Here is a 72,089-nt window from a genome sequence, read left to right as displayed (position 1 = left end):
CGGACAATGGGCATCTCCTTTTGACTCACTTTCACAGCTTTGAGAGGCTCTCAGATCAGCCACATTCCAATCGGACTGGAGTCAGATCAGAGCCGTGCTGGACCGCATCAAGGTCTCGCACAGAAAGACAGGGAGCAGATGGCCGGCATGGAGCTCTCCTCCCCTTTCAGCGCGCCGAGGCGGCCAAATGTGGGAAAAGCGTCCGCCCGGCATTGCCTATTGATCCCTGAATAGAACCACCGCATGCCACCAGCCTGTAGGTATGAACCTCTGTTAACAGATGGTGAGATCATTATGAGCAATTAATTCCTTTAATGTATCAGTGGGAACATGTTGGAAAGGATGATGCAAGCACTGAGTTGAATAGTGAACTTCTCACTCCTGGGGGAGCGAGGAGGAGCTACCTTGGGGTGGGGGTGAGGGGGGCGGCTGGAAATATCTTCCCAGGCTTCAGCAGTGGAGCTGGGAACCGACTGCGCAGAAGTGAGGTGGGGTTTTCAGGAACAGGACTGTGAATCCTCCCTTCCGAGTCCTGATGAATGCCAGATTGGTCTCTAGATCGTTTTTATACACAAGAGCTATCCAACGAATACAACGACACACAAAATATGTGTCCGTCCGAGATGCACGGGGAATTATTTCACAGAAATTCACGAAGTATTAGGTCACCGTGGGTCCCTTTTGCGAAGCACAACTATAGACATGACGGTTCTAAATTTAAAATAAAGGTTCCTTTCAACAAAGTTAAAGAAGTGGTAAAATTGTGCTCATCCCAGTGTTTGAGTTGGAGAACTGAATGTTTGGATGCGTTATAAGTGGGTAGATTTAAAAGAGAGTATTTTTTAAAATATGAATGCACACTGAGGGTAAATTTGAACAAATGACATATGTAGCAAATTATGCCCCTAGTATAGGATGGAATTTTTTTTTTCTTTTTAAGTTTCAGTAACAATGTGAAGATGACTGTCAGTGGCCACCTGGAAAAACTTGTCACCTTCTTATTCAGGTATTTCTCTGATTCATGATCAATGAGATCGTGGCATTTTTACATGTTGTCCTACTTTGAAAAATAATATTTAATAGTAGGAGTGTTTTTCTTTTATAGGAAAAAGAATCTTAGGACAGAGTACCGATCATAGCATAGTCCTTAGATTTTAAGAAGACACAAAATACAGGAACAGGAAGTACTGGCAACGATTCACTTAATTCATATTTAAATGACACTTTTTGCTTGTAATTAAGACACTCAAGTAGTGTCTCTGTTCATGAAATTTACATAACTGTACAATAGCTTGCCTAAATGAACAGCAAATGGCAGTTAACCTTGAAGTGTATTATCTTAATTGAATAAATCTGGCTTTAATTCAATAAATTAAAAACAGAAATAATATCTCAAAAGACTTTTAAAAACAGACTTGCAATCCCCCATAAATACAGCATGGTACTGTTTACAGTTGGGTTGGAATGCCCGGACATTTTCCAGTATGATTTTAGAATGCTAAAAGCATTCCAGTACACATTCACTATTTTTCTATCATTGTTTCCAGAGCAAATCAGTGTCACTCCCTGGAAATCATTGATAAGAATATCTGAACACTGCATCAAGACACCTAAGCATGCTTATTTGTGATGGCTTTTCATCTGAGTTCCCAATTCTTCTACCTCCGTGGGAAAGTTGGTCTTCCCTTTTTTCTCCAATTCTATATCTCCAATTTTATATTACAGAGGGTCCTAGGACATGCAGAAAAGACTAGAAGAAAATAGATTTCTGCCAGAGGAAAGAGACATTCCCTCTACTTTTCCGTTTAAATCAGATTTACTACCAGGCCTGCAAATCCCGTCAGCATAAGAAAACCAACAAAAGATGCTGAATCTTCCCCTTCCAAAGTTTGTTGCGTTCATCAACATGATCATGTTTCAGTGATTATATAGTTAAGGAGAAGAAATCATGCAATATGCTTTTATTTGCATGAAATAAGTTAATGAGGCACCACCTGTGCCTTGTCTGTTTACTGGGGGGGAGGAGTGGAAAGCAGAAGAACACAGGTGTTCTAAGAGCATCGTGGTAGATTTTATACATTAATTTTAAAACACTAAAACCTAAAATCATTAACCAGGATCCAGTAGCATATATTGCTCAGGAATACCCCATCCACACAGAAACATACATAAAAATCACTGTGAAGAAATTCCTGGTTTTCTTGGCTGGCAAGGGGCGGGGGGAAAGCTGTAATTCATTCTTTCCTCGTTCTCACAGTGTTCGCTATTGTACCATCTGCAATATACAATGTACATGCTCAGCCATAACCCGTAAGGCTGGAAGAGAAGCATTCACACTGTGAATTACCATTTTTCCCAGCATCGAGCGCTAGTCAAAGACAGCACAATAATAAACTAGAAGCTCCTTTGTCTGTTAAACATTGTTCTTCATTACTACATGAAAAGCAAATTGTCTTTGTATAGAGGAAGAGTGGCACACACAGCTATGGGAGTGGGGGGCGGTGGGATTTGCCTCTCTCGCTGACCACCTCACAGACACAGAGGCCACTCATCCATCTTTTCCCCACTGGCCCACCCAACTATGCCTTCCCAATCATTTTATCTGCACGCACACCGGGAAGAGATCGCTGGTTCTGTTGGATGAGATGCTGTCTTAGAGACTCAGGGGTTGCTTTTACACTGAGTATTCTGAAGCTTATATCCACAGATTTCTTTCTTTAAAGTCACTTCAGTGTATCCCCTTATAATGTTTGGGAGAAGTGATGCTTAGCAGAGATGCTCCTTTCTTTCTCTGGAGCTAAGGAGATTCTACAAGTTATTGTGGGTTTATTGGGGCTCTTAAGAACCCAATGAAAAGAAAACAAGCAAACAAACAGAACATTTGGAGCAGAAGATGTGTGTGTGTGTGTGTGTGTGTGTGTATACTCACATATACATACATCCATACACATATACATATATAACAAGTGCGCAGTAACAGTTACCATGGAAGTTATGAAAGCATATAGATTAGACCAGAACTACCCATTCAAAGAAAGGGTCCTTGTAATGGAAATGTTGCTTGTTAGAAATTAATGATTTTCTGAGGGCTATTTTTTTTCTTTTGGATGTAATAAATTCCAAAAATCTTGCAACAGAACATACTTGCTTACCAAAACTGTACTCAATTTAAAAAATCATTAAGTATTCTCCTCATATGGAGGCCAGTGACCAAACCCAAGTCCTTAATTTAAATCTCAGAGAAAATTACCTCTTCATAAACACCTGATATGACCCTTGATGGATCATTTCCCGAGTGTGTTGCTAGAGAGGTCGGCCAGGGGAGGTTGAAGGGTGCTCGGCTAGACAGGACCTGGACAAAAATCATGTCTGCTGACTCAGCTCTACTGGATAGAGTCTGGCTGGATGAAATCAATTGCCTGAATATCAGTCCCAAAGTGGTTTAGTTTGTATATTTACCGTTAAAAAGAAGTTGAGATCTCATCAGATAAAAAAAATCACTGAGGGAGGGATGTCCAAAGATCAATTCTGGTCATAAAACAGCACATTGTTAGGTATGATTTTCTGCACAACTGCTAGTTTTTCTTGCTTTCACATGAAATAATACCTGACTCACTAAATTGTCATGAGGCTTTAGGGAAATCACATAAAAAAATAACTACAATAGTTCTCTCTGATATGGTATTAAATGCCAGTGGTCTTTTCAGATGTAGATGAATATTTGATTTTAATTTAGTGGGGAGAACACTTGATTGCCAAGTAGTATATTCACATTTTTTCTATCGCTAAGAGAGGCACAACTTTTGGGTATTTTTAATGTGTGATACTTAAAATATCACCTTGAGAAATTATAAAATGTTTGTGGAGATAACCGTGGCAATCTTTCTCTACTCTGAAATTCTGTTATTCTAGAACATTCCCAAATATCTAAAATTCATGCACTCAATCCAGAAATCAAGTCTATTCCCCTACAGCCTGCAACTATATTCTATCTAAAGAGAAACCCACCTCTGTATTTTTACCATGCGTCACGTGACTTGGGGCTAGTTTTGACTTAGGCAGGCTCATCCTGTATAAACAAGACACTGACATCACCAGGAGACAGAAAGGAATAAACTCGGTTCATGCCCATGAGAAAGTGGTAAAAATACATGAGTCACATCAGAAACATCTGTCTTCAATCCCAAGTTAAAGACTTCCCAGGCTAAGGGGCAATTTATGAATCACGTGATCTACTTTCCAACTCAAACTGTGTGCTCATTTATCTTATCCTCCTAATAAGTAAAAAAGATAACTGATGGTTTCTCTATTTTAAAATAATCTTGCTTTTCCTTGAAAGTTTGCGTGCTGATTTCCAAATTGTTAAAACAAATATATTTTTTCTTTTCTGATTTTCAGTCTCAATGCTCCCTTCTTAATTTGGAGTAACAACATTTGTTCCTAAACTCATACAAGACAGCACTAACAGTCCTTAGAGTTCTGCTTTTTCTCACTTGCTGGTGTGTTGAACTTCCTGACTATGGGGCCTCAAGTTAAGACCCTCCCTTCTCAATCTCTGTTCTCTCTCCCTCTCCATGGGCTCATTCTCCATCATTTCTAACTGTACAGGTTAACTCAGTAGAGAGCATATGTTCTCAACTGGGGGAGACTTAATTTCCAGGGGACGTTTAGCAACACTTTGAGACATTTCTGGTTGTCACAGCTGGCTGGAAGGGGTGTTCCTAGCATCTAGTAGGTAGAGATTAGGTATGCTATTGAACACCCTACAATGCATAGGGCAGTACCCCTTATCACTCCCAGATCAAAGCATCGTCCAGCTCCAAATGTCCACAGTGCCGAGGCTGAGAAAACCTTGCCCGGGGGATGGGGGAGAAGCACAAAAAATTAGTTTTATATCATTTATATCTGCCCAGTGGTAAAGAACCCACCTGCCAAGCAGGAGACGTGGGTTTGATCTCTGGGTCTGGAAGATCCTTTGGAGAAGGAAATGGCAACCCACTCCAGTATTCTTGCCTGGGAAATCCACGGACAGGGGGGCCTGGTGGGTGACAGTCCGTGGGATCGCCAAAGAGTTAGACACAACTTAGCGACTAAACAACTCCCTTAACCACTCTCCTTCATGGCTAAACTTTTTCAAAGTATCTCCCCTCTATCCATTTCCTGCTATTGTCTCACTCCTTAATCGTCTGCAGTTTATTTGTCGCCCAAACAAGTCACTGCAGCTGCTCTTTTTAGGATCACTCACCTCCTTAATGGTCAAAACTAACAATCCAGTAAACACTTTCCTCTCCTTTACTTTGACATCTCAATGCATTTGAGTTGTTGACAACTTTCTCCTTCTTAGAACGCTCTCATCCCTTGGCACTGTTCACACCATCCTCTTCAGGCCTTTGGTAGCATCCTCTCATTAATCATCATAACTGCTAGCATCTCGGGCCTCACTTCATTCTCTTCTGCACTGAGATATCACCCCGCCCCTCAACAGAGAGGTCTCCCTGCCTGCCCTGCCCAAAGCAGCACCATTGGATCCTTCCATTTCCCTAATTTGCTTTGCATTTTTCAGAGCATTTACTGCCACCTGATATTATATTATATACTTATTGTGAATTTGTTTTGTGTCTCTCTTCATCCCACTCCCTCTTCCCCCAGAATATAAGCGTTAGGATGACGTAGGGATAGTATTTGTTTTCTTCACTTCTATGAGATGAGCAACTGGCACTTGGCTATACAGGCATATTTGTAGAATGAATGGATGAATGAATAAATGAATGAATGGGGGGGAAAAGGAAGTGCTTTTTACCGGCCAGCCCTGTGCTTAGTACTGTGTCCAATACTGCTTGTATCTGTTTTCTTGAAACTTGTTTTTCCCTTTTGCTCCTAAGACATTGCCCTAAGCTGACAGAACCTATTTCTGTGACCATTTCTCACTCTTCTCGGATGCCTCCTCTGGACGTGTGGCTTTTACTGAGACTCACCCCTCGGCGGCTTGCCATCCCCTCGCCGTGCACCATCCCCAACAGTGTGTTCTAGTGTGTCCCCAGAAGTGACCCTGCTAGGATGCTTCATGTCACACCCACATCTGTAGAACCAGCTGTGTCATGGGTTATCCTTATGTCCTTCAGTTCAGTTCAGTTCAGTTCAGTCGCTCAGTTGTGTCTGACTCTTTGCGAACTGAACTGAACTAGTTATGGGTTATCCTGATGTCCTAGATCCACGCTGTTTCTGGGGACTGTTTCAGCAAAGCAGAACATTTGCAAAGGTCTTAAGACAGGAGGGAACCTTGAATGTTTGGAGAAGTAAAGAAAAGCCTGTGTGGCTGGGATGAGAAAATGGAGGGGTACAATAGTGATAAAACATGTTTATGAAGGACTGATGCTGAAGCTGAAACTCCAATACTGTGGCCACCTGATGCAAAGAGCTAACTCATTTGAAAAGACCCTGATGCTGGGAAAGACTGAAGGCAGGAGGAGAAGGGGTCAACAGAGGATGAGATGGTTGGATGGCATCACTGACTCAATGGACATGAGTTTGAGTAAACTCCGGGAGTTGATGATGGACAGGGAGGCCTGGCATGCTGCAGTCCATGGGGTTGCAAAGAGTCAGACGACTGAGCGACTGAACTGAACTGATGATTATGAAGACATTTTCACTGGAGGCTCCTTTATGTGCATAAAATTACCCAAGAGGCATAAAGAAATTAAAGATGAGCTGGTCTCTGTCATTGATCAAATCCTGTGATTTAGTCGTCACAAGTACTCTGTCTAAATAGAGCTTACTTTTTTGTTTCTGTCAAACACCTCATCTTGCAAATTCCCTGCTCCCCTGCTTCTTTTCTGAAGTCCCCTATGGTCTGTTTCACTCTTGTTTACTTGAGAAAACAAGTTATCGCTTATTATTTTTTCAAATAGTGATCTATATTTAAGATGAATAAGAACAAGAAAATTTACTCCAAAATTTATTCCAAAGTACGGAGAATTCACGTGCAACTTAAATTATATATATATAATATATAATAGCACAAGTTTTAGAAGTACCTGTACAACTAAAAGAGATGTCATTTGCTTTCTCTTGTTTTACCCAAGCATATTTTCTTCTTCAAAGTTTTTTTTTTTCCTTCCTCTGATTCATCTTTTTTGCTATCCAGTCTCTTTGCCTTTAAAGAAAACTCCTTAATGGTGGGCAACCATTGAAAGCAATCGCATAGAATCTGAGTTATCAAAGGGGATTTGAAAGGAAAGTAATTTCTGACCGGGAATACCAAACGAGACAAAGATAAAAGAAGCAGAATGTATGTGTGTGTGTGTGTGTGTGTGTGCGCGCGCGCGCGTATGTGTCCATGTGCCTGCCTGTGGCAGTGTTTATACAAAACCCTGGAATCTGAACTTTGCGGGTGCTCTCAAACATCCTCTACTCTTTTCATTTTTGAGTACACATGAACCAAAGAAGAATTACATGAATGAAAGATGAATCTCATTATAAAGATGAAACAATTACATAGATTATTCTTTAAAGCTTGAGGAAATAAGCAGATATTATTTTAAAGAATGAGTCTAAAATGCTCTGGAAACTGTAAAAGTATAGGCACACACATTCTTGCTATTAATAAATAATTGCTTGTATATTTATTTGGCTTTGCACATTTGGATACACTGTGTGAGTTAAACAGGATTATTGAGGGCTATATTAAATAGGGGTGGAAAGTCAATTCTAGAGAGAAACTGGAGGGAAATAAAAGGTCCTTTTCTCTTGTCTCAGGAAGTTTATGTTTGGAGTTTTAATTTTAGATCACTATTTTATTTCTAATTATCTTCTATATTCATATATTTGGACATAGAGCTTTAACATGCTGTTTAGAAAGAGTCTTATATCTGTCAAGCTAAACAATGAATTTAACTGATTAACGAATTAACCAGCTGCCAACCACGGGTGTTTCTATTACCTAGGTGTATTTTAATAGCACGTTTTCAACTAAGAGGGATAAGAGAAGTATTAGAGACCACCTAGGAGTCATTAGTAATAGTAGCATATATAGAGAGGAAGGAAATTTGATATGAATTTTCAGAGAAAATAGTAAAAATCTTATGCTTTTTTCTGGGGGAAGGTGTGGTAGGTGGAGACTAGAACCTCGGTGATTCGACTGGACTGTGTACTACACAGTCTAAGGCTAATGCTTAACAGAAATCGCTTGGTTTGCAAAATTGTCAAGGGACTAAATGACTTAATCAACCTTTCCCATTTTTATCTGCAGTCAATCTAAGCTTATTATTATCAAACCACTCAAGTGATGGCTCCTGATTGAACAGAACATTCCGCTGGGAACAACATTGAGTAGCCTTCCCTCCCGGGAGGCGGGTATTCACAGACATGGCAATGTTCTTTTTTCACCTTCAACCTCTATAGGTAGACACTTAAAAGCCATTTTGAACATTATCTCATTATGCCTTCACTTTTCAACTAGGAGTTGATTACCCTTAATTTACAAGGGGATACTGTATTGAGAAGGAACCTGATTTCTCTACTGTTACATACAAAGCACTCTGTGTGGGGCTAAGAATAGAATTCAAACCTTTGGGTCATAATTTAGCCTCTGCTTTAGCATTTACATAGCATACTATTATGACTAGGATCCTCTTCACCTTTGAAAAATAATGAGGTTTTATTGACAAACAAAAATCCTTTGGTGCACATTTAAAATCCTATTTCTTAAATCAACGGTGGCTGTTTTTGAAAAAGAAATAAACTCAGACCTTCAAATATAGCCATGGATTTATTTATGTTTCTAGTTAGAAAGCTGCTTTGTTTAGTAAGAGCCCAAACGGGTGAGCACATTCCTCAAAGAGACAAACTAAGGTAACCCTGATTGTTTTGTTGACTTTGCTAAAGGCAATGGCCCAAAGCATTAGTAATTAAAATCCATTTAAAATTAATTTAACTTCAGGAGCTCCACAAACCCATAAAATCAGATACAGGCAAAATTAACAGCTACAGATGCATTTTTGAAATCAGTGATTTTCAAAGTGAAAAGTAGACCATGAGAGGAAGGAGAGTGCAGGACAAAGAAAAAGGGAAGAGAGACACAGAGAAAACAGAAAGTGCTCAGGATCAGCTTGAGAAGCTTGTCCTCTGAGCCCAAGCTCACTATCTCAAAGACAGGATGATGTCACTTAGTAAGGTTTCAAGTTACTGAAGCGTCATTCACCAGGATGGAGAATGATGACTCAAACTAGACTAAGACGTTTGAAAATACTTCTCTGGGCAGATATTAAATTTGTATCCATTTCGTCCAACACTCGCCCCCTTCCCCCCCTGCCTCGGGTCCACACATTGGCTCTCTGTGTCTGCATCTCTATTCCTGCCCTGCACATAGGTTCATCTGTACCATTTTTTCTAGATTCCACATACATGCATTAATATACAATATTCGTTTTTCTCTTTCTGATTTACTTCGCTCCATATGACAGACTCTAGGTCCGTTCACATCTTTACAACTTTTTATGGCTGAGTAATATTCCATTGTATATATGTACTATATTTTCTTGACCTATTCAACTGTTAGTGGACATTTAGGTTGCTTCCATGTCCTGGTTATTATAAATAGTGCTGCCGTGGACACTGGGGTGCATGTGTCTTTTTGAAATATGGTTTTCCTAGGTATATGCCCAGGAATAGGATTGCTGGGTATATGGTAGTTCTATTTTTAGATTTTTTTAATGTAACTTCCATACTGTTCTCCCTACACTACCACGTGTGAAGCAGATAGCTAGTGGGAGCCTGCTGCTTAGCAGGAGGAACACAGCTTGGTGCTCTGGGATGACCTCGGTGGGTAGGATTGCAGGGGTTTGTGAGTCCAGGAGGTGATTATAGGTATACATAGAGCTGACTCTTTCCTTTTACAGCAGAAACTAACAGCACTGTAAAACAACTATACCCCAATTTGAAAAAAGAAACACTTGCGTCCATTTCTCAAAACCAATCAGAGCTTCCACTGACTACAATCTTAACCTCATTGAAATGAAGCAACCACTCGCTGCAGGGAAGTGTTATCTAAGATTTGCATTGATGGAAGCTTCAACTACTGCTCACAACTTTCAGACGTGGGCTTTTAGATCATCAGACATTGGTGTTTGGGGAAGAGGTGGTAAATATATCTAAACACTGGTCCAATTCTTATTTAAGAAAGTGTGGGCAGTGCTTTTGCAGATGTGGAAAAGAATATCATCTACAATAAACTGCAAGCGTAGGGGTTTGAGGGTAAGAGCTAGAGGTGGGATAGGCATGTGGGAGAGCAAAGACAAGAAGATGAAAGTCTCCTTTTTCTACCTATTTCTTTCCCGTGCAAAGAATATTTTCCAATTAAGTGAATGGCTCAGTACTGAGAACAAAATTGCCTTAAATGGAGCTCTGGGATCAGACAGGCATAAGTTCATGCCCAAGGCTAACAGGAGTAGCTATGTGAATACAGATAGGTCACTCGGCCTTTCTAAACTTTAGTTTCCTTACCTGTAAAGTGGAATAGTAAACATTTCCCCCCTCATAGGCTTTTTGCAAGGATTACAGGAATAATGCACTTAGAACAATGCCTATTGTTGTTGAGTTGCCAAGTTGTATCTGACTCTTTGTGACCCCATAAATTGTAGCCCGCCAGCTCTTCTGTCCATGGGATTTCCCAGGCAAGAATACTGGAGTGTGTTGCCATTTCCTTCTCCAGGGGACCTTCCTGATGCAGGGATTGAACCCACATCGCCTGCATTGGCAAGCGGATTCTTTATCACTGAGCCATCTGTGAAGCCCAGCACAATACCTAGCATGTAATAATGCTTAGATAAACTACTATATATGTTAAAGGTGTGGATTCACTCAAACAGTTTCCTTTTTAAATCCCAACTCCACAGATAAGTAGCTGCCCTCGAACTAATTTCTCTGAGCTTCAGTTTTCTCACCTCATTTATTAATGGAGCCTACTGTTGTATTTGCTGTTCTCTCTCAGACCCTCAGAAATAAGAGTACGAAAGAGAAAGTATCCTGGATTCCCAGGAATCCTTTGGTTCAATCACATTTATTCAGAGAAAGTCAATTAAAAACAACATACAGCAAATAAGAATGCAAATGGTAAAGGTAGGTCACATGACAACTTTCTTTAGAGAAAGATATAATTACATTTAATTCATTTATCCACTCCATTAATTGTTCTACAAACACTTGCCAAGTGCTTACAGATTGTGTCAGATAGATCCTGCTCTCTGGGGTCTCTCATAGTTTCATGACAGCTGGGATCCTCTGACCCGCTTAATTAAATCCTATTTCTCTTAGATGGTCTTAAAATGGCTGCTATGTGATTCATTCCACATAATCATTCATTTTCCCCCAGAAAAGTAAAATGATATACTTCTTTAAAGTACAGATGTAAAATTGAAAGAATGGACTACCTCCATCAAGATGGTAGCACCTAAAAGGAGACTGTCACGGTCTCAACACAACTGACCAATGTACAGTACGGGTCATTTGGACTTTCTGTTCATTTATAAACTGTATGGGCATGACACACTAAGTAATCTAACATGCCCCTTCTAGCTGTCTCATTTTAAAACATAATTGCATTATTCTCATTTTAAAACATAATTGCATTATTCTATTATTAAGAACTTTCTGTAGCACAAACTATCCAAGGCAAACATGTCACTAGAACAATATCTCTTAGCTCAGACATAGAGGGAACCCTCACAGATGTTTCTTTTTTAACTCTCAAACAAACACTCACGAGGAAATTCCTAATGTCCCAAAATATACATGACCAGCCTTTAAAAAATTCTTGCCGCACACACTGTTGATTTTCCCACCAACCATCTCTCTCCTATGCACTCTCATTTCTTCCAAGTTACAGAAACCCATTTTGCTCATATATTTAATTGCCATGTGCATCGAAGAAGCCCAGACTCCTTCCTGGTCCCAGAGGTTAAATATTCATTGGCCTTAGCCAATGATCATTATTCTAATCCTTTGCCAGTGATTGGTTTAGGAATGGGCAAGAAATTGCAATTCTGGACAGCCAGATATGAGACATATAACATGAAAGGAAATCTACTAAGTGGCTTCTGGAAAATGTTTCTTTGCTGTTACAAAGGCATATATGTGAGAAGCAGCTTCCTTTTTCCCACCCCTTCACTCAGCTGTGCAAGGTAATGCCTGGAGCTTCTGCAGCCACCTGTGACGACAGAAAGATAAATCCAAGTGTAAAAGTAAACACACTTAGCAGAGCAGAGCAGAAAAATGAAGAACACCCAGGTCCTTTTCGACATCCTTGAGTTGCTGAGTTAACCCAACCCTGGAACTGCCTACCTCTAGCCGACTTGGTCTCTGAGACTTAGAAAAAGAGAAACAGAGTTCTTGTTGAAGGCTGTGCTTCTCCGATTATAAAGTGCATACAAATAACCTGTGTGTCTTGTTAAAATGCAGACTCTGATTCAGGTCTGGACTGGAGCTGTGGATTCTGCAATTCTGACAAGCTCCTGGGTGATGGTGAAGGCGGTCTTGAGCCCAAAGTTTGAGTAATAAAGGGTTTCAGTCATTTGATATAAATTTTCTGTTCAGTTCAGTTCAGTTGCTCAATCGTGTCCGACTCTTTGCGACCCCATTTTCTGTTATCAGCAGCCAAAATCATCCAAATAATAGAATCCTCAATCTAGCATTTTCTTATCACCTCTTTCCTGGGTTGATGAAATTCAATTGAAACCTGAAAGCTTAAACATTAATTTCGGTTGATATTAACAAGTAGTTCATGCTTTGACTCAGTTCCACACGTCTCAATACCCCCACCGTCACCAGCACCCTCTCATTCTTTGCTGGCTTAAATAAGGCATTCACGGGCCCAGGCACCCAGGGTGTCACAAAGACGCCTGTAAATGCTTGGGTGCCTTCTCCCTGCTCCACCATGGAGTGCTTGCCAGTGCACCTGGCCCAAAGGTGAAGCAGCTGCATGCACGTCGGTTCCTTCCCTGCCATCTCCGGCTCTAAAGAGAAATGCTTGAGCGCTTTTGCAAATCAAAACCTTTTCATCCTGAATCTGGTGATTCACCCCGAATGGCGTCTTCTTGGAAAGTCTGTAATACACGATTGTGTAAGATGGGTAAAATTGGCCTGTCTCATTGACATCGCTCTTCTTCTCATGGCTCAGGCTGGGCTGGGAGAGGTGAAAGAGTCACAATAAAAAGGGATCTTTACAAAGGGCCTCCCTCCCCCTTCGGTGCAGCCGTGCCTGTGTACCTGTGTGGGCTGAGCTGTCTGTGTGCCCGTTGGTATTACTGCCCCCTTTGTTCATTACACAGCCTCTGGACCAGAATTACCTTTCAGCAGGTATGAAGATGGTGCTTGTTTTTGAACAAGGCGAATTTACAAAGCTTCTATACTTTAAAAAAAAAAAAAAAAGCGTGGGGGAGGCAGACATTCAGAGGCCATGCCAAATTTGCTTTTCCCCAAAGCAGGGAGAGACAAAGGAAACCTCAAGCATACCTCCCAGACACAAAGAACATGTGTTTGCCCTCCAAATTCAAGCGGGTGAACTCAGCTCATTATCCCAGGAGCTGGTCACTAATTCTATCCAGTTAAACAACGGTATCTACAGTCCCATTCACATAGTTAAGCAGTGTCTCCATAGTGAAGGTCAACTGACATTTCTCTTAGTGACAGACAACACTACATTCTGAACTTGTTTGTGTGTTATCTTATTTAATCTTTTGGACAGAGATTTGAATTAGTAGAAGTGCAAAATCCAAAATGTGCATATTGAGCCCAAGAGAATTTTATAAGAGGAAAAGGTGAAATTCCTTTGGGAAACTATGTTGAATAATGATAGAGAAATTTTAGATCATCAATACCTTTTTTTTTCCCCTCCACAGAGCTAAAACAGACCTCTCTGTGCCTCCTGCCTCAGTAGGACAGTCATGGCCTTTGCAGACAGAAGGGCTAGTGGCCAGAGCCTTCCCCTGGTACCTTGCAGCCCTGGATTGGCAACCTGCACTATACTTCTTAGGACACGACTGTCTGGGTGACAGCTTGTAGGTAGCCACCCAAAAGCCAAGTGCAGCTCATGGTTGTCTTCTGTGTGGCTCTCTCAACTTTGTTCATTTGGATTCATTGCTGGTATTTGTAAATGTAGACATTCATGTAAAAATCTGGATTTCAGAATTCTCCAAAGAAGTCAGATTTGTCTATACTGGGTCATAGGACAGTGACTTTCGATTGCTAAGCAGTGGGACTCCTTTATTCAGGGAAGGCGGTACGTCTCCAGCTGGCACCCTGAGGCTCTCCTGCTGCCCCTCCCACCTGGGGGCCGGGGTCACTACCAAATCTGTGTCTGTCTACAACAGGCATCCTCAGCCTTGGAACTCCTGTACAGAGTTTTGAAGTCAGATAATTATTGGTTGTGAGGGCCTGTCTAGAATCCTTAGCCTCTACTTACTAGATGCCCCTGGTAACCTTCACCCTAGTTAAGACAACCAAAAACATCCCCAGACATTGCCAAATGTCCCCGGGGGGGGGGGGGGGGGGGGGAGGGGCGGATATTCCTTGCTTGAGAACCACTGCTTTGCGTACACCCAGTCCGCTTGGCTCATTTAAGACTCGAGCCACGCCCCCATCCACACTAGAACCTGCATCCAAACTGTCCCTTCTACTACTGATGATGAAAAGTCTACAAATCCACACTGGTTTCCTTCAGCTTAAGGTTTTGTGAAACAAAAGAGACATTACTTTGCCAACAAAGGTCCATCTAGTCAAGGCTATGGTTTTTCCAGTGTATGGGTGTGAGAGTTGGACTGTGAAGAAAGCTGAGCGCCGAAGAATTGATGCTTTTGAACTGTGGTGTTGGAGAAGACTCTTGAGAGTCCCTTGGACTGCAAGGAGATCCAACCAGTCCATTCTGAAGATCAGCCCTGGGTGTTCTTTGGAAGGAATGATGCTAAAGCTGAAACTCCAGTGCTTTGGTCACCTCATGCGAAGAGTTGACTCACTGGAAAAGACTCTGATGCTGGGAAGGATTGAGGGCAGGAGGAGAAGGGGACAACAGAGGATGAGATGGCTGGATGGCATCACTGACTTGGTGGACGTGAGTCTGAGTGAACTCCGGGAGTTGGTGATGGACAGGGAGGCCTGGCGTGCTGCAGTTCATGGGGTTGCAAAGAGTTGGACACAACTGAGCGACTGAACTGAAGGTTTTGTGTCCCTTTAAAATAAATGTCAGTCTGGGTCTATCTTGTTATCTATCTTGGATTTTCTGAATCTTTTCTTAAGGGTGCATTTTTATAGGGAAACGGAGAAAGGGAGCATGAAACCACTTGTGTCCTGAAGGAAGGATGATAAAAAAAGGCTATTTTAAGAGTAACAAACTGGGCTACATTATTTTCTCAGTCACCAGCCCAGCAGGCATCCACGTGAAACAAAGCTTTATGAGGCTCACCTGCAGCTCACTGAACAGTTCCTGCTCTGAATGAGTAGGAGAGTCGATTTATACCAGTCCACCGCCTTCCCACTTTGCTTAATGATGCTTCTCATCCTATTGTGATGAAATCTAGACACAATCATATTCCTGTTTTAACTAGTTGTTCTGGCAAAGGGTCTCTCTCCAGAACTCATTCTCATAGTTGGCAACATAGTTAAGAAAAACATGCCCATTTGCCAGCTCCCCTCGTTGTCTGCCCTAATTGGGGGGTAGGGGTATTGCTGTTCCTCTCAAAGTGGTGAGGAAGGCAAAGGGACGCTGCGAGAGGAGTGACCCTCTGCAGGGGTGATCGCTCCCAGTGTCCTCTTAGCAGAGACATCAGACTCTGCAGGGCTTCTGCAGGGCTTCTGCACGACAGAATCTGAAGAGAGTCACCGGGAGAACTTTGGGGTTAGACAAACCTAACTTTACAAACCATTTATAACTGAGCAACCACAGAACAACCTCCTACACCAAAACCCACGGAGTATGGTGAAAGCAGTGCCCAAAGGAGATGTGTCGACTTAAAAGAGTGTGCTAGAGCTCAACAAGGCTGAAAACAAAGAAACCCAAAAAGATAGAGATGATAACTCAGTTTTTTAAAGTAGAAAAATTGATAAAAATTAAAGCATATGTGAATGAAAAATAAGAACCAATAAAACAGACAATTGTTGATGAGTATGATACAGAAAGGGCTTTCCTGGTGGCTCAGTGGTAAGAATCCACCTGCCAATATAGGAGACGTGGGTTGGATCCCTGGGTCGGGAAGATCCCCTGGTGAAGGAAATGGCAACCGACTCCAAAACTCTTGCCTGAGAAATCCCATGGAGAGAGGAGCCTGACAGGCTACAGTCCAGGGGGTTGCAGAGAGTCAGACACGACTTAGCGACTAAACAACAACGATACAGAAAAAGAGATCAAAAGAGAAGTCATAAAAAATAACATTAAGTATGAAAAGGGGCTTATAAATTGGCTTACAGATGAGATTTTTTAAATTCTAAGATATGAGAGGGCTTCCTTGCTCTGCACCAGTGAAACCCTACTTGAAACACATTGCTTATTTCTATACAAAAGGGCAAATTATACTCCCATAACATCTCCCATGCATATCTGTATTATAGTACTTATTACAGTATATAGTTTTTTCATTTGTCTCACCCACTAGCCCCAGAACTCTTTCATGGAAGAGTCTATATCTTATTTATGTTGGTACTTTAGCTCTAGGCATGCCTGGCCTATAGTTGGTGCACAATAAATTTTTGATAAGTGAGCAGAGTCAGAGAAGAGTAGCAGGATGATGAAAGGGCTGGAAATTTTGCAATGAAGAAAGGCTGGAGGAAAGAGGGCTCTCTGATTCTCAGGAGAGAGGATTACAAAACACACCGTAGCTGCCTTCAAAAGTGGGAAGGGCTATCATGGGGAGGAGGGTTACATTTTTCTGTGTAGACCCACAGAATAGACTCAGGTGAATGGGTAGAGTGAGACAAATACGGTTCAAAAGGCAGAAGAGCCAACTGGATAATTTGACTTAGAAGATGTGCTTCTTCCTAGAAAGCTTCTGTTTAACTTATTTAAGAGTAAGAAATATGTCTCATTTCTCTTAAATTGATTGTAAATCCTCCTGCTTTTCTTCTCATATACTAACCCCCCCCCCCAACACACACACACCCAAATCACCCACAGACAGCCCAGGACAGTGGACAGTCAAGAACTCTTTTTGGCCAGCTTCAGGGTATAGCCATGCATATACTACTTCCCACGCCTCTGGTGGATTTCCAAGCCTCAGAAATGAGGCTTGTCAGTTTCGTATGAAGCCTGATTCTCGTAAGACCTAATATTCCACTGAGCTGTCTGCCAGACATTGCTAGTATCAACATTCTGTTCTTCACTCCAAATTGCAATTTAAAATCAATCAGGCTTCCCCCCAAATATCACAGCCACCTGTTTAAATCCTCTTTTCCTTTATGCCCAGCTTGAACATATTTCTCCAAAAATTGGAATTAATGGCTTCATCAACGGTGTTAAATGCAGAGTTTAGACTGACTTTTTCACCTGGTCACAGCTTCTCTCTTGAGAAGATCACTGAATTTATATTTTCTATGAAGACCACTTTCAGACAAGAAATGCAATTACAAAAATTGCATCTGATATTGGTGAAGACTTAGGTCTGTATCTGCAATGAATCAAGAAGCAGGGTGTCTTCTAAGCCAGAGAAGAGTAGCAGGATGATGAAAAGGCTGGAAATTTTGCTGTGATGTTTGTAGGCCCTTGCCTATCTGTTCATAAAGTGAGAGCCTAAAACCAGTAAGAAATCCAGTGCATGTGGGAGGACCCATACCCTCGTAGGTTTCTCTCTAGAATGAGTGCAGGGAAGGTCCGCTGGATCCTGGTGAACTCCTAAGTTCATGGAGGGGGCTTCCCTGATAGCTCAGTTGGTAAAGAATCCACTGGCAATGCAGGAAACCCTGGCCATGGTTCAATTCCTGGGTCAAGCAGATCCCCTGGAGAAGGGATAGGCTACCTACCCCAGTATTGTTGGGCTTCCCTTGTGGCTCAGCTGGTAAAGAATCCGCCTGCAATGTGGGAGACTGGGGTTCGATCTCTGGGTTGGGAAGATCTCCTGGAGAAGGGAAAGGCTATCCACTCCAGTATTCTGGCCTAGAGAATTCCATGGACTGTATAGTCCATGAGGTCCCAAAGAGTTGGACATGACTGAGCAACTTTCACTTAAATTCATGGAAGTTCTTTTCTCCAGGACAGAATCATCGGGGTAAAATCCTAGCAGCTGAACCTCAGAGAGAGATAAACACCCCACCAGGGCCAGTTAGGTGACTTATATGACTCAGTGCAAAGTGAAAACATAGGCCCCTTCTTCCAAAAGCAGGAAAAATGCCATTAACGTTAACAAAATAGAAAGCTTTTCCTTTTTTTCTGTAATCTCTCTCTCAATTGGTCATGGTGTTTTTAAGATGCTATTTAAAGTTGTTTTAAGTAAAAAATAAATACAATTTTACATTATGAGCATGAATTTTACTGTTCATTTTTATATTGTACCATGCCAATTCTAAATGCAATTATCAGAACTTTAACCCTTAGACAGAACCACCAAAATTACATAATTTTTGTTTCATGGTGTAGTTGCATATACATATTTCATTCTTACCAAAACAATGTCTAACACACACAATTGTTTTCATTTCACTTCTTGATATTCGGTAGCCGTATACTCTACCTTGAGCTTACTGATGAGTAAGATAGAACTGAAAGTGAACCCTGCCTTGCCCAATCTTTCCCCTTTCTTCTTTCTTCAGCTTTATTGAGGTGGTTTGGCCAATACAGGAAAGTAACAGGAATAAGAAAGGGCAGGATAGGGTTCCTTGTGGCTGTGTTTCTTAGAATGCAGCTGCCTTTTTCTGCATTTGAAAGTTCTGATTTATCTGAACAGAAAGCATGGTCCCTTGGGATGTGCCTCAATGTCCTCTCTTCGAGGTTAATGTGCTCTGCTTACCTTGTATTACAATTTTCAGTCTTGTTTGATTACCACATATATGGGTTCATTGGAATTCTGTTCTCCTGGGGCATCACGAAAACTATTCTCAAAGGCACATTATGTCTAGCTCCTCTCCTCATAATCATGCTCCATCATCCCACTGAGCTTCACTTACAAAACACAAGTTCAAAATGAAATGATTAAGGATTTCAAGATGGTGGCATTCAGTCAAGCGCGGGACCCTCCTGAGCACTGTGCCTGGAAAGCTAGCCCTGTGTCCTAGGCATCATTAGGAAGAAAGTGAAAGTCACTCAGTCATGTCCAACTCTTTGTGACCCCATGGACTGCAGCACGCCAGGCTTCCCTGCCCATCACCAACTCCTGGAGCTTGCTCAAATTCATGTCCATCGAGTCAGTGATGCCATCCAACCATCTCATCCTCTGTCATCCCCTTCTCCTCCTGCGTTCAATCTTTCCCAGCAACAGGGTCTTTTCTAATGAGTCAGTTCTTCGCATCAGGTGACCAAAGTATTGGAGTTTCAGCTTCAGCATCAGTCCTTCCAATGGGTATTTAGGGCTGATTTCCTTTAGAATTGACTGGTTGGATCTCCTTGCAGTCCAAGGGATTTCTCCAGGCAAGAATACTGAAGTGGTAGCCCTTCCCTTCTCCTGGGGATCTTCCCTACCCAGGGATCGAACCCAGGTCTCCCTCATTGTAGGCAGATTCTTTACTATCTGAGCCACCAGGAAAGCCCAAGAATACTGGAGTGGGTAGCTTATCCCTTCTCCAGGTGATCTTCCCAACCCAGGAATCGAACCAGGGTCTCCTGCATTGCAGGCAGATTCTTTACCAGCTAAGCTAACTTTCCCTCAAAACCCTTTTCCCAATCCACTACCTCACCCTCACCCATGATAATATCTGGTTTCTCTGAGTCTGCCATTAAGCTTCATAGCTGTCGGACTTTCAGTTTGACCAGAATAGAGCCCTGCAGAAATATGCAGTTACAATGTGTATCCAATACAATGTAAATTGCTTAAAAAGGTAACAACACAAACTTCACATAAGCCCGTACATGACCAGGTGCTAGGTATCTGATATCTGATAGGAGAAAGGGATTTAGAAGGTGATCACTCTGGGATGTGGAGCTTAGCAGGGAAGGTGGCAATTTGGCTAGATAGAGAAGATGAGGCAAAGCCATTACTGGGTTGGCCAAAATGTGTATTCAAGTTTTCTATACCAGCACGTGGAAAAACTCAAACAAACTTTTTGGTCAACCCCATACATAGGCGACCATCCGCACTATCTCATAGAAAAAAAGCCTTAATGATTCTCACAGTTAGGAGTAACCTTGTAATACATATTCTTTATGCCCAACCAATTTGGGGGTTTGTGCTTGCGTTTGATATCATAAAAATCTCTTATGAGAAATGATGGCTTAAAGTGTAAGAAGTAGTAAATAGGATGAGAGGACTTGACTCTCACTGATGAACATGGGGAAGTTCATTCTGCTCTTGTCCACCCACATCCGCTCTACAGGAAAACAAATGCTGTGTTACTGCTACTAAGCTCCTTCACAGGAGTTTGCAAAAGGGAGAAGAAAACTTTCCCACTTCTCCAGAGCTTCAGAAAGCAGTAAAGAAGTCTACATCACGCCTTGCCAGGGAAACAGGACAGGAAGTAAATGTCTAAAGGATCTCCAGGGAAGGTTCCAAACAGGACAACCCACGAACCCATGAAGCCAAAATTAGGATCTGCTTTTAATTCTGACAAGAATATTCCAGAATTTGCTAATGCTTGCTGGTGAAATCATCCCCATCTTTCAGTATATTCTTGGATCCAAGACTGGCCTTCACAGTGGATGGCATCAGTGATCAATTATGAGTTTAAGAGCCCTGGAAATTCCCCCGCCCCTTGTAACTGCCATTCTATGGTTGGAAATTCCTATATTTACACTCATATCTGCAAGAGCCCACAATAAAAAGGCAATGCTGTTTAGAGGACTATCTAGTGTTGGTATTGGCTAATTCTCAGAGAAGATTGCCCTCCGCTGAGAGGAAAAAGGAAAACAAATCCCAACGTTTCTGAGAACCAGAAGAACAAAAGGGTCCAAAGGAAACAGAGAATGTTCATGAGAACCATGACCTCCTTCTCCACAATACATTGTCCTTGGGCTTCCTCTTAAAAAATAAAAATTAAAAAGCTCGCTTCACTTTTGGAATAGTCAAGGTTCCTAGCAGTTTTTCCTGTAGGCACTTTGCTCAACGATGACTCCATTTTGCTAATAAACTACCCAGGAGTCCTGTTGTTACCACTCACTTCACAGGTGGAATAACTGGGCCACAAAGAAACACCTGCCTGAAATGGCATGGATCATCAGATACACGAACAGTTTTGCACTCGGGAATTGCAAAATCCCCAATCCACGGAGCCAGAATCTCACGAGCACAGAAAGAGCATCAGCATGACTTTCCAGTTCTATTACTGGCCCTTGCTTTCCAACTGGCTTCACTGCTTGACAGAGAAGTATGGCTCCCATCGTGTCCATTCATGGAACATACATGAAGTAGTCTTTTTTTCCCCTCCTTGATAGATAAAAATAGCCATGCCTATATCAATGCAAAGTAACTGCACACATTTTTTTTTCACTCTTCAGATTTGTCCTTAGAAACTGACATCTACTAATAATAGCAGTTGAATATTTTTTTTTTTAATGGACTGGGACATACAGACTTGTTTTTGACTCCCTGGAACTGACAGTATTTTCTTTGGTGGAGGACCAAATGGAAAACTATGCTTGGTTTCTGAGACACAGGAGCTCTGTTTCAAGAAGAAATCAAACATCAACGGTCATAACAAGTGTTCCATGGCAAACCTGTGTCTGATAAGCCTTTTCTGAGCACCCCAATTGCAGCTCCAAATAAACTTCTCTACAGGTGAACCCCCTAACATTTGATGAGGCAAAAGAAAGAAGACTAAGAGTGTAGCTGCCTCTTAGAGGACATTCATGGACATCAGGAGAAAAGCAGAAGAGGGTATGTATAGAGAAAGTTGAAGGAATTAGGATTCTTATATCAGAAAAAAAAATTTGGTATTAATGGGAATTTAATTGTTAGGTAACTAACCTATGAAAGTGATTATAACAACAACAATAATAACAAAGCAACAACTGTTCCATGATTAGGAAAAAATACCAGTGGGCATACGGAGCATTCTGAAGACCTGGGAAGCAACCCAGAGCAACCTGAAAGTGAAAGGTGGTAGCTGCTCAGTTGTGTCCAATTCTTTGCAACCCCAAGGACTGTAGCTCCTCAGACTCCCCTGTCCATGGGCTTCTCCAGGCAAGAATACTGGAGTGGGGAGCCATTTCCTCCTTCAGGGGATCTTCCTGACCCAGGGATCAAACCCGAGTCTCCTGCATTGTACGCAAATTCTTTACCATCCGAGCCACCAGGGAAGCCCAGAGCAGTCTGGGAAGAGAATGATGCAGGCTCTGAGAATAAATTCAGTTCAGTTCAGTCACTCAGTCGTGTCCGACTCTTTGTTACCCCATGAACCACAGCACACCAGGCCTCCCTGTCCATCACCAACTCCCGGAGTCCACCCAAACCCATGTCTATTGAGTCGATGATGCCATCCAACCATCTCATCCTCTGTCATCCCCTTCTCCTCCCGCCCTCAATCCTTCCTACCATCAAGGTCTTTTCAAATGAATCAGCTCTTTGCATCAGGTAGCCAAAGTATTGGAGTTTTAGCTTCAACATCAGTCCTTCCAATGAACACCCAGGACTGATCTCCTTTAGGATGGCCTAGTTGGATCTCCTTGCAGTCCAAGGGACTCTCAGGAGTCTTCTCCAACACTACAGCTCAAAACCATCAATTCTTTGGTGCTCAGCTTTCTTTATAGTCCAACTCTCACATCCATACATGACTACTGGAAAAACCATAGCCTTGACTAGACGGACCTTTGTTGGCAAAGTAATGTCTCTGGTTTTTAATATGCTGTCTAGGTTGGTCATAATTTTCCTTTCAAGGAGTAAGCATCTTTTAATTTCATGGCTGCAATCATCATCTGCAGTGATTTTGGAGCCCAGAAAAATAAAGTCTGACACTGTTTCTACTGTTTCCCCATCTATCTGCCATGAAGTGATGGGACCGGATGCCATGATCTTAGTTTTCTGAATGTTGAGCTTTAAGCCAACTTTTTCACTCTACTTTATCACTTTCACCAAGAGGTTCTTTAGTTCTTCTTCACTTTCTGCCATAAGGGTGGTGTCATCTGCATATCTGAGGTTATTGATATTTCTCCAGGCAAGCTTGATTCCAGCTTGTGGTTCTTCTAGCCCGACATTTCTCATGATGTACTCTGCATATAAGTTAAATAAGCAGGGTGACAATATACAAAAGTATTGATGTAATACTTTTCCTATTTGGAACCACTCTGTTGTTCCATACCCAGTTCTAACTGTTGCTTCCTGACCTGCATACAGGTTTCTCAAGAGGGAGGTCAGGTGGTCTGGTATTCCCATCTCTTTAAGCATTTTCCACAGTTTATTGTGATCCATACAGTCAAAGGCTTTGGCATAGTCAATAAAGCAGAAATAGATGTTTTTCTGGAACTCTCTTGCTTTTTTGATGATGCAGTGGATGTTGGCAATTTGATCTCTGGTTCCTCTGCCTTTTCTAAAACCAGCTTGAACATGTGGAAGTTCACAGTTCATGTATTGCTGAGGCCTGGCTTGGAGAATTTTAAGCATCACTTTACTACCGTGTGAGATGAGTGCAATTGTGTGGTAGTTTGAGCATTCTTTGGCATTGCCTTTCTTTGGGATTGGAATGAAAACTGACCTTTTCCAGTCCCATGGCCACTGCTGAGTTTTCCAAATTTGCTGGCATATTGAGTGTAGCACTTTCACAGCATCTTTTAGGATTTGAAACAGCTCAACTGGAATTCCATCACCTCCACTAGCTTTGTTCATAGTGATGCTTCCTAAGGCCCACTTGACTTCACATTCCAGGATGTCTGGCTCTAGGTGAGTGTGAGTGATCACACCATCGTGTTTATCTGAGTCGTGACGATCTTTTTTTGTACAGTTCTTCTGTGCTTTCTTGTCACTTCTTCTTAATATCTTCTGCTTCTGTTAGGTCCATACCATTTCTGTCCTTAATGAGCCCATCTTTGCATGAGCATAAGACCATGATCTAAAATGGGAGGATTGTTAGCTCTGCTCAGACATTTATTTTTAAAAGTCAGTGGGCTACTTTGAGTATGTAAGAGATAAATATTGATAGCTACAAGATGCCATCTGATGTTCTGTAAGTTCAGAATACCTATTACTGCATCTGAATTGCTGCCACAGTAACAAAATGATGCAAAAGGAGGGTGTGGAAGTTAAACCAGGGCTCATCATCTCTCTCTTCAAGTGAGGTGATGATACCCATTAGCTCTCAGCTGCCCTAAAGAATATGAAACAGCTCTCCATGTGCAGAGTTTACAAAAGGAAGTTTGGAGAATTGGTTCTGTACCTCCTGAATCCCATCACTCATTAAAAAAAAGGATGGACTAAGGAGAGAGAGAGAAATAGCAAAGAGACTGTGTGGAGAAGGCAGTTGCTTTGAGTCTGCCCATTGATAAGGAGTGGAGGGCAAGAGCTTTCTCTGTCATCTCAGCCAAGATGGGATGAGGGGTGGGGAGGGCTTCCAAGGGACCATCAGAAGATCTGGAAATGGGTTTTCTTCTGTCAGGAAACACAGAAGATTGGTTCCTGCCTCATCCCTGAGAAAGCTGAAACAGTCCAAGGAGGTAGGCTAGGCTGGAGGTAGGTAGGTATTAGGACTGGCCTGAATTCCCTAGTAAAGATGCACCCGTAATCCCTGGGAAGCAGATGTGTGCTAAAGGGCTTTGCATTGGGTCCTGTACACGAAGGTGCACTTGGTGGGGAGGGGGCATAGGACCAAGATGTTGGTGATGAATCCATCAGAGCTGCATTCTGACTTCAGTTTGGTTATGAGGACGTTTTGGCTGTAAAAACTACAACAACATTGAAGGATTTAAGGAAGACGTGAGAAAAAAAGGAAATAACTTGACATTCAGAGCAAAGCAAAATAAGGAAAATTCGGTGATAAACTTTAATGTAAGGTGTCACACTACTGATAGAAAGAAATTAAGAGTTTTCAGGCAAAACCAGCTGTCAGACAGGTAGAAAATATGATAGAGCCGTTGAGAAAAGAGAATGCTCCTGGAACAGATGGGCGCACCTCTGAGCTTTATAAAGCATTAACTAGCTGTTTAAATAAGTCCTTAGCAGATGTTTTCAATGTAATTTTGGAGGTGAAATGGAAAGAAACGAAAGTCCAAGGCACAAGGGGAATTGATATCACATAAAAGAGACATTCTTGAATTCAGAGTGCAAGTTATTGTCAAAAGTTCCTCTTTTTTTAACTACCCACAGTATTTGTAATATTGGAGTACTTTTGCAAATCCTGCAATTAAAATAATGCATATTATATTATTAGTCTTTAAAAGAAAGAGACATATTTAAATATGTCTTTTACGTCATGTTTGAAAGACATTCAAGGAAGCTACATGGTATGTACAGCTATTCAATAGATCAAAAAGGTGAGTATAAGCTCCATATCTGCATTGCTACTTGTAAGAGGTTTGTTTTTGTAATGGTACCCTGTTATAAATGAATAAATTTATAGGAGATAGACCACAGAAGGAGACAGGGAAAGATGCTTATAGATCTTGTTAAATGTATTGATAATACAGTGGTGAGAATATACAGAAAAAGAAGAGAGTTGATTATATTATACAGAAGATAAAAGGGGCAATGAGTTTTCTTATGACTCACACACATACATATATACAAGTAGATCAGCAAATATTTATGAAGTGCCTCTATATGCCAGGGAGTGAACTAGGTGATGTACAGGGAAGATAAATAACATGTCGGCCCTACCCTCAAGGAGCTGACTTTCCTTGCTGGCTGTTCTTATCATTACTAGTACATATTGTTTTTTGATTTTCCCTATAAATGCGACTCACACCTATAGGGATGGTGGAGGGGGACGTAAAGATGAGGAGCCAGAGAGATGAAATGGAAGCATGTATGAAGACAGACTCCACACGAGCAAGGCTGGAAAGCAAAATGTGTAAGATCATTACTCCACTGGGATGGAGACCCATATATTTAACTACTCAGCCCATTTACCTCGATGCCTTCACTACATGTCATCCTTTAAGGTGGAAGGAGAGAAGGCATGAGAGAAGAGAGGAAAGATAGCATCCATGCTTGTAAAATCCAGGCATACATATTGAGAAAGGATGTGAACAATCCAGGAATGATAATACACAGAAATGGAAGGAGGAAACAAATGATTACCAAACTAAATTGCCATGTTCAAAATTCACATCATTCAACGGGTCATTGCATCCAGCAAATCAGTTCAGAACGTGGGTTATTTGCCCTTAAATAAACCAGGATTAGAGCCAAGATTTTGCCACTTACCAGCTGTGTAACTTATAAGTTTCCTTTTCCTCATCTGGAAAGTGGGAATAAAAACAGCACCCACGAAGGGTTGCTTATAAGGAATGAAATCAGATAATGCACATGAAATACACGTATCTCAGTGCAAGGTACTTACAAGAATTCAACAAATGTTTCCTACTGTTATGGATACCAGCGCACCGTGTTTGCACTGCACTGCAGAATTGATTGCTGGTGCATTCAAGATGTTATAGAGCATCTATATATGGCAGGCACCGTGCTCAGGATACAACAAAGGATAAGACAACCTGATTCCTATCTTCATAGAGCTTAAATTCTAGGAGATTTACTCTAGAACGGTGATGTTCTTCGCAACATTTTTGGCATCAGAAAATTTCAAAAGAACCCTTCTGAGACTCATGGCAGGTCAAATAACTCTTACAATAAAATAGGACAAACTTCCCTATGGAGAACTAGAAGGGGAAAAATGAATTTGAAAACATGAGTCTGAGACAGGATGGAACATTTATCTGACACTGGATCTTGTGGTTAATTTGATGGTAATGACCACGAGCCTTGCTATTCCACACTCAGTTCCTCTGATGGTTCCCCTCCTCTTTGCCTTCACTGTCACTCTCCTTCTTCCTTTCGTAGCATCTCAGAGCAGGTACTAGACTCCTTACTAAAAGAAAGCAGAAGAAGGGATTTTTTTGAATGCGAGTTGAAAATGAATCTAACTCATGACTCTCTGTCAGTCACCTCTCAAAAAATGCACTATCAAAGAAGAATTTTCTACATTGTTCTTTCTCCCCAAATCAAACAATAATCCTTTTCTCACTGATGATCTGCTCGCCCATCAAAACTTCTTACTCTTTTGCTATTTGTAATCACCCTTAAATTTCCAAACTGTCATCAAGTAGTCAATCTAGGGATAAAACAAATCCACGTACTAGGTAGTACATTGCCTATAGGACTCATGCTTGGTGATAACTGGGTAATCCAAACGGGGAAACAATATTGCTTTAGGCCACACCAGCTCCTGATGGTGTCACTGGTCACGGGGAGAGAGGCAGATTCACAGACAGCATTGTGGGAGTTAATGAATGGCCGACCAGATGGCGCCTGTCAGAAGGTGTTGACTCTCTAGACAACCGGGACTGTTTCCTGGGAGTAAGTGAGAGGTGCAGCAGAAACGGACTGCATCTCAATCACACAGAAGCACAGAGGCTCACTATTAACAAAATCATCACATCGCCAGGCATATTTTTCTTCTTATGACTTTCTGTTGTTTGTTTTATATGCTAGACATGGAGGAGGGTCTAGCTGACAATATACTATTCATAGTAAGTCATGCTATGGAGTAAATATGAAAAACCATATATAAACTGCATACTGGTATTCTTAATATCAGACTCTGTGAGATCATGGTAAACTTGCCTGGAATTAAATAAGGGTATTTCAATGAATATACCATGCACTGCTTAGAAAGAATAGTTGAAACACAACGACTTGTCGATGTTATTGAAAGACATTCAAGCAGGTGGAGCCCACATTGAGGACATGCTGACACTTCTGACTTTCTAACACAACACAAACCACTCTTCCCAGTTTGACCATGTTCACTTGTTGCGTTACACCATAGGGTGAAGTTTCCCAATTAACATGCTCACCAATGTCTTTGATAGGTAAACCCTGACACTCAAATGATGACTTTTTAACAGACAGAATCAGAAAAAAACTTCATTGGTGTTTTTGTGGAGATCAGAGAATGTTACATCTGGTGTGTTACTGTCAGCTAGTACATGCAATCAGAGAAGGCAATGGCACCCCACTCCAGTACTCTCGCCTGGAAAATCCCATGAATGGAGGAGCCTGGTGGGCTGCAGTCCATGGGGTCGCAAAGAGTTGGACACGACTGAGCGACTTCACTTTCACTTTTCACTTTCACGCATTGGAGAAGGAAACGGCAACCCACTCCAGTGTTCTTGCCTGGAGAATCCCAGGGACAGGGGAGCCTGGTGGGCTGCCATCTATGTGGTCGCACAGAGTTGGACACGACTGAAGTGACTTAGCAGCAGCAGTAGCAGTACATGAAATCAACTAAATAAAAGCCACCGCCTAACTATGGGTAGGCAGTTGGATCTGAGTGAAGAAGTCAGCAGATTAGATGATCCATTTGTCAGCTATGAGACCTCAGACAAGGTGCTTAATCTCTTGCCTCGGATTCCTGGCTGTAGTAGAGATTAGCTGAAATGAATGAAAGGAACTTGACATAGAAGCTGGCATGAATTTAAATCTCCTATCAATGCTTCTCTTTGCTGACTACAAAGAGCACTCAGTCAAGTTCATTCATTCATTTCATTCTTATTTTTCCATTCTCCTTAGTTGCTAATCCTGCATTCATCTTCAATCTTGCATCATCCTGAAAAGGGATCTAGAACTTCAGAGATGTATCCAGTAATTTGCTTTGTTACCTAACAAAGGAAGCAATGACTACATGAGGATGACCTGGAAATACTGACTACCATATTATCATTTTTTGCTGCTAGAGTCAACTGCCTCAACAAGGATCTACTGGTGGGTTTTTCCCTTACAATGTCCTCTATGCTGAGCACTAAGTAGGTCTTGGGAGCAAAGCATTCTTGCAGAGAGTTTAAACAATGCAGTCAGCAGAAACAGGTGAATTTCCATATTCTTAGCACTGACAAAAATATGTGTCATTTCATTCTCTTTGAGATGTAATTTTTTTGTTGTTGTTGTTTGTGAGATGCACGTCTGATTACATATACATTTCTCATTACATGGGGTTACCCACTCACTCAGCCTCCATCTTCTCCTGCATAAAAGATTGAACTAACTCTCAAGATGTGGAACCAGTTGTTTTGGTCAAAATACCAATGGCATATATTTGTTTCCAATAGACTTGATAATGAAATAGAATGAATGACAGAATGAGAAAGATTTTGACAATCCATACACATGCCTTCTAAAAGCAAGGAAAGGCAAAGGGAACAATGAATTCAAAAATGAACACTCAGCGGCCCAACATGAGTAGCATGGCTCGGAACATAGAGGTGATGATGACGTCATTTATGACACTGGTTCAGCCACCTGGAGTCCGACGTGCAGTGACTGCCATCAACCACAGGCTTGAAAATGTCATTGTATCTACCTCAGAAAAGCCTCCAGCTTTTAGCTAAATTCCAGCTGAAGACTTCCAACCATGAGGAAGATATCCTTAATGCTGATTCTGAGAGACTAGAATTCTACTGACATTATTGTCAAGTTGAGTAAAGTCAGTGCTTTCACAGACAATGAGCTGTGGACAGCACCACTAATATTTGTCTCAGGTCACTCTTCTCTCAATACCATCCTTGTATCTGTCTCACCAGCGTCATTAGTGAGATGAGATTAAGACTCAGGTACACTCAGTACTGCTGATTATCTTCATGTTGACAATAACCCATGCATCACTGCAAATCAGTTGGCCTCCTAAGCCTAACCCATTCGCTTCATCACACATCCACTGGTACCATTTAGGGAGTTAGAAGGGCTCCCCTTTCAAACATTTGCAGGCCATCTAGATCTAGTTATTTAGAATGATTATGGGCGCACTTAGAATGATTACATGCAAGATGAACATCACATACATGAAACTAAGACATACTATTCATGTGTCAAATAAAAGTTGGATTTTAACACAGCTTTCCTCCCTAAAGATCTGTGATTTTTACATTCCAAGGTTCCAAATCAGGATTCAGTGCAGTTCAGTTCAGTCTTCAGTCGTGTCCGACTCTTTGCCACCCCATGAATTGCAGCACGCCAGGCCTCTCTGTCCATCACCAACTCCCGGAGTTCACTCAGATTCACATCCATTGAGTTGGTGATGCCATCCAGCCATCTCATCCTCTGTCATCCCCTTCTCCTCCTGCCCCCAATCCCTCCCAGCATCAGTCTTTTCCAATGAGTCAACTCTCCGCATGAGGCGGCCAAAGTACCGGAGCTTCAGCTTTAGTATCATTCCTTCCAAAGAAATCCCAGGGCTGATCTCCTTCAGAATGGACTGGTTGAATCTCCTTGCAGTCCAAGGGACTCTCAAGAGTCTTCTCCAACACCACAGTTCAAAAGCATCAATTCTTTGGTGCTCAGCCTTATTGATTCCTCATTTCCCCATTAGGGCAACAGCTTTTCTCCACTGGGCTAAAAAGACAGAGAATGGAGAAAATGCTCTGGAAAATTTGGACAAAAAGCCACTTCAACTTCATGTATTTGTGCTGAATAGCATTTTTGCCTCATTCCTCTTTTTCACTTTGCATTTGCAGAGCCAAGGAAAGAAGAATACTGAGAGATGATGATGTCAGGTTAGGGTACTATAGGACCGGGCTGTAAGAAGACATTCAAACTAGCTAGTGTATATCATTTATCGTGGCTCATCATATGAGGCTGAGCAATTTAAATACTGGAATTTCTGGTCTTCTGCCCCACCATGGTAGAACCACTTATAGTTAGGTCAAGTAAATGTCTAATTTCTAAGTCGAGTGACTCATTAGAAATTAGTGTCTAATTTCTAAGTAGAGTGAATGTTCCCATCACTGAAGCCTGTCTTCGTCGTCGCCTCCCTGAAATTTCCCCAAACTGCCTAAGAACTCCCCAGATTCCTTTCACATGGGGCAAGAATTTTTGTTGCAAAATTCCACTAAGATTGACATATATTCACTACTATGCATAAAACAGGTAACTAATGAGAACCTACTGTATAGCACAGGGAACTCTACCCACTGCTCTGTGGTGACCTAAATGGGAAGGAAATGCAAAAAAAGGAGGGATACATGTATTCATAGCTGATTCACTTTGCTGTACAGCAGAAATTAATACAACATTATAAATCAACTATACTCTGTAAAGTTTTTTAAAAAATAGTAGAGAAAAAGGTCATTGCAGAAAGTATCCTTGATCTTGACATATCCATCCCTGATTTTGTCCCTGTGTACTTAGGTACCAGAGAATGTCTCTTATTTCTCAAATAAATTCACCTCTTTGCTAAAAAACAAAACAAGAAAAACAAAAAGCAAAATGCCACTAGGAATAAGTTGTGCGTTTACTCGTTTTTATATTAAGGGATGAATATCTGTAGAGGAGGTACCTTCTCCCTTTTTACAATGCAGACCCATTAAAACTCAGCACTGGACGAACAACGTCCTCATGAAAAAGGTAGGTCTCTCAGGGTGTTCATCTCCTTCACCACACCCTTTACCAGGGTTTCCCCCGCTGCTGATCCCCAGGAACACTGAGCTCCCCTTTGATATTCTAAAGCACATGACTAAAGCCACTTTTCTCAGTGTCTCTTAGCACAGCTGATACTGACTAAAATACTCCAGTCTTTACTTTGTATTAAAGTTCAGTGCTGGCAGGGGCAGGGGACCTGGAGGAAACAAGAAATGGAAGGAAGAAAAAGAACTAATATTCTAGGGTCTTTTGTCTAGAATGTTTCCATGCCTAGGAACTATTTCATTTCATTTTCACATCAATCGTATAAGGGAGATTTTGGTTTTCACACTTTATAAGTGGTAGGCTTCCCAGATGGTGTAGCGGTAATGAACCCACCTGCCAATGCAGGAGACGCAAGAGACACGGGTTTGGTCTCACGGGTCAAGAAGATCCCCTGGAGAAGGGAATGGCAACCCACTCCAGTGTTCTTGCCTGGAGAATGCCATGGATGCAGGAGCCTGGCAGGCTACAGTCCATGGGGTCACAAAGAGTAGACACAGCTGAGGGGCTGAGAATGCACGCATGCACACGAGTGGTACAACAAGATGCAGAGAGATTTAGTAACTTGCCCAAGACCCGCTTTTGGTGAATGGCAGAGCTGGACTCCAGACTCAGATGTGCATGAACTTAGGTGCATATACCTGGATTACACGGAGCCCAAAGGATGCCCACAACTTCTTGGTTAAGCTGCTTGAGCATGCTAATTCCCCATTCCCATGCCCAGTCTACTCTGTAGGAGAAATGTTCACACCTTCCAAAGGGAACCACCTCTCTGGTATCTGGTTAAGTGCATGGGTAAAAAGAGCATCATCCCTCAGTGCCTCTCTGGAGCTGACTCTCTGGTTTCTGGCTGTCCAGCCTGAGATATTGCTTTCAAGGTGACTGGTTCTCACTGAAATCCAATAGGTCTTTGATCTTTACAAACAGAGAATAAAACAATACTACCTTATAACCATACTACCATCCATATATCTTCCACACAAGGGTTACATGCAAATACAATAATGAGAGTATTTCTCCTCAGATAATAATATTGTATTATTTTCCGAGGCAGGTACTAGGTACAACAGGGAGGAGGAATGTGGTAGAAACCCTCATAATCACACAGGTTGAAGGAAGAGCAGACTGGGGTGATGGAAACGTCCCTTTCCCCTCTCTCTCCTAAGAGCCTGCTCATTTCCAAAGGCTCGACACAGATGCGTCCTAGTCACAGAGCTTTTTTCTGATGTCTCCATGAGGTCCAAATTTACCCATTTTCTAATCTTGTACCATTTTGTTTATACCTTTATTACTGCCCTAAAATTATGCTGTCTCGTGGTATAATTAGTTGTTTACGATCTCCTCCCAAATAAAACATAAAAACTCCTTGGAGGAAGGACTGTGACTTATCCCACGTATTTCTTAAGGCCCGTTAGAGCCAGTAACAGTAGTAATAATACCAGCAGCAATAGCTAGCATTTATTGAGCATTTACCTTTGAGTGCCCCAGCCACACAGCCCTTGAGATAAGGATTACCAGTCCTTTTTTAAGATGTAAGAACCAAGGTTTTAAACAGCGAAACAACTTCCCCAAAGTCATGCAACCAATATATGGCGTCAATCCCATATCTGACTAATTCCCGGAGGATGTGGTTTTTTTTTCCCCAGTGACCACTAAATAAGGGTTTACTGAAGGAATACGGATAGTAAAACTTCACCTGTTTCCCAATTTTGCTCTGTAAGTGGCCCAAAGTAAATCAACTGGCAGAAGAGGTCTTTTGGTTGCTGTTTTGATTATCTAATAAGGTCCTGCCTAAGTGAGTGCCATTTCACTGGCTCATATTTCCAAGATGCTCAAATATAAAAGTATACAAATATTATGAATATAAAAATAAAGACGAGACTGTGTGAAAAGCTAAAGGTGATCAAAATGTATAAATTTCGAGTTATAAGATGGGATACAATGCAGAGCATGGTCACTGTAGTTAACAATATCATATGTTTGCAAGTTTAAGAGGGAATAGATCTTAAGTTTTCTTCACCCAAAAATAAACGTAACCGTGTGGTGATGGATGGTAACTAAACTTATTGTGGTAATCATTTCGAGATACATGTATGTATTCAGTCACTTCAGTCACGTCTGACCCTTTGCGACCCTATGGATGGTAGCCTGCCAGGCTTCTCTGTCCATGGGATTCTCCAGGCGAGAATGCTGGAGTGGGTTGCCACTTCCTTCTCCAGTGGAACTTCCCAACTGAGGGGTCAAACTTGGTCTCCTGCATTGCACGCAGATTCTTTACCAACTGAGCTACAAAGCTTTTGGTTCTCAGTATGGCAACCCAGTCCAGTATTCTTGCCTGGAAAATTCCATGGATGGAGGAGCCTGGTAGGCTACAGTCCATGGGGTCGCAAAGAGGTGGACATGACTGAGCGACTTCAATGTCAATGTCAATGTCATATGCATATATCAAATCATTATGTTGTACACCTAAAACCAATACAAAGTTATATGTCAGTTATATCACAATAAAAATAAAGACGTATATAAAGATAAAATTTTAAAAAAAATTTTATTTCTCCCAGGATTTAGGTGGCCCTTCTTGAATGGTATTGTCTTTTTTTTTAAGAGCCTCAGAACCAGCACAAGGTGCTTTTTATCTATTTTATTATTATTTTTTTTTGACCATGAAGCTGGTGGATCTTAGTTCCCTGACCAGGGGTTGAACCTGCACCGCCTGCACTGGAAGCTTGGAGTCTCAACCACTGGACCACCAGGGAAGTCCCAAGGTGGTCCTTCTTATACGGAAAAGACTCTTAGCCTCCAACAAGCCAGCCAACTCACCAGTTTTACATGATGGTCGGTCTCTTCTGTCGTAAAGGGTAAAACATATCAGAGAATTTTCTGAGATCTATATTAATATGGATTAAGTGATATGAATCATCAGTGTTATTTTCTAATAGAATGAAAAGTCTGTAAGGGAACTAAGTAGTCTTCAGGTTATTTACTGTGGGGGGAAAAAATGATTCTTCATCCCTGGATGAATCACACTTCATGGCATTGTGGCATTGCACACAAAATCTGCTTACCAGAGGTCAGCGCTGTGAATGTTAAGCGACTTTCATGTGAGAATACTTAGATTTATCCTAGCTTTTGATACAAAGACTGCCCCTGCTCCACTGAGGCAGAGATGAGTCTTATACCTGGTGATAACATTAATCAGATGTGAAGAGACAAACAAGGAGGGAAGTGGAACTGCCCTACTCATGGTGGGGAAATGAGAAGTAAAGAAAGAAAAATAAAGATAATAAAGTCACACAAACATGTATGAGCACATACTTGGGAGAGAAGATGGGAAAATTGTTACTAGGTTCAGTTGGTAACATATATAATCTACAAAATGATGGGCTTAAATCAGTATTAATCTAAATTGACATTATAAGGTTAAAAATGTTTTCTGCTTATTTGCTCAATCAACCAGTCAAATTGGTTTGTCCTAACAACTTATCTTGGGTTATTAATTTATTAATCACATTAGGCTGTTGTGGGGGAAGACAAGAAAAAGCTAAAAGTTCTTTTCCTCAAGCTTTCAGTCTCCTTCACGGCACATTTTTACATGCTTACTCTGCGCCAGGCACTGTTCCCAAGTCCTGTTGTCCCACTAGACCAAGGAATCCTTGAGGGCAGGAATGTGAGAAAACCATTACGACATAGCAAGGTCAATACTAATCAGAAGGACGGCCTTTGGAAAGCTTCCCAGAAGAGAGATTGATTGAGGTGGTCTTGATTCATGGGTAAATGTTACGTATTTGAGACAACATGGGCCTGAAGGCAGTATGCCACTTTTAGCAAACAGTAAGAGGATCCACTTGTGGCTCAGCTGGCAAAGAATCTACCCGCAGTGCAGAAGACCTGGGTTCAATCCCTAGGTTGGGAAGATCCCCTGAAGAAGGGAAAGGCTACCCACTCTAGTATTCTGGCCTGGAGAATTCCACGGACTGTATAAGTCCATAGGGTTGCAAGGTGTTGGACATGACTGAGCGACTTTCACTTTCACTTTCAAGAGAATCCACAGGTCTTCCTAGGTGGTACAGTGGTAAAGAATCTGTCTGCCAATGTTGGAGGCACAAGAGACAAGAGTTGGATCCCTCGATTGGGAAGATCCCTTGGAGAGCACAAAAGTACTAGCTGCTTAGTCGTGTTCGACACTTTATGACCCATATGGATTGCAGCCCACCAGGCTCCTCTGTCCATGGGATTCTCCAGGCAAGAAAACTGGAGTGGGTAGTCATTCCCTTCTCCAGGGGATCTTCCTGACTCAGGGATCAAACCTAGGTCTCTTGCACTGCAGACAGATATTTACCGTCTGAACTACCAGGGAAGCCTGGAGAAGGAAATGGCAACTTATCCCAATATTCTTGCCTGGGAAAACCCTATGGAAAGAGGAGCCTGGCAGGCTACAGTTCATGGGGTCACAAAGATTTGGGACACAACTTTGCGATTAAATGACAACAACAAAGAGACTCCACATAGTACAATAGTGGCGTCTTCAAGGAAACAGAAGTAGAGGTAGCTGAAGTGAAGGGCAGAGGCCAGGCGCAAGGGATCTCAGGTGCTATGAGGTGGAACTGGGGCTTTATCCCATAGGTGATGCAGAAATACTGAGGAACAAAATGTATGCAGAGAAAAACACAACCAAGAGCATAAGAGAGCAAAAAGATGAAGAACTAAAGATTAAAAGTTCAGTGGGCTTGTCTTGAATAAACAGAAAAATGAGAAGATCACTTGGGGCAGACACAACAGCCATTCCCAACTCACTTTTCTTGTCTTGCTTGCATCCCACTATAAAGACAAAAATCAGGATAGCAGCTTTCTAGCCTCCTTTAAGCCAAGGTTGGGCATGGGCCGAGTGCCCATGAGATTCTGATCAGGGCACTGAGCTTAAGAAAACTACAAGAGCTTCTCACATACACAAACACAAAGGAACTGGACAAGCTACTTAAAGATGTTTCTTTCCTAATACAAGGAAAGACTCACCAAGCAAATTTTGTCTCACTCCTCCACCACTCCCTGCTTTCTTCCTTTGAGAAGCCTTTCAACCTTGTGAATTTTCACACCGCCGTGGCTAATTTAAAATCACGGCAGAGGCGTGGGCACTATTTCCTAAATTGAGATCAATCTCTTTAAAAAAAAATCATTCCTGGTTGAAGCGTCTCAGCTAGTGAACAGACCACCATTAACCAACCATCTAATTACCAGCATTTATTTCCTGATGTAAGTAAACCAAATTTCATTTTGTTTACTCCAACAGAATAAGACAAAAAGCTACAAGTCAGATCCACGGGGACCAGAACAAAGTCCTATATGGGTTTTTGTTCCGATGGCCACACAATATAATTTACAGGAATGAGCACAAGATGGAAAACCAGTTAGATGAGCAATTTGACTACCTACAAAATGAGTATGCCAACTCGAAGCCAGGGCCTGGAATAAACACATTCCCTCGGGTTGAAGACATGCTGGACACATGATACCTGTGGATAAGGGCCCGTGAGCAGTGCAGGGGAACTACTATGCTCTTCTCTTGCTGTCTTATGCCTGCCTTTCCATACGATAGTGTTCTGCCTCTGGATAGTAGAGCTCCCAGGACCCATCTCTTTATGTCAGACACACTCACATAGCGCATGTGTGTGCTCAGTCCAGCTCTCTGTGACCCCATGGACTGTAGCCCGCCAGGCTCCTCTGTCCATGGATTTCTCCAGGCAAAAATACTGGAGTGGGTTGCCATTTCCTCCTCTAGGGGATCTTCCTGACCCAGGGATCGAACCCACATCTCCTGAGTCTCCTTCACTGCAGTCAGATACGTTACCAAGGAATCACCTGGGAAGCATCTCTTTATGGTTAGAGATAATAGGGATTATTAGCAAAGTGGGTCTTGAGCCCCCGGAGCTAACCGGAAATCCATGTCCTCAATTGGGTTCTGGGTCAGAGACTGCTGCTGCTGCTGCTGCTGCTGCTGCTGCTGCTGCTGCTGCTGCTGCTGCTAAGTCGCTTCAGTCGTGTCTGACTCTGTGCGACCCCATAGATGGCAGCCCAACAGGCTCCCCTGTCCCTGGGATTCTCCAGGCAAGAACACTGGAGTGGGTTGCCATTTCCTTCTCCAATGCATGAAAGTGAAAAGTGAAAATGAAGTCGCTCAGTCGTATCTGACTCCCAGCGACTCCATGGACTGCAGCCCACCAGGCTCCTCCATTCATGGGATTTTCCAGGCAAGAGTATTGGAGTGGGGTGCCATTGCCTTCGCAGAGTGAGACTAACAGCAACTATTTGTCAACTTTAAACTAATGGGATTCTGCCCTTCTAAAGCTGGGATTGGTCCTAAAGACAAGGAGGCTGATTGCCTCCCCCTGAAGGACAGGTGGTGGGGCCCTGAAGGAAGGAAGGAGGACCACTCATTAGGAGAGGAGGTGGGATCCGATAGATCCATCACTATTGGTAAAATAAAGTCTTGAATCTCTTAAATTTACGCACTCTTGATTGTCCTCCAGCTACTCAAATACCCAATGCAGAGATTTTGCCAAAAAGTAGAGCTACAAAAAGGAGGGATTTTTCTGTGCTTAAATTTTAATGAGGGCCCCTTAGAAGTAGCCTTAAGCTCCTCTCTCCCCTCAAAAATGGATTCCAGTGTATTAGACCCCTGGGGAGATATTAAGACAGAGCTTAATTAAAAACAGAAACTATTAGCTATTTAGCTCTAGACTAGTTCATTTTATACACTATCTAAAAAGGTCCGTAAGCACTATGTTAATAATAGTGAGTAACAAAGTCATACTAAACTAATACCACCCCACATTTATAAATCCATTTTGTAATACCCCCCCCCTTGTATTGTTACATGCTTTATTGTTTACTTTTTCTGTGATTGCTAATTGTTGCATAGTTCTCTGTTGGGGGTTGGAATCCCTTAATACATCTCTAGGAGATTCTTGGTTTCTCAGCTTCTGAAATGACAACAGAGCTAAAAACAGAAGGAAATTCAGTATCAAACCCCTGCTGGTGTGATTCCATATAGCTTCCTCAGAATGGTAACATTGTGTTTATCCATTTGCACATCAACTCCAACCTGGGCAGGAATATCAATTGCTTTCCATAGCTGCTCTCATCTTTGTTCTTCTGAACGTGAGGCATGCCATTGGAGCATGCTGATGAGCCAGTATCCTCTCAATGAGGAATTGTATTCATCACTGAACTTCAATCTGTCTGAAAAACAGATATTTTTTGATGTGAATATTTGAGGGCAGGTGTAAAGTTTTCTGTCAATAAAACAAATGACAAATCAATATAAGATTTTAATTAGAATTACTGTATTTTTAATAAGCTTACTTTGACAAGTATACAGTACGTGCTCATCACTGATTCTGATGAATGCATTGATCAGCAAATGAGATGCTGGCGTGTGGAATGCATTAGCTCAGGCATTCTATTTCAAGGGCTTGAATTTTGACAATCAGAATCTAATCATTTAAATGCCTTGTAATTGTCAAGGTCTGATCCACCAATATGATACATGCCTGAAAATAAGCATTTTAAAAAGAGTACAGCATAAAATCTCAATAAACTGGTAGCTTCTAACTGTAGGGAAAGAATTCAACAAGAGAGAAGCACTAAACAAGATGGATTGAAAAATGGATCCAAGTTCTGGAACAATATCTCTGTAATGAGGAACAAAAGGTTCACTTTAATGAGGGTTTCCCTGGTGCCTCAGACGGTAATGAATCCACCTGCAATGCGGGAGACCTGGGTTCGATCGCTGGGTTGGGGAGATCCCCTGGAGGAGTGCATAGCAACCCACTCCTGTTTTCTAGCCTGGAGGATCCTCATGGACAGATATAACACAGCACAGCGCCCACAGCTGTAGCCGTTAGGGCCAGGACATTGTAACGCTCACTGTTGTACATACTCCAGGCTGATTCTGAATGCTCTGGGTAGATTCAAGTGGTGGCTACAAGAACTGCAGTTCTTGGTACATCACGTGCAAGAAAGAATCCTTTGACTTACGATTGCAGCAACGGTGAGCAGAGTCTAGATCTGGCATGTGCTCAAAAAGACCCATCCTATCATTAACATGACGCCCTGGGATCCTGATTGCCTATGGCCTGACATGCCCCATTGCTTTCAGGATCTAGGACTGAGCTTCGAAAGAGTGCTCACTTTAAGAATTATCTGAAATAGTCTAGGACCCCTAGCTTAAATGGGTATCTTTATTTGTACAAACAACCTGGAGTTGCATTGGACAGAAATGCTAAAGGAATAAAAGATAAGCTTGAAAAAGTGGTGCCTCACCCCCACCCCATGTTAAAAATATATATCACATATTGAGAGTTCCTCATATAATTTGGATAAAAATCCTTTTTGACAAAATTCAAAAACTGCTTCTAAAATTCTCATGAAAATACCAAGGACCTAGAATAACCAAAACGACTTTGAAAAACACCAAGGTTATAGGACTAACATGAACTGATTTCAAGTTTATTTAAAAGCTATAGTAAGTAAGTACGACAGTGTATCAACATAAAAAATTAAATAGATGGAACAAAGAATCCAGAAACAGACTCACATATCTATGACCATTTGGTTTTTTGTTTTGTTTCTTTATCAAAACTAGTGCAAGAAAAAAATCAGATATTCATATGCAAAAAAGGAAAACTTGACATGGCTCACATCACATCAAAAAATTGTTTAAAACATGGACTATACATTCAAATATAAAACCTAAAATTATTTAACTTCTAGAAGAAAATCTTGTTGATTTTAGGTTAGGCAAATATTTTTAAACCAGGACTCAAAAAGAAAAAATTGATTGAATAGATTTCATCAAAACTGAAATGTTTGCTAAAATTTTACTATTCTAAAGGTACTGTTAAGAAAATGAAAAGGTTGGCTACAGATTGTGAGAAAATATATGTTTGAGAAAAAATATGTTTGTAGAACATATATCTGATAAAGGACTTGTATGCAGACTATATTAACAATTCTTATAACTCCATAAGAAAAGCAAACAATCCAATAAAAAAGGCAGCAGATATTAAAGAAGACATAAGGAAGACAAATAAGCACATGAAAATTTTCAACATCATTAATCATTAGAAAAACACTCATTAAAACTACTAGATACCCACAAGAATGACTAAAATAAAGAAAAATTTATAAAGACAGACGATGCCAAGTGTTGGTGAAGATGTCTAGCAACTAGATTCTTATGCATGGCTTGTGAGGATGCAGAACAGAACTGCCACTTTGGAAAATAAGCTGGTAGTTTTTTATCAATTTAAATACACACATACAATATGGCCAGCAATTCCATTCCTAAGTACTTATCAAAAAGAAATGAAAACGTGCCCATACAAAGAATTGTACTCAAATTCAGAGCTGCTTTATTCACCTAATAATTGTCAAAAGCTGGAACAAACTCGATACTCATCAATTAATGAAGGGATAAACTATTAGTGGTACATCCTTACGATGAAATATGATTCAACAATAGCATAGATGTTCTCGAGAGGCTTATGTAAAGCAAGAGAAGCCAGACACAAAAGACTATATACTCCCTTTAGATGAAATTCTAGAAAAGCCAGACAAAAGGATAAAAAATGATATGTACATACTGTAATGATTTTTTAATATACACGGGACGTCAAAAGATATAATACATTAAAATGTTGACAGAGATTGTCTATGAATGGGGTTGGTGATATTTTTAAAGTTATTTTCAATAATTTTCAAATTTGTATGAGAATGTAGTACTTTCATAATATGGCCTTTAAGCGTACAGAAAGGTAAGCAAACAACACATACAAATACCTGTCCAAAAAAGGGACTGCTAGCAAATTTATCATGATAGGTAATTTGTTCCACTATATTACATCTACCTGTTTAGTTCCTGTTTTTCTTATTATCCAAGGGCCTCTCAAAAAGCTTTCCTCACCTTACAAGTAATGGTCCAAATAGCTCAGCTTCCACAAAATGCAAGTCATTTCAGCAAGACAGCAAGGGCTGGGAATACTACCTGGGCAGGTAATTCCATGACTGAGTATCAGTACTGCTCAGGAAGGGAACCTTTCTCATTAGCTTCTGCAAATGCTACATTCAGTTTGACACAAAGATGTGTGACAACCAGCTTATTGGCGTAGTTTTAATATGAGTTAAAGGTAGAAAACTATAGAAGTCATTTTCTTGAAAGTAATTGCAAAACAAGACATTATCTGTTATCAAAGCATAGGAAATGTGTTGAAAAACTTACAGAGAAAACTGATGCTGGGGGAAACTTTAAGTACATTTCATATTGACAACTCAAAATATGAGAAGAATGCCTGGTGTATGTTTGGGGGAATGTTCGTGCAAGATAACAGACTTTGAATATAAACAAGTACCTAGAAAACATTTTTGAATTACTTGAAAAGATACCTGTTCTTTTAAAAACGTATGGATTTGTGAAGTAACTACCAGTTAATACCGGAGGGGATATAGTTACTGAGCCGAGCTACAAAACTACACATTTCTCCCCCAAATACTCTACTTTTACTGACAAAAATACAAAATGAAAAAAGTAAAAAATTTTTGCAATGAAAAATACCTTTATGAAATCAGACTCCATCACCAAATATTATGCATTATGTAACATTCATTTGAATCACCACGTAAAATATAAGCAATTGTTTCACTGAAGAGACAATAATAATATTTAACATTTGATGAATTCTTAGTCAATACCAATAGCTATTCTACGAAGTATTAATTTATTAAGTACTTACACTCAGAAATGATACTTTTTCTCTGACTTTACCCAGAAATATTAAATTGTAGGACTGGTTTTTCTTACTACCTCTTCCTTTTAAAAACCTAGATAGCATATTAAAAAGTATAGACATTACTTTGCCAAAAAAGATCCATCTAGTCAAAGCTATAGTTTTTCCAGTAGTCATGTATGGATGTGAGAGCTGGACTATAAAGAAAGCTGAGCACTGAAGAATTGATGCTTTTGAACTGTGGTGTTGGAGAAGGCTCTTGAGAGTCACTTGTACTGCAAGGAGATCCAACCAGTTCATCCTAAAGGAAATCAGTCCTGAATATTCATTGGAAGGACTGATGCTGAAGCTGAAACTCCAATACTTTGGCCACCTGATGGGAAGGACTGACTCATTGGAAAAGACCCTGATGCTGGGAAAGATTGAGGGCAGGAGGAAAAGGGGACGACAGAGGATGAGATGGTTAGATGGCATCAACGACTCTATGGACATGAGTCTGAGTAAACTCTGGGAGTTGGTGATGGACAGGAAAACCTGGTGTGCTGCAGTCCATGGGGCAGCAAAGAGTTGGACACGACTGAGCAACTGAACTGAACTAAGCTGAACTGTGGGATAAATTAACTCTTTCAGACAGTTACCATCCATATCAGAGGAAATGCTCTTACCAAATATTCCTTGGTATTATTACTCTACATTATACAGTACATCTGTCACATTATTTACGATTCTCTATTATCTGCATTACTCATTCTATTTATTGTCACATGTTGTCCGTCTAGAACATGTCCATTTGCTTCATTTGAAGGTGATACTTGCTCCACATCCAAAAGCTCCTGGAGAAGAAGGGCCAGTTTTAATTTATCTTTATTTTCCTGGAGCCCAGGACAGAACCCTGTAGGTGATTCAGTCACTTTGAACACCGTTAAGCACTAACGTTTAAAAATAATTTTCCTTACCTTAGGACACAGTCTAATAACCTTGGGAGAGTCTCAGGTGTGAGGCAATATTAAAGTGCAAGGCTGTCTGCACAGGTAATTAATAGAAGGCAAGCAGGAGCCGGCTGGTTCCCTGAGAAAGTTCAATCAGGGCATCTTTCGTGGGGCAAAACCAGACACCAAGTACAGTATGAAATGACCTTCCTTCCTGTCCCGGCTCAAGGTAAACAGAATTAAGAAGCATGACACTTCTACATGGCATGCCCAGGCTCTGATCTGGCTCATTACTAAGTAGATAACTTTAGGCACCTCCGTCTACCTCACCTAGCCTCATTTTACACTTCCACAATTTTGAAATAACCTCAGAGGTCTTAACAAAGCAATATAAACAAAGCACTCAATCAATGACAGTTATTATTATTACCTCTCTGTAGCCAGTTGGCAGAGGGAAGCTGAACGAATGGTTTGTTTAACCTCAGATTGGTCAGCAGATGGTTCTGGGAACGAAGGAAGCAAAGGACCTCTCTTGGGCTGGAAAATGGCCCGAACCAAAGGCAAGGACGCCTGGATTACTTTCACCTGGTGAATCTGTTCATTTCAGTTCAGTCGCTCAGTCGTGTCCGACTCTTTGCGACCCCACGGACTGCAGCACAGCAGGGTTCCCTGTCCATCACCAACTCCTGGAGCTGTAGGACATGTTCAGGTGCCTGATGCACAGTGAGATCAAACAAACCAAAACGGACTTGGAGCAGAGAAAGGTTTACTGCAGGGCCACGAACTCCCAGAAGGGTTTCAGCAAAACACTTTTAAAGACAAGGTGAGGGAGATGTGTGGTTAATTGTTGCAAACTTTTCTGTATCAGAATCCTTTGATCTTGCAAGCTGTCCAAAGTCAGGTCATGGTGTTCCTGTAAACCTTGAACAAGACAAATGTTATTCTCTGTTCTGCCACTTTCTATCCCTATACAGACCCTTAAAGGTCAGAGCCCGTGGGATACCTTATCCTGTACATTTCAGGCTATAAGCAACATTCTCTCACAAAAGGTGCAGAGCCTGCTTGCCTAAGCCCAGGCAACAAGAGCCAGAAGGTTAGAAGAAAAGGAATAGATCCAATATGGAGTCAGATTTGTTCTTCTGAGTGAGTCAGTCACTCAGTCATGTCCAACTCTGCAGCCCCATGGATGGTAGCCCGCCAGACTCCTCTGCCAATGGGGTTCTACAGGCAAGAATCCAGGAGTGGGTAGCCATTCCCTTGTCCAAGGGTCTTCCCAACTCAGGGATCAAATCCCGGTCTCCTGCATTGCAGGCGGATTCTTTACCATCTGAGTCACCAGTCTAGTCCCTTGTTCTTCCCTCTTGTATTACTATTCCCAAGTTTTTCCCCCTGCCCACTGGAAGGAGCGTCAATTTTTCTGAGTTGGTGGACATTCTGTAGCCTCCTCTTCCAGTAGATTCAGGAGGATGTGAGCCCCCAGAGGTACCAACCCAGGTTCAGCTCCAGTTGCAGTGACCCTGAGCCTTTCCCCCAAAGTCTGATGGTTATAGTGGGGTGGATCACCTCCAGGCTCCCAGTGAAACTATACCTAGCTCAGGAGTTGGAGTTAAATACGGATATTTCAGGGAGATGGGCTGGTAAAGGCAAAGAGGTGTAAGTCCCTGTACTGAAGTCATTCTGCGATGTGTAACAAGCAGGACAGATGTGGTCCAAAGCTTCCAGCTTCCAAGCTTGAAATTTGGTGTCTCTCCACGTCTCTAATCCTCGGTTTCCTCAACCAGGCACATTTTCCATTATAACCCTTGCCTTGCCTGCCTCAAAATACTATGTGATAAGTAAACGAAAAGACTCACAAAACTGTATTTTGGAAATATGAGTGTTCATTATTTCCTTAAGTCCTTACTCAAGAAATAGTCAAGTGATGTATCTCTCAACCTCCTTGAGGATCTTGTACTGGACTCAGTCACTGAATTCAGCTCATCTGGAAAACGGGAATGACAACGCCATCTCGAGAGATTTGTGGGAGCTATGAAAATGCAAATACTCTCATGGCCTTCTGCAAAGTCCTAGGTCAGCCAAACTGTACCTTAATTAATTAAATGTTTCTCCCAAGAGAATACCTCAAGTTTATGTCTGAAGCATACAGAAAAGAAGCAGAAATGTTTCTGTTGCCATATAGAAAAGCAGAATGGGTGCTGCTATCTCTCTCCCTGGTCCCTCTGGGCTACATCTTTGGGTTACCTCTTTTCTCCCCCTCTATTTCCATACATGCTTTCTTTATTTTCGGTTGGTGTGATGACCCCAAAGTTTTGCCATTCTTTGCTCCCTCCTTTTTCATTTGGCTGTTTTATTCCTAACAGATCCTCTATACTCCATTATACCCCATACTTTAGGATTAGAAAGACAAAACATTTCTCCAGAGGACCAAGCTGTGTGCTCAGCTTGTCTGGCCCTGATCCCTCCCAGGTCTGCTCTGGATGTGTTTGCTCAGAGGTGGCGGAGGCGTCATTAAGTTCCCGGTTCCCTTGGAGATTAGGGTTGCAGGTTCGCCCAGGGTGCATTCAGCTCACATATTCTTTCAATCTGTGTAAAAATTAAAATGCAGCAGCTGTGATGCCTGCAAATCTCCGTGCAAGAATGGTCTGCCTGTGCTGACCGAGGAAATCAAGTCCATTAGGACCACCAGGGCTCATTCTCACTTCCAAGAAGAGAAGACTCATAAATACTAGCCTGCTGTAAACAGCAAGCAAAATGTTTTCATTTTTTGGCTGCGCTGCTTGACATGCTGGATCTTAGTTTCCCAATCAGGGATGGAACCCATATCCGCTGCACTGGAAGCAGGGAATCTTAACCACTGGACCACCAGGGAAGGCCCAAGCAAACTTTTTAAAAAATGTATTCCCTTTGGCTTTTTAATCTTTGGCTTTTGAACATGAGCAAAGTAATATGTTCTCTGACATCAGAAGAATAAAATCAAGGCTCTGAGAAATGAGTAGATCAGGATTTGAATACAACAAAATATCCCAAACCTTATCAGAAAATCCTGGACCATCCCACTCTATTTCTCCTCATATCCAACACCCCCAAACCATGTATTCTTTCCAATGATACAAAAATTTAAAAGATCATTTAAAAGATGCTTAGACATTTAGCATCACATAGGGTATGAATATTAAAACTTTAATTTATTATAATTAAATCCCAGTGCTGGATGGGGATGCTGCATAGCACAGCTGTTTAGATTGGTTACAATATTTTAATCTTTCTGAGGTCGTGGTATTTAATGAGGGGCATACAATGGCGATAATCTGAGTAATTCCTTTGCTGTATCACTCCACGAACTGCCTTGCGCCAATTCAGAGAACTCATCCTTAAGCTCCTATTAGTCTGGAATCATTTCTAGCACCAAAATCTGTTTCAATCACTGTTTAATCAGAGAAGAACTAGTGAGAGATAGATGATAACTAAATAGACAGGTAAGTGAAAGATGGTAGATACGTAGATAATTTATTCATTTGTGAGGGCTAAGTCAGTAAGAAATTCAAAGGCCAGGCCATCAGGAAGCGTCCTGAATAGAAGCATCCTGAATGGAATGAATCTCCACGGGCACAACCCAGTGCTGTCATCCTGGGTCCCAATTTCTTCTCTCTGAAAGGGAAACCTCAGTCCTGATTTTAAGTCCTTCCAATTGATGCAGTCAGGCCCATCCAGATTATCCCGTAATCTCCCTCACTTAAGGTCCAGCAGTTATAGGGACTAGTTATACAAAATATATTCACAGCATCGGTATTTGATTGAATCACTGGTCTAGCATAGGAAGGACTAGTCTACTGGACTTTAGTCAAGTTGACACATGAAAACATTATCACAAATATTTTAAAAATCCAATACCTAGGTATAAACCCTAAAAAACAAAATTTATAAGACCTCTGCATTAAAAAACTATAAAATTACAAGGAGAGCTATGTTATAAGATGTAAATGAATGGAGAATTATACCACATCCATAAATTGAATGGCTCAATATTAGAAAGCTAATAATGCTCTTCAAATTTAGCAATAGATGAATACAATCATACTTAAGTCCCCAGCAAGCCCATATATATATATATATATATATATATATATAAAACGTACATTATATAACACACACACATATATATAAAAATTGACAAATAAATTTCAGCAAGAAGGCAAAAATCACTACAACAGTTCTGAGCAACAACAAAAAGCTAGATAATTTGCACTCCAGATATCAAGACTTATTATAAAGCTATATTCATTAAAATAGTATAAATTACCATTAAAATATCAAGAGAACAGAATAGAATGCAGAAAGTGAAATATACACATGAGGTCATCTGATTTAGGATGAAGAAGCCACTCACTGCAATGCGTTGGGGAAATGACAGAATTTTCTACAAATGGTTCTGGGTCAACTGGATAACCATGGAAAAAAGTAAATCTTTATTCTCACCTCATATCATACACACACATAAATCTGTCCCAGAGATACTGTAGATCTAAACACGAGAGGTAAAACAAAAAGCTTTTAAAAGAAAATACATGAGAATATCTTCATGACCTTGGATAGGCAAACATTTCATAAGCAGGACACAATGAGCACTCACTGTAAAAGTAGGTTTATTATTGTCAAATTTAAAAATTTATATTTATCAAAGGGCACCATTAAGAAGAGAAGAGACACAGAAATAGACTCACATCTGTAGAGTCAATTGACTTGGGCAAATATGCCAAGAAAATTCAATGGGGAAAGGAAAATGTTTTCAACAAATGGTACTGAAATCAATGAACCACCACAGGAAAAAAAAAAAAGAAAAACGCCTCAAGAAGTATCATAGACCAGATGATAATGGTTTAGTTCTTGACCTGAGCAGTGATTATAGGGCTGGATACCTTTTGTGAAAATATTTCAAGCCATACACTACACTCTCATATGTACACTACTCTTCTATAAAAATATGTGTGTATACACAGGTAGAATGATTGTATATTTTACTTGAAGCCCTAACCTACGTGCTATTAATTATGAACTATCTCTAACCCACACTCTAGTTTCATAAGGCTAGAAGAAATCTTCTCTACCTTTAACTTCAGTAGTTTTTATTGGTGTCATAGGCATCTGGATTGCCATAGCAAAAAATACCACAGACTATGATATGTAACAACAGAAATTTATTTCTCACGGTTCTGGAAGCTGGAAGTCTAAGATCAGGGTGCCGCGTGGTTGGGTTCAAGTGAAGGCTTTCTGAGCTGCAGGTTGCTGACTTCTTGCTGTATCCTCACATGGTGGGGGTGGGGGGAATGAGGGAGTTATTCAGGGGGCTCCACCCTCTCAACCTCATCACCCTCAAAGGCCCCACCTTCTGACACTATCCCTTAGGCTTTAAATGGTTTTCAACACAGGAATTGAGGAAGGAAAAAAAAACAACTCTATAATAATTGGTGAGTCCTTTATGGGGCAAGCTACGTTCTTCCCTGTAGTAATAGTACCAGGTACAGCTTTTATTTCCTCTGCTGCTGCTAAGTCACTTCAGTCGGGTCCGACTCTGTGCGACCCCATAGACGGCAGCCCACCAGGCTCCCCCATCCCTGGGATTCTCCAGGCAAGAACAATGGAGTGGGTTGCCATTTCCTTCTCCAATGCAGGAAAGTGAAAAGTGAAAGTGAAGTTGCTCCGTCATGTCCGACTCTTCGCAACCCCATGGACTGCAGCCTACCAGGCTCCTCCGCCCATGGGATCTTCCAGGCAAGAGCATTGGAATGGACTGCCATTGCCTTCCCTACTAGATTGCAAAAGAATCTATCAAAAGAGCTAACCATGTCTGGGCCATAGCAAGTACTCAGTAATTACATGTCGAGGAAGTGAATGAAACTTCCATTTGGTTTTAAAACAAGCCTAAAATCCTTTTGGATTTTTGAATGTGTTGCCTATCTCCCAACCAAAACAATAAAAGAAAAACCAAAACTGTTCTGACCCTATACCTCTACATCATTTCTGAGCCAACTAAGAAATCAAAATGGAAATCTAAAAATAAATAGAGGCTTCCCCGGTGGCTCAGACCTAAATAGCAGTGAACACTCTCCAGATATGTGGGTTGCAAGTAAAGCAGTACTTGTAGGGGCCTTTAGAACCATAAATGCATCTTTTAACAAAGAACAATGGCAGCAAATGGATGAGCATTTCACAGGAGGTCATGGAAGAGAGAGGGGTGTCAGATGTTTGTTGAACCTGTACTTTAACTGCTGTTTTTAAAAAGAGTAATAAATAAACTTTTTTCTAAAGAAAAAAAAAAGCCTAAAATCTCAGTGTTTTTTTTTTTTTTTAAAGTCATCATTATAGCATTGAAACTTTTAGGATTAAATGAACTGCTGACAATGCATGGTATGAATTAATTTTAGGCATAAATTCTACAAAAGGTAATTTCTTATTCATAACACATATAGATCTCCCTGATGGCTCAGATGGTAAAGCATCTGCCTACAATGTGGGAAACCTGGGTTCGATGCTTGGGTCTGGAAGATCCGCTGGAGAAGGAAATGACAACCCACTCCAGTACTCTTGCCTGGAAAATCCCATGGACACAGCCCACAGGGACTCAAAGAGTTGGACACGACTGAGCGACTTCACTTCACTCACATAATACATGTACATTTCCATAAAGCAATATGGCTGGTACAATTTTTTCATCACTTGAATATCAATAATTTTTTCATTAAAATATATATTTTTAACATGAAGCAGTCCCTATCAGGTTTCCCTGGTACCTCAGAGGGTAAAGCATTTGCCTGCAATGCGGGAGACCTGGGTTCGATCCCTGCTTCGGGAAGATCCTCTGGAGAAGGAAATAGCAACCTGCTCCAGTATTCTTGCCTGGAGAATCCCATGGACGGAGGAGCCTGGTGGGCTACAGTCCACAGGGTCGCAAAGAGTCAGACATGACTGAGCAACTTCACTTTCACTTTCAGTCTCCATCAGTGTGAAAGAGAGACAAGCACCATAGTCCAGTGGTTGATTCATTCACCAGGTACCTTGACTAGATGCTTGCAGCACATCCGCATTAAACCGTGATTATTTGTTTACTTTCCACAAAGTCAGACACGACTGAGGAACTGAGGACAAACAACCTCGTCCTTATACACTGGGCCCCTCAAGGACAGGGACCCCCATCTCACCCATCTTTGTATGCACCACACGTACTCCATTTCTTTACTTTGGGTTTTGAAATGGCTTCCCTTGTGGCTCAGCTGGTAAAGAATCTGCCTGCAATGTGGGAGACCTGGGTCTCATCCCTGGGTCGGGAAGATCCCCTGGAGAAAGGAAAGGCTACTCACTCCAGTATTCTGGCCTGGAGAATACCATGGAGTGGATAGTCCATGGGGTTGCAAAGAGTCGGACACGACTGAGCGACTTTCACTTTCACAAATTATATATAAACCTAGATTTTTTTTTATATACACAAACTAACTGAATAATCTGGAATCAAGAGAACTTCATTTTATTCATGTTTTAAAAGATTTCTTTGTTGCGGACCATTCTTAAAGTCTTTATTGAATTTGCTATAATATTGCTTCTGCTTTATATTTTGGTATTTTGGCCATAAGGCATGTAGGATCTTAGCTCCCCAACCAGGGATCAAGTTTGAATCCACTACATTGGAAGATGAAGTCTTAACCACTGGAGCCCTACGGAAATCCCAAGAGAGCTTCACTTTAAGCCTACCCTTGCTTTAAACTCAAGTACTGCCAGAAAAAAGAAATTTCTTTTTCTTCCTTCTTTATTTCCTCCCTTTCTATTGTCAACAGTAGCAATAGTAATAAATTGCTTTGTAAATTGTAGACAATTTCTATGTGTAACGGGGCTTCCCTGGTGGCTCAGAGGTTAAAGCATCTGCCTGCAATGCGGGAGACCTGGGATCGATTCCTGGGTTGGGAAGATCCCCTGGAGAAGGAAATGGCAACCCACTCCAGTATTCTTGCCTCAAAAATCCCATGGACAGAGGAGCCTGGTGGGCTATACTCCACGGGGTAGCAAAGAGTTGAACAGGACTGAGCGACTTCACTTTCTATGTGTAATTCATATCAATATACTTTCTCTACTTATCACACAGTAGATTCCACATTGGCATATGCTATCACAAAAATGACATCTCTTTGGGGGATATATGTAGCCTTCAGCTCTTCTGTGTCTTGGTATTGTTGTTGCCTTTGCTGTTTAGACACAAAGCCATGTCTGACTTTTTGCAACCCCATGGACTGTAGCTAGTCAGCTTCCTCTGTCCATGGGATACTCCAGGCAGGAATACTGCAGTGGGTTGCCATTTCCTTCTCCAGAGGATCTTCCCAACCCAGGGATCGAACCTGCATCTTCTTCATTGGCAGGTGGATTCCTTATTCCTGAGCCACCGGGGAAACCCGTGTCCTTGTTGTTGTTCAGTTGCTCAGTTGTGTCCAGCTCTTTGCAATTCCACGGACTGCAGCATATCAGGCTTCCCTGTCATTCATTATCTCCCAGAATTTGCTCAAACTCATGGTATGTTTGAATATACTCATGATCATCAAGCATTAAAAGGCCCCAGGTAAGTGTCACGCCCATCATTAACCCTGCCCCCTTTGATTATTAATCTCTCTAAATATTACTGAGCAACTAACACCAAATATTTCAGGATTGCAAATACACTTTGTTGCATATGAATTCCAGTTGACTGATAGGGATGTCTTAAGGTCCTCTATTGAGAAAGAATCTGAGGTTATCTTCACTCTCAGCAATAAAATTAGTAAAGAAGACTGGACAAGTGGTACAGTTCAGTTCAGTTCAGTCACTCAGTCGTGTCCAACTCTTTGCGACCCCATGTATCACAGCATGCCAGGCCTCCCTGTTCATCACCATCTCCCGGAGTTCACTCAGACTCACATCCATCGAGTCAGTGATGCCATCCAGCCATCTCATCGTCAGTCGTCCCCTTCTCCTCCTGCCCCCCAATCCCTCCCAGCATCAGAGTCTTTTCCAATGAGTCAACTCTTCTCATGAGGTGGCCAGAGTACTGGAGTTTCAGCTTTAGCATCATTCTTTCCAAAGAAATCTCAGGGTTGATCTCCTTCAGAATGGACTGGTTGGATCTCCTTGCAGTTCAAGGGACCCTCAAGAGTCTTCTCCAACACCACAGTTCAAAAGCATCAATTCTTCGGCACTCAGCCTTCTTCACAGTCCAATTCTCACAACCATACATGACCACAGGAAAAACCATAACCTTGACTAGACGGACCTTAGTCGGCAAAGTAATGTCTCTGCTTTTGAATATACTGTCTAGGTTGGTCATAACTTTTCTTCCAAGGAGTAAGCATCTTTTAATTTCATGGCTGCAATCAGCATCTGCAGTGATTTTGGAGCCCTCCAAAAATAAAGTCTGACACTGTTTCCCCATCTATTTCCCATGAAGTGATGGGACAGGATGCCATGATCTTCGTTTTCTGAATGTTGAGCTTTAAGCCAACTTTTTCGCTCTCCTCTTTCACTTTCATCAAGAGGCTTTTGAGTTCCTCTTCACTTTCTGCGATAAGGGTGGTGTCATCCGCATATCTGAGGTTATTGATATTTCTCCTGGCAATCTTGATTCCAGCTTGTGTTTCTTCCCGTCCAGCATTTCTCATGATGTACTCTGCATAGAAGTTAAATAAGCAGGGTGACAATACACAGCCTTGACATACTCCTTTTCCTATTCGGAACCAGTCTGTTGTTCCATGTCCAGTTCTAACTGTTGCTTCCTGACCTGCATACGTATTTCTCAAGAGGCAGGTCAGGTGGTCTGTATTCCCATCTCTTTCAGAATTTTCCACAGTTTATTGTGATCCACACAGTCAAAGGCTTTGGCATAGTCAATAAGCAGAAATAGATGTTTTTCTGGAACTCTCTTGCTTTTTCCATGATCCAGCAGATGTTGGCAATTTGATCTCTGCCTCCTCTGCCTTTTCTAAAACCAGCTTGAACATCAGGGAGTTCACAGTTCACATATTGCTGAAGCCTGGCTTGGAGAATTTTGAGCATTACTTTACTAGCATGTGAGATGAATGCAGTTGTACAGTAGTTTGAGCATTCTTTGGCATTGCCTTTCTTTGGGATTGGAATGAAAACTGACCTTTTCCAGTCCTGTGGCCACTGCTGAGTTTTCCAAATTTGCTGGCATATTGAGTGCAACACTTTCACAGCATCATCTTTCAGGATTTGAAACAGCTCAACTGGAATTCCATCACCTCCACTAGCTTTGTTCGTAGTGATGCTTTCTAAGGCCCACTTGACTTCACTTTCCAAGATGTCTGGCTCTAGATGAGTGATCACATCATCATGATTATCTGGGTCGTGAAGATCTTTTTTGTACAGTTCTTCTGTGTATTCTTGCCAACTCTTCTTAATATCTTCTGCTTCTGTTAGGTCCATACAATTTCTGTCCTTTATCAAGCCCATCCTTGCATGAAATATTCCCTTGGTATCTCTAATTTTCTTGAAGAGATCTCTAGTCTTTCCCATTCTGTTGTTTTTCTCTATTTCTTTGCATTGATCGCTGAAGAAGGCTTTCTTATCTCTTCTTGCTATTCTTTGGAACTCTGCATTCAGACGCTTATATGTTTTTGCAATTCCTTTTCTATGGCCTTTAATTATTTAATCCCAAAGTGAAAAGTGAAATAGGCACTCATTTACTATTAGTTCCTCATTCAAGATATACTTTGAAAACTATGATAGGTTCCTAATAGCCAATATAGAGATTTTTCTTTTTAAATTAATTTTTATTGGAGTATAGTTGAGTTACAATGCTGTTAGTTTCTACTGTACAGTAAGATAAATCAGCCATACATATACCTATGTATGTGTACATGGCAAGTTGCTTCAGTCACATCCAACTCTTGGCGACCCTATGGACTGTAGTCCACCAGGCTTCTCTGTCCGTGGGATTCTCCAGGCAAGAAGACTGAAGTGGGTTGCCTTGCCCTTCTCCAGGGGATCTTTCCTACCCAGGGATTGAGGTGGTTGTCTCTTAGCTCTCCTGTACTGGCAGGTGGGTTCTCTACCAGTAGCACCACCAAAAATCCACTCCCTTTTGGACTTCCCTCGCATTCAGGTCACCACAGTGCATTAAGCAGACTTCCTTGTGCTACACAGTACATTCTCATTAGCCATCTATTTTATACACAGTATCAACCGCTGCTGCTGCTGCTAAGTCGCTTCAGTCGTGTCCGACTCTGTGCAACCCCATAGACGGCAGCCCACCGGTTCCCCCGTCACTGGGATTCTCCAGGCAAGAACACTGGAGTGGGTTGCCATTTCCTTCTCCAATGCATGAAAGTGAAAAGTCAAAGTGAAGTCGCTCAGTTGTGTCCAACTCTTAGCGACCCCATGGACTGCAGCCTACTAGGCTCCTCCGTCCATGGGATTTTCCAGGCATGAGTACTGGAGTGGGATGCCATTGCCTTCTCCAGTAGTACTGACAGAATTAGCTAAATGCTTTAGACCGCTTCCTCATAGGGCCTTATGGACAAGATATTCTTGTTATGGTTTGTCCCATTATTTTAACAATGTTGATTAACGATGTTTCATAACACTTCGCTTAAAAAACAGTACTGTCTTTTAAACATTATGATAGCTCATCCACCTTGTGTAACTTTCCTGCTCATTGCAGAGACATGTTCCTATACCCATTCGACAAGTAAGAAACTGAGTCACAACAGAGCATAATGTAGTAATCCAGAGAGCTGAATCTGTGTTTCTCTAACCATAGAAATTAGGGAAGACAATGATGTCCTGACAATCATTCTACTATCTTCTAAAATAATGTTCTGTTTTTGTGACTTCCCAAGAGAAGTCCCTTTCACGAACTTTTCTGCTTACTCACTGCATGCTTATACCTTGCTTAGTATAAAAAGTCTAACATTCAAACACAGGCAGGGAGTAAATTCAAATAAAGTTGGGACTAGACTTGTAATTGTCTTCCAGAAATACAAAGCTTAAGTAGTTGTATTTTTTTCTTTCTTTCTCTTCAAGCTGAGTTTATTTTTGATACAGGTGTCCAACCGGCATACACACCTGTTGCTCACTCTTCATTGTATATCAGTAACAGACTGTACATTACAAGTAAAGGGAGAAAGAAAACTTATACAGAAATCACACAAGAACATAGCTTGGTGTTGCTTTTCTCTCTTTTTCCTCTTTTTTTTTTTTTTTTTTTTTGGCATGGCAGCCACAGACACTAGGAATGGCTTGAAAGAAAAGTTTGTGGTTCCCTGTGGCCCGCAGTCAGAAGGTATATTGTGTAGATGGATGAAACCCTAAGATTTGGATCATTTATTTTGAAAACCTGGTACATTTTACCAGCTGAGCATTGGTTACTGCTCCCTAAAACCAAATACATTTTCATTTTCTACTTTCCATGAAAAGAAATAACAAGAAACTCTATTTCCTGGAGCCACATCAGGCTCTCAGGAGTGACTGCCTAGCTAGGTAAAGGCTACTCCTACATCCTTAAGATCAAATGACACCTCTAATCTAAATCAAGACCAGTTTTGACTTGTGAATTGCAGGGTTCTAAATATTATGCGATTCATGGGGTCGCAGAGAGTCAGACACAACTGAGCGACTAAACTGAACTGAACTGAAATATTATTTTAGGTCCTGTCTTCCGATTCACTCCTTTGGATTAAATGTCTTTTCCCCAACGGTGAGATTTTAAAAATATCACCCAATTATTTCCTAGTAAAGCACTTTCTCCTGTTTCTTAAAGAATTTGTTAACTCTTGAAATTGTCACTCCACCAAACATTTGTGAGTATAATTAATTCATTTTCTTGGTTTCATAGGTGAGATATCACATGTACAAATTATAATCTATAGATCTACTTCCTGTAGCACCACGTGTTCAGCACAGCGACCTATTACACCACACACACCATTCGTTAGCACTAATGGACACTGTGTGCATAGACCCCGCTCATTAACTGGAAGAGTAAACCCCCTTGTGCATAAATAAATCACACTCCCAGGTACAGAAAGGCATTATTTCTATCTTTACATTTGCCTTTCAATGCTTGTCTAATAAATGCAATTGGACTGTTCTATCTTTTATTGTAGCAAAGACTTGGCCTTGCTGGGAACAAATTCCACGTGCTGAAGTCTGTCCATTTCCATCCTAACAGCATTAGAAGCATCACTATCCTTTACTCGGTCACTAATATTTCATGTCAAAAGACGCACGATCAAAGTGGAAGACTGTTTTGCAGGCTGATACTATAATAAGGTAGAAGAGCTTCCCTGGTGGCTCAGTGGTACAGAATCCACCTGCCAATGCAGGAGATGTGGGTTCAATATCCATGTCGGAAAGACTCTCTGGAGAAGGAAATGGTAACCCACTCCAGTAGTCTCAGCTGGGAAATCTCATGGACAGAGAAGCCTGGTGGGCTACAGTCCATGAGGTCGCAAAAGAGTGAGACACAATTTAGCAACTAAACAATGGCGACGATAAGGCACGTAGGTCTGACAAGCAGGGAAAACTTCTGGCTGAGTTTCAGGCAAAGAGGCCTCTTGAATTCTGGATGTCACCCCTACCTGTTTCTGTCTGTCTGTCCGAAATGGGCATACACGATCATATCATCAGTATCTGTGTTCTGACTTCCTCGGCTGTAAAATGAGATAATACTATTAGGACTGAGCTTGTCAAGCTGTTGGGAGAATTAAATGAAATAACAGACATGAAGCATTTGTCACAAGACCCGACACAATAGAACATAAACTAGAAAAAAAAAAAAAAAAGCTCAGATGATCTACCAATTAATTGGAGCCACTTAAATCTTGATAACAAGGTCCTACTGTGTGGCAGTCACTTTAAGGGATGTTTGTCTTACCTTATCCCGAGAATTGCTCACTATTTGGACAGACAGTTATTATGTCCATTGCACACATAAACAATACTGCAGTTTATAGAAACCTGGATCAGAGAGGTTCAGCCATTCTCTCCAGGTTGCACAGATTCTGGCACAAGGACTCTGGGGTTCAGGTTAATGCTCACTCTCTGATTAAAACAAAAAACTGAAGGACAAATGCAGGAGAAACTTTTTGTTCTAAAATGATATATGTGAGTGTGCACGCTAAGTCACTTCAGTCATGTCCGACTCTTTGCAACCCTATGGATTGTAGCCCACCAGGCGCATCTGTCTACAGGATTCTCCAGATAAGACTATTGGTGTGGGTAGCCACATCCTCCTCCGGGGCTGCCAACAATTAGAGGTCTAATTGTTGCTTCTCAGAGAATTTTTATAGAAAATAGTTTACTAAAACAGAAAAATGTTTCTAACAATATCATCAAGTATGGAGAGATTCAATTATAGAAACTAGGCATCTTTCAGTTCAGTCACTCAGTCGTGTCCGACTCTTTGCGACCCCATGAATCGCAGCATGCCAGGCCTCCCTGTCCATCACCAACTCCCGGAGTCCACTCAGATTCACGTCCATCGAGTCAGTGATGCTATCCAGCCATCTCATCCTCTGTCGTCCCCTTCTCCTCCTGCCCCCAATCCCTCCCAGCATCAGAATCTTTTCCAATGAGTCAACTCTTCGCATGAAGTGGTCAAAGTACTGGAGTTTCAGCTTTAGCATCATTCCTTCCAAAAGAAATCCCAGGGCTGATCTCCTTCAGAATGGACTGGTTGCATCTTTAGCATCAAATAAATGAGTTTCAGAGTAACTTTGTTACCTTGCAAGCCATCTCAGCTCAAACTCCTCCTGATTCACACATGGTGGGGGAATGGGGCAAGGCTGGGTATGGGAGGGAGCAGGGGAAGATATCTAGTCATATTTTTCTATTTGTGAAAATTCCCTGGTAAAACTGCCAGAATTCCTGACTTAGTTTAAAAAAAGAGAGAGCGAGAGAAAGAAAAGGGTTGGTTTGGAATACAAACTACAAAAGAATAAGGATGCTTTTATCCACATTTATACAGAGATTTTTTTTTTAATGTTTACTCGTAATGATTAGTGTTTGAAAAGATTTATCTAGTACAAAAATAGTTTTAAAGTTGTAAAAAATGTTTTAAATAAATAAGAGGCTCTGAGAACCATCTAGCATTTACAACACTGTTAAGTACTGATTGAAGTGTCATCTTAGCAAAGCTTCTAAAATTTCTTGCATAAACTAGTGCCCTTATATGTCTACACAAACAGTTTCTCCATTGCAAATAGTCTGTAGTTTCGGCTCTCAACAAAGACAGATACCTCGAGCAAGGATTTAGTATTAGCATTTCTTCACAAAATGGTGAAATTTTATTATGACCTTTTCTTCTAATATAGCTTGGTATAATCTACATTATATTTAGATCCAAAAAAGTAGTGTAAAAATCTCCATGTTAAAAAAAAAGTGGCATTTTGTTGTAAATCAAAGAGATTTTTCTATATAGGTATGGCTACCCTTCCTGCATGTATAAATTAATAGAAGATCTTTTAAAACTCAGTTAAAAATATATATATATATACATATATATCTAAAACATATATAAAATACCAAGAGGCCATTAATAACATTCTACGTTTTTTTCTCAAATTCAATCCAGTCCTATTCTTTGAGTTGTATGTTTTGTATCTGTCACCACTCAGAATACTAAAGATTCTAAAATGCTGGATTCTGAAACATAACCATTAGAATAGTTGTTACATATTTAATTTCATGCTCCACTCAGCATAAAGCAGTTGTGAGACTACAGACCAAGGCAAATTAAGTGGTTCCTTAGATAATTTCCTGCTTAATTGAAAGCAGGTAGCTTTTTAAAAGTAATAATTGGCTTTGTTTCAAATGATTGTAAGGTTATTTCTTTTTTTTTTTTAAATACATGGTCATAGGGTTAACATTCTACTTAGTCCAAACACAAAGGGCTGGAAGTCTCCCACTGAGTCTAAGGGATAAGAATGTGACCCAGTGCTGACAACAAATGAATGGAACACACCATAGAGGTGTGTAGATATGGGGGCATGGGGCAAAGTGGAGGGAAAAAAGAAAACACACACACATATATATGAACATATACATATGTCCTTTTTTCATTAACATGTACAATAAATTAGATATCCTTTCTATCACGCTGCTTTACTCTTAGCATTGGTTTAATGTTAGCAAGTTGTCAGTTATGGAATTGGCAGCCCCAGTTCATATCTAACAGACAGGGATTTCTTATTATAGTATAAAACTAACCATCAGCTATAAAAGACTTCCCTGGTGGTCCAGTGGCTAAAGCTCTGTGTTCCAACGCAGAGGGCACGGCTTCCATCCCTGGTCAGGAAACTAAGATCCCACATGCCATGTGGTATGGCTAATAATAAACAAAAAACTAACTTTAGCTGTGATATACTCTGTCTTACTTTAGGAGATGCAGTACAAGGAGTGACTGAATGTAAGCATACCAACAAGGAAGACAAAGGAATAAGGTTTGGCACAAATACCTCTGTAATTAGTAGACTACAGAGTTCTGTTTTGCCAGGAGTCGGTATTCAGATCTTTTCAAATAAATCAGACCTGCTAAAAACCTTTTAAATTACAGAAAAGATAGAATGCTTTCTTGTTGCCTGGATTTAAGAGAAAAACAGAGACAGAAAGAGGCAGAGAGAGAGGAACAGATGTTCTTCAGAACCAAAAACTTTACAGCATAACAAGGGAAATGTTGCTGCTTAGTCACTCAGTCATGTCTGACTCTTTGTGACCCCATGGACTGTAGCCCGCCAAACTCTGTCCATGGAATTTCCCAGGCAAGAACACTGGAGTGGGTTGACATTTCCTTCTGCAGGGGATCTTCTCAGTCCAGGGATTGAACCCACATCTTCTGAACTGACAGTCCAATTCTTTGCCACTGAGCCTACCAGGGAAGCCCACAAGGGAAATACAGATATTGAATTTTTACATTCAATTGCCAAGATGATTCATGCAACTGATAACAGTGAACATCAGTACCCTACAGCTATGGGCAAAATTCTAACTTGTCTGAGTCTTTTTTTATTGAAGAAGAGTGGATTTACAATATTGTGTTAGTTTCAGGTGTACAGCATGATCCTGACTGGTTTTTGTTTTGCATCTGGATCTAAACTTTACACCTTATATAATAATAAACTTAAGATGAATTATACACTTAAATGTAAAATGTGAAATTATAAAACTTTTAAAGGAAAACATAAAAGAAAATCTTCAAGATCCACGATGTAGTGGAAATTTCTTAGACACAACACCAAAAGCATGATACCTTTTTAAAATATCAAAATATTGGTCTTCCTCAAAATTAAAAACTTTGCTCTCCAACAGAATCTTTTAAGAGTATAAAAAGACTGGGACAAAGTACTTGCAAATCCCATGTCTGATAAAGGATCTGTATCTAGAATTTATGAACAACTCTCAAAACTCAAAAGAAACAAAACAATCTAATACAAAAATGGGCAAAAAAAATAGGAAGAGACATTTCACTGAAGAGGATATGTGGATGGCAAATAAAGACACTAAAAGATATTCAACATTACTAGTCATTAGGAAACTGCAAATTAATAATATCATAGTGAGATATCACTAGACACATATTGGAACAGTTAAAATAAAAAATGCTTTCTCGTGTATGAGTGTTGGAAAAGTAAAACAGTACAGCATTTCTGGAAAATAGTTGGGCAGTTTCTTAAAAAACTAAACATATACTTACCATATGAGCCAGCAATCACACTCCTGGGCATTTATCCCAGAGAAATGACAATTTACGTCCACAGAAGAACCTTTAAGTGAATGCTCATAGCAACTTTATTTGGAACAGCCGCCAAGAAAGGAAACAATCACAGTGTCCTACAATAGGTGAATAATTAAACGATGGTACAGCCATATGATGAAATACCTCTCAGTAACAGGAAGGAACAAACTACTGTTACCTGCAACACCTTGTATAGATCTGAAGAGCATTGTGCTGAGTAAAAAAAGCCAATCTCCGAAGGTCACAAGCTTGTAAGAATCAACTTATATAATCTTTCTCAAAGGGCAAAATAATAGAGATGAAGAATAGGCAAATAGCTGACAACCGTAGGGAATGGTAGGGGCTGGGTTACTACAAAGGAGGACACCAGGAAGATCCTAGTTGTGTTAGAATAGTTCCAGGCCTTGACTGTGCTAGTGGCTACAACAATCTGCAAATGATGAGATGACACAGAATTACAGGGACACTTTATACCAATGTCAGTTTCCTGATTTTACAGCTGTTTAATAGTTATGTAAATGTAAACCAAGATGGAAACAAAGTAAAGGATATATTGAACCTTGTTCTACTATATTTGTAACTTTCTGTGAATTGATAAGGGGAAATTAATTAAAAAAAGATGTCCCAGGCCATACCCCAGACCAAGTAAACAAAAATTTCTAGGGAAGGAACCTAGCCAAGCATATTTTTTAAAAAGTTCCTAGGGTAACACTCAAGTGTGGCTAGGGTTGGAACCACTGGCAGCTAATGCTGTTACTGAAATTACAGGTGAGTGAAATACCTGTGATTAAGTCTAGTTGAAGACAGAAAGGAAGGGGAAAAAAATAAATATGCAGATCTGTTTTAAATAGTGTCCCCCCATGTTGAAACCTGGCACTTAAATGAATCCAAATAATGTGGCTGGGATAATCAGTCATCCGTTAAGTTACAGACCATTTTATACAAAAAAAAATGTCAACCCCAATAGATTGTTCTTTGGATTCTAAAGCACTTGGTATGGATGTTATAATTTTAAAATGCTTAGGAGTAATTACAATCACACTTAAATATGCAGCAATTTTAGAAAATTAATGTTTCACTGAGTCCTCATTTTTGTTGGGTAACAAAATGAGTTCGTGGGTTTAAAGAAACAAAAATTAACAAACTGATGACTGCCACCAGCAGTTTCCTGGGAAACGTGAAAAGTAAATACTGCAATCTTGATCGTGAATTCTAATATATTAGTTATATTAATGATCATCAACTACTACGTCGTAGTCTCTTTACAAATAACTGTGCCCAATGTGCTTAGTAATCACTCCTTAGCACCATCATCCAAAGATACTCACTGTGCATCATCTATTCAACTGAGTCGGGAGACGTAAAGTTTAGGAGAGTCCTTCTCTGCCTTCGAAGTGTTTAAAATCCATTTGGAGACTGAACTAAACATATAAACAACAAATAAAGCAAAGAAGTATATGCTGAAACCTGGAAAGTAGAAAGGGGCCGAAGGGCTTGCTTTTACTGGAGGTATTTTTGCAAGAGCTGGAAAGGGAATTTGCCTCCTCCCGGCTCAAGAATCCCGCAGACCGGCAGCTTCGGCAATGCAAATTTATGCTATCCGTGGGAGGGTTTCGCTTAGTTCTGCTATGGACTTACTTCCAAAAATGCAGATGTTCTGAAGCAAGAGTTTTGTCAAAAAAATAAAAGTGAAATAAAGCATAAAGGATTACCTCCCACCCAACCCTGGTCAATAGCTAAGTCTTCTTCACTCCCTTCACCTCCCCAACTCGCCCACCTTCAGGGCTTAAAGAGTTTTGGATGGGGGTGGGCTGGGGTGAGGGTGGAAATGGGTTGCATACTGAACTATTTGCCTTACTCGGAAAACCAGCAACCTCTTCCATCTCTCCTTGTTCTTTCTCTCTCCCTCCCTCCCTCTCCTTGCAAATACTCTCCATTCTTATTTACACCACTACAACTTCCCAGATATGTTTTCTCTCCTGGGATGATTCATCGTTTTGGAAGCGTCCAGTCCCTAACTTGAAGTTCCTAAAAGTCTTGAAGTCTGCTTTAAAAGGAAAATAAGAACCGCCGCGTTTTAAGAGGGGATAGCGCGAAACTCTTTCTTAAAAAAGTTGTTTTGCGATCGTGGGAGGCAATCAACACCTACTCCGACATTCTTCTCTAGGACAGCCGAGGTTTATCATTTTCGCTATTATGGCAATAAATTTTCCTCCTTTTGCCTTACGCCTTTTGGCAGGAGCCTAGACTCTGCAGGTGTGAGCGCTTCCAAGGGCTGAACCCAACCGCCAGTAGGTCTGCCGAGCCTAGCATGGGATGCTGCCCAGCAAAACACAGCCCAGGGAGACCGCGACGGAGGAAGGGAGGCCGCAAGCACGCTTCAGGAGAGACTGGGATTAGAGCCCTAGAAAACTAGAGGGAGAGCATTTCCCGGCAGGGGGAAGCCGCAGGAGCCTGGAGAAAAAGAGAAAGAAAGAAAAGAAAAGAAACCCACCCCCGCGCTCCTAGGCTCAGCGAGAGTGCGAGAGCGCGCGGGCTGCTCGGGACGCTCCAGCTGGAAGTCATTGTGCCGGCTGGCGTCGGCGTCGTCAAGGCGACCGCCCGGCCGGCGCCAGCGGAGGGGGGAAGGCGGGCTCGGTGAATGGGTGACGTCACGCGGCCGGCGCCAGGCAGTCTGGGCAGCCGAGCCAATGAATCAGCTGTCGGGGGAGCGAGTGCGGCGCGCGGGAGGAGGGTGCTGGAATGCGCCGGGAGCCGCGCGGCCCAGGCCGGGGAGGCGCTGCGCCCGGCCCCGCCCCGCCCCGCCGGTCCCAGGGCGGCCGGCGCGTTCCAGGCGAGGCTGCGCTGGCGCTCCTGGCTCCTCGCGCCTGGGATGCGACTGGGCGCCGCGGCCCGCTAGCTCTCTGCGGATTCCCCCACCGGCGCGAGCTCTGCAGCAAGGCTCGGGTGCTGGGCCCGGTTCGATGAGAGGGGACCTGTTTTCCACCTATGGTGACTATGCCGTTTACTCATGAGAAAAGGGAAAACAAAATAAAACTTGTCCTTGTAGATAAAGTGGGCTTTGAAAGTATTGATTTGTTTCACTGCGGCCTCACTGTGTTCTGCATTGTGCTGGAATCACACATGCACACGCACGCACACACAGAATCAGAGGGCTCAGAAGAGTTTAAGATTATAAGGGGAAGAAAGAAATGTATCAGACTTAGAGCCGACTGCATTTTCTTCATTAATCCGTGGTGCTGCACTATACAGTGTCTGAAAGGGTCTAGGTGAAGGGCTCCCGTTTTTCAGTGTCTTCATGTTTTGTTTTTCCTCTGCCCTGACTTTCTGCATTAGACAGTGACCTTCAGAAAGCCAAGTTATTTCAGTTATTTCATGGTTATTTCAGTATCCTCGGCCTTTAGCACTCTCTCAGACACATGATAAGCACTCTGAATTGTGATGGAGCGTCTACAACGCAAAAGCATATAATCTTTGAGTAAACGCTTGAGTTAAATGAATCCCCCTGAATTGCTGAGCATCTGTTTGGGGTGATTACTTGTTACTTTGGCGGTGTCAAGATTGGTGATGCTGAAACTGGAAAAGTAAAAAGTATGATCTGAGCATTATAGAAGGTGTTAAACCAGCTCTCCCAGCTGCAGTCATTCCCCTCTCTGGGCCTCCAGTGTTTCTTCATCTGTAAAAGTAGATTTGGTGAGATGTTTTCTCAAGATCGCTAAAGGTCTGTAAGCCCATCATAGTATTTATCAACCATTAAAACAAAATTCTGAGTTGACTGTTTCCATAATTGTATTTGGTCAACAGGAAGATCATGCATTCATTCAACAAATAGTTCAGGGTGCTGCTATTCTAGTTCAGGGTACTAGAAGTTTTGATTGAATTTGTTTTTAAGTTAGGAGATAGGATCTCTGACCTGAAAACCTCTAAAGATATCCAAGTAAGAAACTAGAAACGCAAGGAAGATGCTTTGTTGTTGAGTTGCTAAGCCGTTTCCAACTCTCTTGTGACCCCATGAACTGTGGCCAGGCTCCTCTATCCATGGGATTTCCCAGGCAAGAATACTGGAGTGGGTTGCCATTTACTTCTCCAGAGGATCTTCCCCACCCAGGGATTGAACTGGAGTCTCTTGCATTGGCAGAAGGATTCTTTACCACTGAGCCATCACTGAAACTTGAAAGAAGCTACTAAACTGTTGTAGAACAGTGCATCTCAAAGTTTGATGTGCATTGAAGTACCTAGTCTGGTTGACATGCAGACCTCAGGAGCAAGATGGGATTCTGCATGTATAATAGGTGTCCAAGAGTTTCTGGCTCATGGACCGCACTTTGAGTAAAGAAGGTCTACACTACAAAGTACTCATCATATCTTAGAGTAAGAATATGATGGTATTAGGTAGTACCATTTCCTGAAAGCCTCTAGAGGAGGTGAACTTGAGCCAGGTGACTGAGGATGTGATAGGCTGAGGGGAGATGAAAACACCTCAGGAGAAGAAGCAGCATAAATGATGACATTGGAGGGAAAAGAGCAAGAAATAAGTAGGGCAGTAGAGAGGATTTTGATGGACTTAATTTAGAAATATTTGGGAAAACTAAAGAGATGAGTATGTGCAAAAGATGAGTATGAGTATGTGTGTCTGACTCTTTGTGACCCCATGGACTGCAGCCCTCCAGGCTCCTCTGTCTGTGGGATTTCCAGGCAAGAATATTGGAGTGGGTTGCCATTTCCTCCTCCAAGGGATCTTCCCAACCAAGGATCAACATGCATCTCTTGTGTCTCCTGCATTGGCAGGTAATTCTTTACCACTGTGCCAAATGGATATTTACTGGTGGGATGGGTAATGAAATAGAGAATTTACTATTGTAGAGCTGAAAAGATTCTTAGAAGTTATCAACTCTGACTATTTAGGTGCAAATGAGGAAACTGAGCGGAAAAATGATTCCGTTAAGTGATGACAGAGCTTGCAGTAGCAGTCAAGCTGAAAATATAGACTGCATACCTTCTGTACAAAGCAATTCAGTTCAGTTCATTCGCTCAGTTGTGTCGGACTCTTTGCGATCCCATGGACTGCAGCATGCGAGGCTTCCCTGTCCATCACCAACTCCCAGAGCTTGCTCAAACTCATGTCCATCAAGTCAGTGATGCCATCCAACCATCTCATCCTCTGTCCTTCCCTTCTCCTCCTGCCTTCAATCTTTCCCAGCATCAGGGTTTTTCAAATGAGTCGGTTCTTCGCATCAGGTGACCACAGTATTGGAGTTTCAGCTTCAGCATCAGTCCTTCCAATGAATATTCAGGACTGATTTCCTTTAAGATGGACTGGTTGGATCTCCTTGCAGTCCAAGGGACTCTCCAAGAGTCTTCTCCAACACCACAGTTCAAAAGCATCAATTCTTTGGCACTCAGCTTTCTTTATAGTCCAACTCTCACATCCATATATAACTACTGGAAAAACCCATAGCTTTGACTAGATGGACCTTTGTTGGCAAAGTAACGTCTCTGCTTTTTAATATGCTGTCTAGGTTGGTCATAGCTTTTCTCCCAAGGAGCAAACATCTTTTAATTTCATGGCTGCAGTCACCATCTGCAGTGATTTTGAAGCCCCCCAAAATAAAGTCTGACACTGTTTCCACTGTTTCCCCATCTATTTCCCATGAAGTGATAGGACCAGATGCCATTATCTTAGTTTTCTGAATGTTGAGTTTTAAGCCAACTTTTTCATTCTCCTCTTTCACTTTCATCAAGAGGTTCTTTAGTTCTTCGCTTTCTGCCATAAGGGTTGGTGTCATCTGCGTATCTGAGATTATTGATATTTCTCCCAGAAATCTTGATTCCAGCTTGTGCTTCATCCAGTCTGGCATTTCACATGATGTGCTCTGCATATAAGTTAAATAGGCAGGGTGACAATATATAGCCTTGATGTACTCCTTTCCCAATTTGGAACCGGTGTATTGTTCCATGTCCAGTTCTAACTGTTGCTTCTTGACCTGCATACAGATTTCTCAGGAGGCGGGTAAACTAGTCTGGTATTCCTATCTCTTGAAGAATTTTCCACAGTTTGTTGTGATCCACACAGTCAAAGGCTTTGGCATAGTCAATAAAGCAGAAGTAGATGTTTTTCTGGAACTCTCTTGCTGTTTCAGTGATTCAACAGATGTTGGCAATTTGATCTCTGGTACATACAGAGTTCTTGATAAAAGGAAAACCATTTGTTATGGTTGTGCAAGCTGGAAATATGAAGGAAGAATGAAAGCAGGAGAGACAGAGCTATAGGAAATAACCTAAAGTCCAAGCATGGAATTCTGGATAAGATCTGGGAGATGAGGAAATAAAGGGAAAGATTTAATCTGAAAATTTTGGATTTTTATATAAGTTATAATGCCCGGAACCAGCTGATTAAGTCATCTTTTTTTCCTGTAAAAGAATTACCTTCATCCTCAGATTCCAATGCAGTATTTCCCAAACCTGATTTCACATCAGCATCACCCCAGAAACTTAAAAAAAAAAAAAAAAAAAAGGAATGCCTGGGTTCCACCCTGCATGAATTTAATCAGACTCTCTGGGAGTGAAGTTCTGGCATCAGAATTTTTAAACCTCCCCAGGTGATTATAATGTGCAGCCAGTGTTGAGAATCACTAATCCTAATATACAGTCACTAGCCAATTTCATAGACTTCATTTCTGCCCCTGAACATTACCCCTAGTGCTAACTATTATATGAGTACTACATCATTTTTAATACTTGGTGTATTTTGTGGTGGATTTTGATGGTTTATAGCACATTCTCTGAGCTCAATGTCATTTATCCCTCATTAACTGTCATGGCTTAGTTGTGAACATATCCTGATATTTCTCATTGGCAAGAAAAGAAAAAGTGATTTGGCACATTATTGGATGGAAGTGATAAACCTGGTCTATGAAACTATATGGTACCATAGTGTGGCAATGTGTTGACTTACAGATATTTTACTTGATTTTATCTTAGGTTTAACAATCTACATTAACAGCCTCTCTAGGATTACAGCTGATGAAAGAGGTAAGTACTTAAAATACCTACTAGGAACGTTTATTTTCAGTTTTCTCTCAAAAAATAATTTAGTTTTTGCTGAAAAAATAATCCTAAAAGTGAGAAGTCCTTATGGCTTTCTCTTGGGCGACTAATTTAATTTTTAAACCTGCATGGATTCATTCATTTCCCCCAAAATAATTGAGTACCTACGATGTGCAGGGGCTTTTTCACATATGAGGATGCCAAGAGAAGAAAAGCAATTTTTCTGTCTTCAAAGAGGAAAGGAGGGACTTTCCTGGTGGTTCAGTAGCTAAGACTCTGTGCTGCCAATACAGGGGGCCTGGGTTCAATCCCTGGTCATGGAACTAGATCCCACATGCTGCAACTAAGAGTTCTTTTGCATGTCGAAACTAAGACCCAGTAAATATTAAATTTAAAATATTTTTTTAAAAGAGGAAAGGATAAGAACAATTAATGTGAGGTATTATATTTTTCGTCTGTACCTTTAAAATGTACCTGACTTTTCCACGCTCTCTTACAGCTGAATTCTGTATTTTTAAAATTTTACTCCATTCTGTTAAAAAACAGAACCTAACGCATCTATGTGTTCAAAAACCAGTGGAGATGCAAACACAGAGCAAAGAATTGTGGACACAGTGGGGGAAGGAGAGGGTGGAAGAGTTGGGAGGACAGTATGGATCACATTGCCACATGTGAAATAGGTAGCAAGTGGGGATTTGCTGTGTGACACAGGGAGCTCGACCCCGTGCTTGGTGAGAACCTAGAGAGGTGGGATGGGGTGGGCAATGAGAGGAAGGGGACGGATGTATACCCGTGGCTGATTCATGTTGATGTATGGCAGAGGCCAGCACAACATTATAAAGCAATTTTCCCCCAATTAAAAAAAAAAAGTTTTAAAAAATCAAATTAAAAAAATCAAATCATTATTAAAAAACAAAAACAACAAATGAAAGAGCATTTTCCCCCTTCATTTTCATCCCATATCTGCCCAGTGTCCCACTCACATGCCCACAGACGTCTCTGTTCTTATTAATGATTGCTCATGTACCCATCCAGAGTATTTTTATCAATATACAAGCAAACAGAAATAGATTCTTATTTTCCACATTTTTACATTGTTTTGTATCTTTAATTTAAAAATATTGCTAAGGTTTTTCCTATATCAGACATTTTTTTTTTCATTTTATTGTAACTCCATAATATTCTATTGTCTGGAAGTACCATAAAGTTCTTTATCTTATTCCTATTGATGGTGACCAAGGTTATTTACAATCTTTTGTTACAAAGCTGCATACACAACCCCATATCTGTGACATTTTACACACATCCAATTTATTTGCAGGATAAACTCCTCCATCTATCTGAAATTGCAATGTCTTTAGAGAGTGTATGTTAACATTCTTGTTTCCTTAAGCTAAATTCCTGGGAATGGGATTGCTGAGTTGAAAGTCATAAATATTTTTAAGGTTTTGATATTTACTGATAAATTACCATCTGAAAAATTTGTGTTGATTCATATTCCCCCTTACATAGTGAGTACCCATTTCTCTGAGACCTTGCCAGCACTAGAAGTGAATTTTTTTGGTAAACCTTTGTTTGTTTGGTAGGTAAAGAATGATTTGTGGTTGCATATATATATATTTGTATATTTATATATATATTAACATGCATTTCTATAACACTGAGATAGTTAAAATTTTATTCCATTTGCCACTGCATAATAGGGAGTTGTTTGTCATTTCATTTGTCCAATTTTGAAGTTTTTAATTTTCTTACTGATTTTTGAGAAATTGCTTTATTTATTAATATAACTAATAATAATAATATGGCTCCCCTTACCCTGTTCCAGGTGCTGTGCATTTTTAATTGGTCCTGTATACTGTAAATATTTTACCTGAGTTTGGCATGTGCCTAATGTTTATTCAAACAGTATTTCCATTTAAAAGGGCTCCCTTGATAGCTCAGTTGGTAAAGAATCCTCCTGCAACTCAGGAGACCTGGGTTCGATGCCTGGGTTGGGAAGAACCCCTGGTAGAAGGAAAAGGCTACCCACTCCAGTATTCTGGCCTAGAGAATTCCATGGACTATACCAGTTAAAAACTTACAGAGGCTTTAAAAATTATGTTATAAAATAAATTAATATTTCCTTTTTGTTTCTTTGCTTTAACACATAAAATATCTATGCCATTCAAAAATCAGATTAGCGTTCATCTTTATTTTTTCAAGTTCCTGAGTTTGAATGATTTTTTAAGCCCAGATCAGTCATATATACACACATAAATATGAGTATTTTCAAATAATTATATACCTACAGTGTAACTGTCTTTTCTGTTTCAAGAAAACATTTATATCCTTTAAAAAAAAAATTTTTTTTTTCCAAAAACACAGATAACTAAAAAAGAAGGTGAGACTCAGATTATCCACAATCTCACCAACCTAGACTAATCCTTACTAACAGAGCAAATCCAGATAGTTTTGTATTCACCAAATTCATGTATAAAAAATAAAAAAGAACTGATACAGATGAACTTAAACAAAACAGAAAGAGACTCACAGCCTTGCTGCTGCCGCTAAGTCACTTTAGTCGTGTCCGACTCTGTGTGACCCCATAGACGGCAGCCCACCAGGCTCGCCCATCCCTGGGATTCTCCAGGCAAGAACACTGGAGTGGGTTGCCATTTCCTTCTCCAACGCATGAAAGTGAAAAGTGAAAGGAAAGTCGCTCAGTTGTGTCCGACTCTCTGCAACCCCATGGACTGCAGCCCACCAGGCTCCTCCATCCATGGGATTTTCCAGCCAAGAGTACTGGAGTGGGGTGCCGTTGCTTTCTCTGAAAACATAATTATGGTTGCAGGGGTGGGGAGGAAGGATAATTAGGGAGTTTGGGACGGACATGTTGGGACACGCTATATTTAAGATGGATAACCAACAAGGAGCTTTGTGTAGCACATGGAACTCTGCTCAGTGTTTTGTGGCAGCCTGGATGGGAGGGGGGTTTGGGGGAGAATGGATACATGTCTATGTATGGCTGAGTCCCTTAGCTGTTCACCTGAAACTATCACAACATTGTTAAAATGTGCTATACCCCAATACCAAATAAAAAAATTAAAAAGAAAAAAATATGTATAAATATGCCGTACTAAGTAACTTCAGTCCTGTCTGACTCTGTGCAACCCTATGGACAGTAGCTTGCAGGCTCATCTGTCTGTGGGGATTCTCTAGGCAAGAATACCAGAGTAGGTTGTCATGCCCTCCTGCAGGGAATCTTCCGGAACCAGGGATTGAACCCATGTCTCTTAAGTCTCCAGCACTGGCATGCAGGTTCTTTACCACTGGTGCCACCTGGGAAGCCCATGGGTAAAAACACGTGTATATAAATAAATGTACTTACATATATTTTACAAAAATGGCGTTACACTGTGCATATCTTTTGTAACTCAGTTCCCCTAGCCACTCCCTTAGCTGCACAGGTAGGGATCATTGTGTGTCAATAGCTTTACATCTCATCATTAGTCATCAATGGAGGAGAATTCTCTGATGAGATCATGTCACTTCCAAGGGAAGGAAACCTGGGCAGAAGCATTCCAGGAAGAATCTTACCTGCTTGTCTGATGTTCATCTGACCAGAATTTCCTGAAGCCATTTAATCCTCTTGTTGCTCAAAGACTTGCAGTTTCGCTGCCGGCCTAAATGCCTCCAAAAAGTGGCTAACATAGCGGCCAATCATTAACCTACCCTAATAAGACAGACAGCTCAGAAAGAAAACAAAAATTGCTTTCTTAGCAAGGCATAGCTCAAGATACTCCTTTAGACTGGTTGCCTTCAGTTTGCTTTCTCTCCTCTTTCCCGCACCTCCTCTTTCCCTACCCGC

The 72,089-nt window shown here is 41.1% G+C and overlaps 1 long non-coding RNA gene across 1 annotated transcript; it reads right to left on the bottom strand.

Moving 5' to 3' along the window:
* Positions 1-30,114: 30,114 nt before the first annotated feature.
* Positions 30,115-63,767, bottom strand: LOC132658310 (uncharacterized). The gene is made up of 2 exons (XR_009597743.1): positions 43,859-63,767; positions 30,115-38,954 (listed from the first exon to the last, which is right to left on the bottom strand). It is a non-coding gene; the product is annotated as an uncharacterized LOC132658310 (long non-coding RNA).
* Positions 63,768-72,089: the final 8,322 nt, after the last annotated feature.

The sequence above is a fragment of the Ovis aries genome, chromosome 20 (genome assembly GCF_016772045.2).
Source record: "Ovis aries strain OAR_USU_Benz2616 breed Rambouillet chromosome 20, ARS-UI_Ramb_v3.0, whole genome shotgun sequence".
NCBI classification, from domain to species: domain Eukaryota; kingdom Metazoa; phylum Chordata; class Mammalia; order Artiodactyla; family Bovidae; genus Ovis; species Ovis aries.
The sequence above is the reverse complement of the archived record's forward strand: the minus strand, read 5'-3'. Positions and strand labels throughout refer to the sequence as shown.